The 72,089-nt window shown below is 39.2% G+C and overlaps 2 protein-coding genes across 2 annotated transcripts in view; both read left to right on the forward strand.

The window, feature by feature from the left end:
• LOC137256166 (sodium- and chloride-dependent GABA transporter 3-like) overlaps nucleotides 1-4,056 on the forward strand; it is a 21,009-nt gene extending 16,953 nt beyond the window's left edge. The window contains exon 14 of the mRNA XM_067793871.1: nucleotides 3,902-4,056. The gene's annotated coding sequence lies outside the window, so the exon portion shown is untranslated. The remainder of the gene's footprint in view (nucleotides 1-3,901) is intronic.
• A 14,942-nt stretch (nucleotides 4,057-18,998) lies between these two features.
• On the forward strand, nucleotides 18,999-56,713 carry LOC137255830 (sodium- and chloride-dependent GABA transporter 3-like). The gene is made up of 15 exons (XM_067793398.1): nucleotides 18,999-19,017; nucleotides 19,187-19,241; nucleotides 47,205-47,321; nucleotides 48,025-48,156; nucleotides 48,935-49,256; nucleotides 49,699-49,831; nucleotides 50,052-50,186; nucleotides 50,620-50,723; nucleotides 51,371-51,495; nucleotides 52,023-52,135; nucleotides 53,128-53,256; nucleotides 53,671-53,770; nucleotides 54,324-54,424; nucleotides 55,136-55,306; nucleotides 55,779-56,713. Exons 3-15 carry the CDS (start codon nucleotides 47,207-47,209, stop codon nucleotides 55,857-55,859), a joined length of 1,761 nt encoding a protein of 586 aa, XP_067649499.1. The 5' UTR covers nucleotides 18,999-19,017; nucleotides 19,187-19,241; nucleotides 47,205-47,206; the 3' UTR covers nucleotides 55,860-56,713.
• Nucleotides 56,714-72,089: the final 15,376 nt, after the last annotated feature.

Below are 72,089 nucleotides of genomic sequence, written 5' to 3' on the forward strand. Positions count from 1 at the left end.
CGTTATGTCTCCAACAGACATATTTAAAGCAAACAGATACATTTGAACTTCGTCATTTTAATGCATATCATGGTTTTTCAACTCCGGGTGATAGGGCCACTGGCGGATCATCCATTCTAGTCAAACAAAACGTTATTCAAACCCCTGTTTTACTTAATACTAATATGCAGGCTGTTGCAGTGAGAATTACTTTACATGTAGCGTTTATGCTATGCTCTCTTTATATTTCACGATCTTCGGCTTTTGCCAAAACCGATCCTCAAGCTCTATATGATCAGCTCCCGAAGCCCTGTATTATAATGGGAGATTTAAATGGGCACAACCCACTCTGGGGTAGTGTAACTACAAATACTAGAGGTAAATTGTTGGAGGACTTTTGTTCTGACAATGATTTATGTATTTATAATGATGGTTCTAACACATATTTACCCCCTGGTACAGGGACTTATTCTGCTCTTGACTTGTCACTTACAAATTCAGAACTATTGAATGAATTCGAATGGTCAGTCCACGATGACCCGTGTGGAAGTGACCATTTTCCTACTATATTAAAAGCTGCCACTCCGTCTGATGTTCCTCCATCATCAAGACGGAATTTTAAAAAGGCTACCTGGGCTTTATATGAAACACTGTGTGCTGAATAATTTAAACCCGAACGTTTTATTGACGTTCCTGATGCTGTTAAATGTTTTTCTAATGAACTGAATTCCACAGCTGATGAGTGTCTACCAAATTCCTCTGTAGTTCCACACATAAGAAAACCATGGTTCAACGATGAGTGCAAACAAGCTAGGAAGGCAAGGAAAAAGGCAGAACATTATTTCCGTCTCCATCCTATGGTACATGATTTAAATAAATTTTAAATTTTAAATGCTAAAGCGCGGCGTACTTTTAAACAAAACAAACGCCAATCTTGGCAAAAATTATGTGTCCAAAATAAATTGTCGGACACCCATGTCCAAGGTATGGAACATGGTCCAGAAAATCAGAGGTAAAGGCACTAAATCTACTGTCCATCATCTTAAACATGGAGATCAAATGCTTACTGATAAATCAGATATTGCTAATAAACTAGGTGAAACTCTCGCTAAACACTCTTCCTGTTCTAATTATGTACCTAAATTCCAGCAATATCAAAAACAACAAGAAAAGAAAACTATTAATTTCAATTCTGATAATGGGGAAGATTATAATGAAACGTTTTCTATTCATGAACTCCATACTGCTCTTGATCAAGCTCATGACACTGCTACTGGAGCTGATAACATACATTATCAACTCCTGAAGCACTTACCAGAATCCTGTTTAGAAACTCTTCTCAATATTTTTTTATGATATTTGGACATCGGGTAACTTTCCTCCCTCATGGCGTGACGCCATAGTAGTACCCATACCTAAACCTGGACGTCATCATACGGATCCATCCAATTATCGTCCGATTTCATCAACTAGCTGTGTTTGCAAGATCGTGGAACGCATGATAAATAATCGACTAGTTTGGTACTTGGAAACAAATAACCTTATAACTGATATATAGGCAGTATTTTGTCTGTCACACTTTTTAGCATAAAGATAAATAGAAACAGAAGTACTGTCGACCACTTAGTGCGTTTAGAATCATTTGTTAAAAATGCACTAATTAATAAACAACATGCTGTGTCTATCTTTCTTGATCTAGAAAAAGCATATGACACAACCTGGAAATATGGTAGTTTAAGAGACCTACATGACTTCGGCTTGCGAGGTCGTTTACCTCAATTTATAGCAAACGTTTTAAATGACAGACAGTTTCAAGTTCGAGTGGGTTCTACCCTGTCTTATCATTACAATCAGGATCAGGGTGTTCCACAAGGCAGTATTTTGTCTGTCACAATTTTTAGCATAAAGATAAATAGTTTATCAAAAGTTTTAAACGATTCAATTGATGGCTCGTTATTTGTGTATGATTTTAATATTTCTTGTCGTGGTAAAAATATACATACTATTGAACGGCAACTGCAGTTGTGTTTAAACAAAATAAATAAATGGTGTCTTGAAAACGGCTTTAAATTTTCTAAATCCAAAACTACTTGTATGCATTTTTGCAGAAAATATAAACCACATAAGGACCCTGAACTATCTCTAGATGGCAGTTCCATCAAAGTTGTAAAGGAGGCCAAGTTCTTGGGCCTAATCTTTGACTCCCATTTAACGTTACTGCTTCATATCAAGTCCCTTAAAACTAAATGCCTGAAGGCTCTTGACTTGTTGAAAGTTGTTTCCAACTCAAAGTGGGGAGGGGATCAAGCAACCCTCTTACACCTGTATCGATCACTCGTACGTTCGAAACTCGATTATGGCTCCATTGTATATGGTGTAGCCTGCAAAAGCAACATCAAAAAGGTCTAAGACTTTGTCTGGGATCTTTCAGAACTTTACCTATTGACAGTCTCTACTTTGAGGCCGATGAACCATCTCTTACTCAACGTCGTATAAAATTGTCTTTACCATACATTACTAAATTATATTCTAATGAATCTAACCCTGCCTATAACTGTGTGTTCAATCCCCTTTGTGAAGATTTGTATAACAAAAAGTCTTCTCTTGTTCCACCTCTTGGGCACAGAATTAAACCATTTATTTCTTCTGCCGGTATTGGCCACACTAGATATACTCATGCGTACCTGTTAAAAGGTGAGGATCCTCCATTTTGTATCCCTTGTGATGAGAGAGTCACGGTCAAGCATATTCTGCTTGACTGTGTTGAATTCTCCATCACAAGGGATAAGTATTTTACAGTTAAATCAATGAAGGATCTTTTTACCAACGTTAATTCTCTTTTAATTATAGGTTTTTTAAAAGAAATTGATTTTTTGGTTCAATGTTGAATAATATGTTTCTGTAAATAGATGTATTTTAATGACTGGTAATTTGAATTAGTAACTTGAATTGTTGGAGGCTATACCCTCAAAGGGGGTTGAAGTATTGTAAAATTATTGTCCTCCTGAGAGGGTACGTAAGTCCACAAACATTCAAAGTAAATTATAAATTTCCAGGTTTTTAATCGTATTAAAGTGTTTTTTTATTGTATGGCTAGATTTCCCAAATTGCTGACGGCTGAGGGGATGATGTAAATCCAGCTAGGGTCCATGCAGGTAGCAAAGGTACTGTAAGTCCCCATGGTCCCTTGTATGGTGATCTACCTTCAGTTGTTAGCAATCTATAGCCCAGTTTTATATTGTATTGCCCTCTATAGATAAATTGTTTTAGGCATAGCCACTAGTTTTACATTCTTTTCTGTGATGTCCTAGTTGTTTTACTGTCCTTCGTCGACAGGTTTTTATAATACTCATATATTCCATTTTAATGTTACGTTCCCGTCACGATATGGCTGAACTATTGCCGATGTGACGTTAAATTTTAACTCACTCACTCACTGTACAAAACAGATACACACACAATCAGAGAGGTAAGGTCATTTGGAGTTGTGTGTACACAGCAACCTCTTGCAACAATGAATCGGTCTTATATATTCATAGTTAATGTTAAAATGCTTCATTTCAGAATATGCGTCAAAATCATATTTTTCCCAATTGTACATAAATAGCTTAAACTTTACCTCATGTGCATAACATTTCATGTCAAAAGGAGTCTATGATAATTTCCCTGTCCACCTGGCCAAACATTGCCGGTCACTTCCTCTACTGAAAATTACACTCGAGTCCAAAAGAGATTCCCTACGTTATTATGATGCCCTGAAAGAAAACATAAATTAAGCAGTTGCGGGCCTGATTTTTGCAAATTGTTTCATATCATATGCTTCGGTTTGGCTGGTTGTTTATGTGGAAATTCTATTATAATCCTAATCACGTCATCATTGGGCGGATGCTATATAATGTATTTCTTTCTTTTTTGTTCGTAGAAATTGAAGAAGTCACTGGAACCTAACATGCATTGGGGATTATCTTCGTCGCCCGAAAACGCCACGGAATTGATGTTGTAGTTTCGTATATAGGACACATCTTATGTTGGTGGTTTAATGTTTATTGCAGTTGCAGGAAACAATGAATGATATATTCTGACCACCTGACACCACTTTCCCACATAAACATGTTGTTCAGAACCTCCACTCCGTAAGTTATTGTATATATCTAATAACCCGTAACAACACTCAACGATTTGCACTTCTCATCGCAACGAATAAACGTGCTTATTCACTGGAGATATGAGAGTGAAAGGCCATGTCGTTCAAGTTGCCGCTACAGAGTTCAGTCTAAAGGTGTGAGGTTCCCAGATTCGAATCTGAGACTGAATCTGATTTGGATAATTGGTTTATAAGTACTATTGGTGTATTCATTTTCTTCACAAAAGGATGAACGTCTGAGGCATAGAAATGAAGGAACCTTAAATGAAGCAATTTGGGGCTATTTAAAAGCAGACATGAACACTGACACACTCGGCCGATGTACAGGCTTGTGTACGACTGACAAATGGTACCACCTTGGAAATGCAAACAGTTTTTAAAATTATTTGCTTTTAATTATTTGCTTGTTGCTTGAATACTCGATTTTTGTTTCATTCGCTTCGATGGGTTTATGTTTCTTGTGTATTACCTCCACACCATCAGAGGCACTTTCATATAAGATTTGAAGCGTTAGGTTCTTTTCTATAGTCCTCCGCGTTGACCATTTGCTCATGACGAAGTCAGTATCGGTAAGGCGCAATAAACGCGCTATGTCATACAATGAGCATTCAGTTGTTCACAAACGCTTATTTCCCGTGAATTGTTTGAATGCTAGTACATGTAATACGTTTTAACATGGCTTTGGTTTTTGGAAACCACTGGACAATTTGAGGGCTCTTTTTCTCTTACTAAAATGATAGCTTGACGCCGGTTAATGGGATAATGCCTTGTTTCCTTAGTTTAATTTATCTTCAGAGCCAGATCACAGTCAGAATGTCTGTACCTGCTTTAAACTGTTTTGAAACGTCCAGGGTGGAACTGAATAATAAACATGTGTACTCCGTGTAATTGCACACATGCAATCGCTGGTTGTTGACGACTATAATGCTGGGGACTTCTGTTCTTTTATAACTGATTACGCACCGTCTGAACTTGCTCTATGCACTAAATACCATTACATAACACAGAAAACACATAAGGTTATTTGCTTGTTTGCCGTCATTAACGGAGTTAAGTCCTCTATTGCTGATGGCTTTGTTATCATTGTTTGTTTGTTGTGTAATGACGCTTTCGGCAATATTGATCCTACATGATGGCTGTCTGTAAATAACCGTTGCTAGGCCAAACGGTCCTATGACTGACATTATGAACACCGATCTTCGCTGCTGACATACTATGACGTGTCAACCCGATACCGTTAGTGTCCCTTTACACACAGGGACATAGAATACCTTTCCAGGGGTGTTGTTGTTCTAAACGAGTACATTATTTTGATGTCTTTGTTGGTTATGTTTGTGTATGGTTTGTTGTGTGTATGTTATCGATCTACTATACCCTCCATTACAGATGGCGCCATCTTTGAAACTTATGCCCATCGTGTATTAACGTTTGCACAACACATCCCTCATGTCTGCCATGACCATTGTATGCGTTATTATTTTGTCTCTTCTTATTTTGTTATCGGTAGAAATGAGGGCCTGTAATTAAAGTTCTCGTGAAGAATTGCCGCAAAGTGGCGTGTGTAGACATGAGCCATTCCAAACTGTGAATCACCTGAGCATGAATAATCTGATGTACGAGTGTCATTCTACCACATATTTAGTAATTATCCCAAATTATTCCATAACATTGTATTCTCCCATGAACATCGTCACTGATATGTAATTATCGCTGTAAGGCTGAAATGTTTAGCCCTTTGCAGTCATGTAATTCATTGTTATTAAAACTGGTACACTTGGTGAACTTGCTTTTGTTTTCTGGTTATTACAAGCGTAGATATTATTCTAAGCAGGGATTTTGTAATTCAGTTTCAGTTTGAAGACGTAAAGTCGACACAGATGCGACCCGTGAAGGTCCCGGTGAAGAACAGGCCTTCAGCAACCCATGCTTGCCATAAAAGGCAACTATGCTTGTCGTAAGAAGAGACTAACGGGATCGGGCGCTCAGACTCGCTGACTTGGTTGACACATGGCATCGGTTCCCAATTGCGCAGATCGATGTTCATGTTGTTGGTCACTGGATTGTCTGGTCCAGACTCGATTATTTACAGACCGCCGCCACATAACTGGAATATTGCTCAGTGCGGCGTAAAACTAAACTCACCCACCTCGCAGATGCATGTGTATCCCAAGGACCTGATGTCAGGTACAGGCATATACAGACCTTGCATACGACCAGATTTTTTCCATCCGTAGCCTCTGAAGTCGATGGACGAGATATTACGTCTGTTGAACAATATGCCTGCTCTGACTAACCGTCAGTGTTATGAGTATTCACCTCATTTGTGGAGCGATATAAATGCACATATTATTACTATTATATCTGGAAAGAGTTAAAACTGCAAATTGTCATTATACTGTGAAAAAACGTAAACGCAGCAGAAATAAGATGCAGATTCTCAGGTAAATAGCAGAATCGTGTTTTGGATTAGAAGAACCTACCATCATATTTGCAGACACTTCCAAGTATGAATTCACAACCTGATACATGTGCCTCGGTAAATTATTGTTCCATTTCCAGTATTTCCAAATATTCCTTGTTATTGCAATTGGTGCTGAAGCTTCCAAACCTTTATGTTAACTATGGTTAGATTTATAGATATTTCCTTCGGCGAGGAAGTGTCTGTAAATTTGTAAATGTTCCAATGTCCTGTCACTTAGCTATCATGCGTGTCTGTTACAAACGCTAAATCAAGATGACCAAAAATGTAATCCATCCATGCCCTAACTTAATCACAGCTTCAATTAAACAGAAACAGGTTAGGGCATCCTTACTCCAGGATCGCTTTGTGAATATTGACCTTGATTTCATATTGTTGTATTTTGACAAAGTTTGTCACCTAGGCTCACACGACCTCATTCAGTCCCTTCCCATGTGTGCCTGGTAAAGCAAAACGTGTTGTGTAAACGGACACATTTCCGTTAGGAGCCTGGATCGAGCCCACCGCCGGGTGTAAACATTTTGGAGTCAACCTTGTGTGCAGTCTCTTTTAATGTTGTCACAGCCCCTACTGTACAGTACGCAGGCCTGTACCTTAAAATAACCTCCGAACCCGTTGGTACATGACATTTGGTGGCCACATGAATACGTGCAAACACCTAGATGCGGGGACAGCGACGTGCTATAAACTTGGACAAAGCACTATGACACTGTGTCGTAGTCCACCCTACTGTAAATGGGTACCTCCTAGAGATGGCAAGATGACAATAACTCGCAGACTGGTTCTGTGATCTCTAGATAGTTTAGATTGAAATGACGATGTGCCGTTGTGATGGACATCCAATGATACGGGGAAAACTTTCAGCAGTTGGTTTGGATGCCGGCATATTGGATATTGACACTGCACCTATGTACTGTAGAGTATAAGAAGTTACACCTTTTACATCTGTGCCCAAGAGGCGGAAGAAGAGAAGATTCCTTATTGTATAAATCCTCATAAAGGGGATTGAAAACACAGTTATAGGCAGGGTTAGATTCATTAGAGTATAATTTAGTAATGTTTTGTAAGGATAATTTTATACGACGTTGTGTAAGAGATGGTTCATCGGCCTCAACGTAAAGACTGTCAAGTTCGGAAAGACCCAAGACAAAGTCTTAAACCTTGGTGGTGGACAGAATCAAATAGTTTAAATGTTGCTTTTGCAGGATCCACCATATACAATTGAGCCATAATCAAGTTTAGAACTTGGCTTCCTTCACAACTTTAATTGGTGTGCCATCTAGAGACAGTTCAGGGTCTTTATGTGGTTTGTATTTACGACAAAAATGTATGCAGTTAGTTTTTGATTTAGAGAATTTAAAGCCGTTTTCAGGACACCATCTATTAACTTACACAACTGTAATTGCCGTTCAATGGTATGCATATTTTTACCACGACAAGAAATATTAAAATCATCCACAAATAACAATCCATCAATTGAATCGTTTAAAACTTTTGATAAACTATTTATCTTTATACTAAAAAGTGTGACAGACAAAATACTGCCTTGTGGAACACCCTGATCCTGATTGTAATGACCTTATAGGGTAAAACCCACGCGGGCTCGAAATTGTCTGTTATTTAAAATGTTGGCTATGAATTCAGGCAAACGACCTCGGAAACCGAAATCATGACATTGTAAATCTCTTAGAATGCCATATTTCCAGGTTGTGTCATATGCTTTCTCAAAAGATAGACACAGCGTGTTGTTTATTAATCAGCGCATTTTTCACAAATGATTCTAAACGCACTAAGTGATCAACAGTACTTCTATTTTTACGGAAACCACATTGTATATCTGTGATAAGGTTATTCGTTTCCAAGTACCAAACAAGTCGATTATTTATCATGCGTTCCTTGGTCTTGCAAACACAACTAGTTAGTGAAATCGGACGATAATTGCACGGAACGGTATGATCTCGTCCAGGTTTAGGTATTGGTGCTACTATGGCGTCACGCCATGAGGGAGGAAAGTTGCCCGATGTCCAAATATCATCAAAAATATTTACAAGAGTTTCTCGGCAGGATTCTGGTAAAGGTTTCAGGAGTTGATATTGTATGTTATCAGCTCCTGTCGCAGTATCATGAGCTTGATCAAGAGCCGTATGGACCTCATGAACAGAAAAAAGTTTCATTATAATCTTCCCCATTATCTGAGTTGAAATTAAGAGTTCTTTTTTATTGCTGTCTTTGATGCTGCTGGAATTAAGGTACGCAATTCGAAGAGAAAGAGTATTTACCGAGGGTTTCACCTAGTTTATTAGCAATATCTCATTTATCAGTAAGCAATTGATCTCCATGTTTCAGATGATGGACACTAGATTTAGTGCCTTTACCTCTGATTTTCTGGACCATGTTCCATACCTTGGACATGGGTGTCCGAGAATCAATTTTGGATACATAATTTCGATAGGATTTGGCTTTTGTTCTGTTTAAAAGTACGCCGCGCTTTTCAGATTTTAAATTTATTTAAGTTATGCACCGTGGGATGGCGACGGAAATAATCCTATGCTTTTTTCTTGCTTTCCTAGCTTGTTTGCAGTCATCGTTGAACCATGGTTTTCGAATATGTGGAACTGCAGAGGACTTTGGTATACAGTCATCAGTTTTGGAGTTCAATTCATCCAAAGAGCATTTAATAGCATCAGGGACGTCAATGAAACGTTCAGGTTTAAGTTGTTCAGCACTCAGTGTTTCATATTAAGTCCAGTTAGCCTTTTTAAAATTCCGCCTTGATGATGGAGGAACATCAGATGGAGTTACAGATTTTAGTATAGTAGGAAAATGGTCACTTCCACAGAGGTCATCGTGGACTGACCATTCAAATTCATTAAGAAGTTCTAAATTTGTGAGTGACAAGTCGAGAGAAGAATAGGTCCCTGTAGCAGGATGTAAATATGTGTTGGAACCATCATTATAAATTCAGAGAGCATTGTCAGAACAAAAGTCCTCAAACAACCTACCTTTAACGTTTATAGTTACACTACCCCAGAGTGGGTTGTGTCCATTTAAATCTTCCATTATAATACAGGGCTTTGGGAGTTGGTCATATAGAGCTTGAAGATCAGTTTTGGTAAACGTCGAAGACGGAGCGATATAGAGAGAGCATAGCGTAAATGCTACATGTAAAGTGATTCTCACTGCAACAGCCTGCACATTAGTAATAAGTGAAACAGGGCTACGTATAACGTTTTGTTTGACTAGAATGGATGATCCTCCAGTAGACCTATCTGCAGTTCTACTGTACAATATTGTTGGAATAAACTATATCTTTTAGGGGTATTTATTGGGGATCTACCCCGCACTTTTTTGAGGGGCGACAAGCTATGTGAGCCAGTATGGACATTTTAAGATACGTCTATATGTCCAAGAGATCCATATCAGTTGAATAACTGAATTCTATTTTGTGACCCTTTTGGGGCTCTGCCACTTTGTTGTTTTGAAGCAGCAGGCTTACGTTTAGGTTTACTTTTAGCAAGTTGTTGTCTATCAGCTGTCGATTGAGATTCTGAGCGTGACTGCGATGATCATTTGTGATCAGAAGAAGACTTGGATGTACCAGGAAGCGATTCCTCAGTCTGTGATGATATAGCAGGGTATAACATCTGTGGAGTGTCTCAGTTGACCCAAGTCAAGGTAGTTTGGCAGCTTGTGGATGATATTTTAGAGCTGTACACAGGTGATGTGTTTGCTACTGTAGCAGAACTTTCTGTAAGGTCAGATCTCTTCACCAGTTCACCATTTTTGGGGGGTTTTGCCACAGAAAAAGAGATATTTTGGGTGAACTTTATTCTGTTTATTGCCATTTGCTCTTTCCAAACTGGACACTGTTTCGAAGAAGATGAATGGTCGCCTGAGCAGTTGGTGCACTTTGTAAAATCGCTGTCACAATCTTCTGTTGTGTGTGTCTTCTCACCACAGTGAGCACACACAACAGACATTGTACAGGTAGATACACCGTGTCCATATTTCTGCCATTCGAAACACCTGAGCGGGTTGGGAATGTATTTCTCGACTTGGATGTTACAGTAACCTGCCTTTACTGATTTAGGAGCATTTGGAGACGAGAAGGAAAACAGATACGTGTTTGTTTGGATGGTTTCATTGTTGTTCCGGGTTAAAAACGCTTGACATAAAGCACATCTTGATCTTGCATTTCGCATGCTAGGTCAAGTTCTGACAGTCGATCACGATCTCTGACAATACATTTGCTTGTGTTCAGGGTTTTGTGAGCAGAGACCGTAACCGGAATGCCGACTAAGGATTCAATACTCATCAGATTGGTTGCTTACTGTTTTTTGCCGCACTCAACTAGCAGGGCACCCGAACGTAAGCGTCTAATGTTTCTAACATCCCCAGCAATATCTTGAATACCCTTAGATACTGCAAAAGGGTTCAACTTTAATGGTTTCTTGTCAGGAGGTTCAATTACAAGGAAACGTGGCCAATACTCAATCGATGCAGACGGTCTGTGGTCAGTATCAACAGGGTCAGTATCAAGTGGACGTTTTGTCTTTTTGGGTGGGATTTCATAAGCCATGGTTAGTGTAAAACGGTTCATCGTCCGAGTTCCCCACCCACCACGGAGTATCACAAGGACAATGCTAAAAGCAAGTGGGTCTCCAACTTGCAGCACCAAGGATACCCGGATGATATACTCCAGCAGAATTATAAATGATTAATCTACCAGACTGGCCCATGAGCCACCGCCTTCTGGGCATAAGACACTAGGCAAAGTTCAGAACGTCAAAAATGCATTGCAAAATCAGAAAATTTCAATGAACAATTAAGCCAAAACCGAAATTAAAAGTCAAAATAAAATTTGTGCAATGACATATATATACAGTATGGTTCAAAATTATTGAGAATAGCTAAAGCATTTCATATTATTAAACAAGAACAAATCAGATAAAATTGAATGTATTGTGAAAGTGAACTGACCTTTTCATGTTGTGTAGGTAACAATTTAATATTTTATCAAGTCTCCTTGAGCTTCACGGCACAGTCTAAGACAGGTAGGCATACTTCCTATCAGAGAGGTTAGTGTCTCGTGAGTTATGCTGTCCCAGTATCGGACCACTTCTCTCTTCATGTCTTCAATTTTTGTCAACCCCTTTTGATTCACACATTCCTTCATCATCCCCCAAATGTTCTCAATGGGATTTAAGTCAGGACTATATGCAGGAAATGGTAATGCAGTCACATTTTTCTCCTGAAACCACTGCTTGGCATGTTTTGCGGTGTGTTTAGGATCATTATCTTGCTGCAAAATCCAGTCATTTCCATAAAACACATGTGCACTTGGAAGGAGAAAATTATCTAATATGTTAGTGTAGCGTTGACTCCCTCAAACACACACAGCGGGGTCGTTCCTAATAAGGATATCCCTCCTCATACAAGAAACTTTGGGCTGTATTTAGGTCGTCGATACAACGGTGCTGACGCAGACTTTGTCCATATTTGCACATTATTGGGATATACCCATATTGAGCTTTCATCAGTAAAAATCACATTTTCCCAGTCAAAGTTTTCATGTGCCAAACACCACTCAACACGCCTGTCTTTATGTTCTTGTTTCATGAGAGGAGAAGGAATTCCAGTCTTTTTCTCCCATCCAAGATCAATCAAATTTCTTCTAACTGTAGATTTTGATACAACTGTTGATCCCCTTTCTATCATTTCATACCTGATGTTGGAGATGCTTGCCCTTTGCTTTTTAGACGCTGAAATTCCCAGCCGGACGCGATCTGAGAAGTCCAGTTTTCTGGGTCTCCCTGCTCCTTTCTGGTGCCCAAAATCCTTTCCCTCTTTACAAGTCTTCCTAATCCTTTACACAGTAGAAAGAGGAGTTCCTGTTCTCTCTGCCAATGTATTTACATCATCAATTCCTTGATTACACAACTCAAAAATCAACCTTCTTTTATCTTCAGCAGACATTGTTGACAGTGCTGAGGAAAATGACGTCTGCAACAAATTCAGGGGAGGTAACTCTAATTGTACTATACTCAGTAGGCCAAGATGAGTTACCTCCCTTATACCATTACTTAGTTTTAAGTATCAGTGAATCAGTTGAGGTGTTAGGATAGCTCAATGTAAGAAGAAAAATTCTCAATAATTATGAACCAGACTATATAGTCCGTGCACAGGACTTGGCATGGCCAGCCGATTGGTTGGTCTCCAATTGCCGCACTAAGGATACTCGAATGATGTACTCCAACAGAAGAACTATAAATAATTAGTCCATCAGATTGCACCGTGAACCAACACATCTACCATGACGGTTTGAGCTGCCTCACAAAGAGAAGATTTGGGGAAATACTTTATGTACACTGCAAGTATCCTTGACAATATGAGTTGTTTGTTTGCTTAGGTACGCACAGACTGCAGAGGGACATCAAGCTGATGCGCCGGATAACGGTCCCAAAGGCCAGGACCTTCAGTCTGAAGTTCACCAGCCCAGGACCCCTTCGGGTAAGTGACAGTGGCCTTTGCTTGTGTGTTGACTGCCATACCGATGTCCACATATCTCAGAGATGAAACATGTCTATGTTTGAAGAAAAAATACGAATGCATCGCTGTAATTGTGGTATAGCATATCCAAGTCCATGCATGTTGGCATCTTAATGGCAGTAAAGTTGAACGTCTGCAACTGCTCAGCATGTAAACGTTCAAATTTAGGCGACACTGGTGCAGAGTTAACACTCGGGCAACGTTGCTAGAAAAAGCGGGTCAAAGGAAGTGTGCCAAACTTTATTCACAGGTTGGTTTTACACCCCCAATGACCTGTCATAAGACTTCCATGTGCCAAGGAAGTACATAATTTTGAATTATTTTTGGTATCATTTTGGTGGTACAATTTCTATTCGTCATTCACGGGAACGTCCGGCGACCTCATCAGCACACAGTCCTTGAAGTAATAACAAACATTGCTAACCTTCACATAAGAAACAGCCTTACTAACCAATTTCTGCTACTTAGCGTCCTCACCCTTTTCCATACAATGCTGCTCTCGAGAATGAATGCGATCACAACCTGACAAACTATATGGCTTGTCAAGAAGATGTGAGGAGATAGATCACCAACCTCTACCTAAAAAAAAAGAACCGTCCATAAATCATATATGGAATCATTCAACAAAATAATCTTTCCAAAGATGCCTTTCGAGTCACTGCGCAAGAAGGAAAAGTATTAGGAATATCAGCCTCCAACGTCTCTGTTGTTATTGTGAATAAATTGCCGTGACAAAGGGTATGAGAAATCCCCTTTGAACCGGCAAAATGTAGAAAGTCCATAATATCCAATAACACATTAAGCAAACAATGGGCAAGTTATAATGAATCACAATAAAGATTTCTAGTACAATGCAATTGAGTCACAAGTCTAAGGTATTGGTTCACAAATATTACCTCACCAGAATCTTAGCATTTTAAAGTGAGAGCAGAAATACTAAATGAAAGTTGTTTCCACAGTGAGCAGTCCGACACGAGTGTCAACCTTGAATGTAGGGTCAAATGTTTTGACAGACATTGTATACTTCCGAGTGTAAGTCTGTGTATGTCCTTCAACCAGCCGTTATGTATTCTGACACAGTGTCAGAACGATTCGCGAAAACGAGGCTGTATCAGTATTCAGTTCATGAACAGGAGGTAAACAATAAATTGCCAAGTGCAGGTAACTGAAGCGCTAACAAAAACGCCAGCCGCTTAAAATACAATTATTGCTATTAGACATATACGATACGAACTGTGACCCATACTAGTGTTACGAGTATGTATATTCTGTATATTTTTGTTGTTAATTCAGTAATAATTATTATTGGGTCACAACATTTCGTGTTTTGAATAATAATTATGATGGGTCACATCTCATTTTAATAGATGGTCAACCGTTTTAGGATTCTGGTTTTCCGGAATTTATCTGCTCCTAGTTTTCCATGTGTTTACTTCCGGGAGACTTATTTGAGGGCATTCTCCAGTGTTGACGATTGCCGTAAATGCCCGAACTTTCGGGCAATGACTGTATATATATACGCCCATCAATTTCTAACTTAAATACTTTCTCAGTGAGTGAGTGAGTTTAGTTTTACGCCGCACTCAGCAATATTCCAGCTATATGGCGGCGGTGTGTAAATAATCGAGTCTGGACCAGACAATCCAGTGACCAACAACATGAGCATCGATCTGCACAATTGGGAACCGATGACGTGTCAACGTGTCCCGTTAGTCGCCTCTTACGACAAGCATAGTCGCCTTTTATGGCAAGCATGGGTTGTTGAAGGCCTATTCTACCCCGGGACCTTGACGGGTCAAATACTTTCTCAAAATTGCTGCCTGCAATACTGGAGAATTCAGGAATATGGCTTTGACTTTCTCAAATGCAGTCGGACAACTGCTATCCCACTGGAGTTTTACCTTTTTCCCCGAAAGGTTGGTATGTGGTGACACAACATGTCAGAAATTGTGACAAAAAAATCTATAATAGCCTAGTATCTTGTTCGTCACGCCGTACGCCCAGCTCAATTCTCCATGTGTGAAGCCCATTTCTGGTGTCCACTAGCAATGATACTGATACTTGAATAACACTAAAACGGCAGGAAACAATCTTTACTCAGTCCTTTGCATTGAACAGTATTCAGTCAACCCCAGCCATCAGTATGTACATGATGTATGTTCCAGGAAAATTCCCCCTATTCTTTTTTCGACAACGTCGCTGAGGATGTGTTAGCTCGAGACTGAGACGCATGCACGCTGTGTCAACCCCCAACCCCCCCCCCCCCATTCGACTTTAGGCAGGTGAACACTTGCACTTCTTTGTACGTATGGCACTTTGTCGTCCCTTTACAAAATCACTCACCGTCACAAACATCCTTTGTTGCGCTATGGTTCTTGTCGGTGTTAATTCGCCGTGACAGTGGACGGTAATGTTGAATAGGTGCTGAATGACAAGAATGTGCTGATGCACATACGTTGCCTGGTGGAATACACTGCACGGAAGGGAAACAAATAGTGGATCAAGACCCTTAGATCACTCTTTGGTTTGTAGTGGAAACCGTCGGCCCTGGCTACATTTCAGGATTACAGAGCGGTACGTATGTGCACATATAGTTTTAGTGATAATAAGTTCATTTATAGAATGTACAAAAGGAAATCTGATATTATTGGAACAGGAGTGACTTTCTGGGTTTCATTGCTTTGTGTATATAAATAGTTAGTTAGTTTGGGGTTTCGTTTAACAATTTCTGAATTGTCATTTGACATGAGCATTTTAAACGTATGAATAGTGGGATTGGAACAGAATTTATTTGGAAAGTACAAACCTGTCAGATTTTCACAATATTTACATACTCGAATAAAATTAACCACATTTTCAATATAATTATCTTCACATACAAAACATAATCTATTCGATGTGGGTCGGTTAATATATCGACCTGCTTCAATTTGGAGACGGTGTGAAGAACATCGAAGTTAAGATGGCAAGGGCCAACTGGCTGCAATTTGAAAACTGATAAATCTTTGATGTAAAATTCATTATAAAATAAGATTTTAAAACCAGAATAACGTGAATATTTCGGACTAATTACAAGCGATTGGTGACATCATTCATAACTTGCTCTTAGTCTAAAAATTCATTCCGATATAAATTGATGGACATTACAGAAATTTTGATGGTTGTACCCACTTAAATCAAAATCCAAAAAAGTAAAGAATATTCTGAATTTCTTATGCCCAGTTTGTTTCACCATTTACAGATTCCTCACGTAACATATTATAATATTTCTTGTGAAAAGTTGGTTATTTTACATATTTTACATCAGTATTAAACAACTTTTTATATATGCACATATACATGGGATAACGGGAACATTATCCCCTAAGTACATGGTTCGAAGGCGAGCTTTCCACATTCAAAAATCGTTTACAGCAAAACATATGTGCTACTTCAACTTTGTTGAATTTATCAACGCCACATATGTCAGCTCCATATAAAAGAATTGGGCTATTATTGATATGAAAATCTGAAAAAAGTAATCCTGATGTTGTTTTTTTCATGCAATCTGACACCTTATATATCTCTGTGCTACGTTTGCTCTCTCTTGTAAACAAAATTAAGCACCTTTCTAAATAAACATCTAGCATCATCAGAATAAGCTTTCATGGTGACAGCTAGATGTCAATGTGAATGATCTAATCGGTCTATCACTGTGCTGTGAACAGATAACCATCATGAACTGCATGTACATTTACTTTTCTGACCCTGCACTCCCGCTGTTAAAGGTCATTGGCTCCCTCCCTCCTCAAAAAGTCTGCGTTCTGATGTTTATTTTGTTGACAGATACTTAGACAGATTCTTTCATACACATGCATAAAATCGGTGATTTACAATGTAATTAAGTTGTCTGACAGAACATCCATTTGTAAAGGTTGATATCGATTGGATCACTGGGTGCAGAGTTATTTATGAAAAAACGGGTCCACATGCGTTTCATGCCAAACTATAGTGTTCTAGCTTCTCCAGCACATTTCCCATACTGTCAAGTTTGTCACTAGCCATGTTTGCTTTGTCACATTATCTAGCCTATCTGCAACTTCGTCAGCATCAGCATGTAGAATGTACTGTCCACGCCTCAAACCTGCCAGCTCAGAGCTTAAATTTTCGAACCCGTGAAGGTCCCGTGGTAGAATAGGCCTTCAGCAACCCATGCTTGCCATAAAAGGTGACTATGTTTGCCGTAAGAGGCGACTAACGGGATCGGGTGGTCAGGCTTGCTGACTTGGTTGGCATAAGTCATCGGTTCCCAATTACGCAGATCGATGCTCATGTTGTTGACCACTGGATTGTCTGGTCCAGACTCGATTATTTACAGACCACCGCCATATAGCTGTAATATTGCTGAGTGCAACATAAAACTAAACTCATTCACTCACTCACTCAATTAAGTTTTCTAGCATGTTGCTCATCTTCCAAAGAGTTACCTTCAGATCTCTAATCTCCGGGGTAATGTCCTGTTTCCTTGTTTTAAATGCCGATAGTATTTCTTCACACAGTGAAACAACACTGTCAACAGGTCCTGGGTTACGTTCGATATAACTAGATGATACCAAAACAGGACTTCAGTAGATCAGAGTAAGGGTAGTGTTTACCTTTTCGCCGTTAAATGGAACATACGAAATCCTCCATATATATCTCATGTGAGAACTAATCGCAATATCCTGAGTGTAAATCTTAAAATCACAATACAGAAGATCACAAACGTCACACTAACAATACGGTAACTTGTGTCTTTCCATGGTGACCATAGTCTGGTAGGTGTGTGGTTGGGTGCTTCCCTGAAGGCCAACATGTATATGTAAGGTAGGCAAAGCAATGTTCAATGTTCATGCTAATCCTTAAACCATTAATGATTATTTGGGACATATCCTGTAATAAGCGAAATGCAGAAAATCATGAGGGATTGCTGAATATTGTAATGATGATGATGTACCATTGTAAATGTTATTATTATCTGCAAATTTCGTAATACCATACCAAATGTTTTTACAATATATATGTTATTCAACAACAGTAAGAAATTCTTAGAAATCTCGCTTTATCCTGTAATACTGTTACTAATGTTATCAAGACGATCCATCTAAATATTTCTATTATCTTTATGTAAACCCACACGTATATCTATACAAGTAGCACACATTACGTATTCCTATATATATAGGAAATATTCAAGTGCACATATATTGCAGATAATTATGTTAATATATTTAAATATTACATACTTGTAACCTCATATGCCGCTGGCCTGAATTGAAATAAGTTCCGTTCAGTAACTGTTATGACTGTCACTTCGGAACGAACTGAGCTTGGATCGGTGATAAAAAGTTCTTATTCTAGATCTCCAGAGTTCGATCGAGATACCCATATTCTCGGGTTATTCAACTTAGTTGTAGTTTGAAATAAATATTGCGGGGAGAAATGACTGTATTGGTGTATTATCAACATGAAATGCTCAGACTGATGTTTCGCCAGCCTCTAAAGGTACATAATGCCGATCACGATTAGATAAGGGCAGACATTATGTCTGAAGCAACTTCTTTCCTACGGATGATGTGACATTTCAATAATGATTCATGCAACCATACTTGCTTGACAACGATACAATAGGCCGTATTGAAACGTTGCATTGGCCCTAAGTAAAGAGATTGCTCATCTGTAAAATTTGTCCTCATCTGACATTCCAACGTCTAAGTTTGTCACGCAAAGAAGACGTACACGATAAGGGCTAGTTACTAGCGAAAGTCTCAACCCTAGCTTACGTTTCGGAAATTCCTGACGTTTAGGAACCAGACACGATCTGGTATCAAGTATCCGGTTGTGTCAGGTAGGTGGACATCGTTCAGGTCATGGCCAATGTGGAGAGTTTTACACAACTTGGGCTAGGTTAACAGGCATAAATAATCCTACTGTACTGCTTGTGAACTAACGCGCTGCTATGTAACACACGGATTTGTGTTCATATGATATCACTTTCTATCCTGGTCTGTTTGCAGGATTTGATTGCTGCATACTTAGGACTTCTGTGTCAACTTGCCGTTCACTTGTCAGGTACAGATAATTCTGACCATATCTTTAGGTAAATACACTTAGCTTGTTTATTGCCCTTTCTGTAGCTGACTGTAGCGATGCTGTAGGTTAAGTAGTAATCAAAAGAAGTACAACTTTGCTTTTGGCAGGACGCTGCCCAGCTGCCGAGTTTCAACCGTAACTGGTATGTCCGACTTGCTGACCAATGCTATAATAGCCCGGGTCAAATAAAGCTTTTCATGCTAATACTGGTGCACGTGAGATGATCCCTGATAGATCAATTCTTCACCGTCCACCTGATGAAGCAACCTGGTGTCCAGATCTAGGAAGCTGCCATAATGTGCGGGATGATTAACAATCTATTCTTTCATTGTCTATGGCTTTTTTCAGTTTTGTGTCCAAAATATATTGTTTTTATTACATGTATTTCCAAATGTCTAATTCCACTTATCCAGTAACGAATGTCTGTGCCTCGCAAACTATTTCTGAAGAGGCATTCAGAAGCTGTTATGATACATAGGATCGCTTTTGTGGACAGACACCTTCAGTGCATTTGATGCAATGTTGCGATGTAGATGTTAACACAGTTACTAAGCAAATAAAACACAACAGTATGCACAAGGAGAATGAATATACACGTGATGTCTATATAGTGGTTATACACATGAAGAGGCCCATCATAAGGGATAAATAGAGAGCGAGAGAGATTGGATTGAGAGATTTTGAGAATATAATTGTTTTTTAAAGTTGTTCTTAGAAATATTCCCGCTCATGGCGGCGACCAGAACCCCAAGTCTAGATCAGCAGCTAGAGGTGACAGGACTTTATGCTGACAATTGCGACGTTTTGGTATAGATTCTTACATTGTTTTCAAGCAGCAAATATTTCTGAAGTGTACTGGGATTGCGTGTTGTTAACGGAATCCACGAACAAAGAACAGACCTACTGATTCACGTCGGATCTGACAGAAAACATGGGTGTCTCGAGAGCTATAGTTTTTCTCACAGTCAGTAAACCGCATTCTTATCCTTACTGTCCAGCTCCCTCTGTAATGCTACAACCCGAGAAGAGACAAATCTAGATTTCCCCATGTAATCTCACTCACAGTCCTTGAACCACATTATTTTCCCTACTACCTACCCCCTACCCTCCTCTAATGCTAAAGCACTAAATGAGGCAAATGTAGATTTCCTCAGGTTCTCGGTCTCACAATCCCCGAACCACATTACCTTCCCTACTCTCAAGCCCCATATGCTAAAGCTTTAAATAAGGCACGTCTAGATTTCCTCAGGTCTGAATCTCTCGTCTCCCTCGGTCACCTTTTCAATTTAAACGGGTTTGTTTATTATCATCAAAGTGGGAGAGCAACTGAAACCTGTATTCATGAGATGGGTATCATGTAAAACGTGATCGAAACAATGTCATATACATGCTTTTAACGGCGTTTAACCCAAACCGCAGCATTTGTACTCGCCAAATTGTTATAAGTTTTATAACTGAAAGTTCACTGAATGGCATTGTGCATTCGTAGCGTATATGATCAAATTATTGTAATACTAATAAAAAAACTCATATTTTGTTTTTAGAACTCGCTCTTATTTTTTGTAGCATTAAATTGATTGTTCAAATTCTAACACAAATATATAAATAAAGTCAATATCTTTTCCCACTTTACTTTGTATCTGCACTATACAATCTTGTAATTCCATCTGATTCTTTGTATGCTGGTGTGTAACGGTGTAGCTACATTTGCTTTGAAAATGGCGGCCGTTGTTACCAGTGATTAGTGCGCTCGGCAAATTGTGTTACGACCGCAGTATTTATTGCTCGTGCCCACATTTATGTTATGTTAGTTTGTAGCCCACTTCTCATAGTATTGTGATAGTGTCTACTTTAGGACAGCCATGTCCAAATAGTAGTATTTCTACAGACCAAAAACTATGTAGCCAGGCTATATGATATTTAGTTCTTATTAGTCAGTCTACAATCTTAATCTTTATCACTACCGCAGAGTACATTGTTTTGTCAGCTACCTTGTTCCTCTTTCTCACTTCTATTAATTACTATATATGACATTTATGGCCTTTATTGGTCATCCCCCTTGGCTGTGTCTGTCATCACATCATCTTTAGAAGGAAGTGCTATTAGTGTCTCTATCTGTCCATTGTTGAATCTTTGCCTGTCTATTGTTGTTAAATATATATATATGTATGCTCACATCTATACTGGACGTGAGACGTGAGGTGTGAGTGTGGAGACAGGCATACCGACAGTCATTGTATGGACGACCGCGAGCAGGATTATGCCGCTCGCAGGAAAGGCCCTGGGGTTGAGCTGGAAGTCCGCTCACCTCATTCGTGTATACTCGTTTGTCATGTCTTGTGAAACCAACTAAAGAAGTTCGAACTAAACTATGCCTTCGTCTTCACCAACGTATTCATTTGTCTTCGTCAACGTAATATTCATCGAAATCATGAGGTAATTCATTATGAAGTAAGATAGGTTAGTTTCAGATCTTTCCATACATATATGATGAAAGATGCTATCATTGTTGCGTACAGGCAGGAGAAGGCAGTTAGAGTATTTCAGAAGCACAGATTTACTAACGAAGTGAATCTGGACTGGCAATGAGAGGTTGTTTTCTCTGACATCCGCTTCGGTCATATTTAAGCGAAAGGAAAAAAATAGTACGGGGTCAGTAGGTCATAAGCATGTAAACAAAACACGCGTCAGCGAGGCACACACGTCAGTCAACTTGGATACCTAGTGAAATATATATTGGACACATGGGAATTTACACTCTGGAAACGGAACAGTCGTTTAAAAACTGAGTGAGTACCTTCTCTAGTGTTGCGAAGTCGGGGGAAGTGTGGCTGCCAAGTGTCAATCTGAGCATATTGAATTTTCACATTACTGACCTTTAGCCTTTGAAAACAGGCTTGGAATGCGTAAATTAGTGTACTGCCTAGTGCCAATCAGAGTGAGTGAGTTACTATTTAACGTCACATCAGCAATGTTTCAGCCATATCGTGACGAGAATATTTAATACTAAAATGTAAGATATGTATTTCATAAATAAGCCTGTCGTCAAAGGACAGTAAAACAACTAGAATATCACAGTTACAATTTAAAACTAGTGTAGAAAGTTAAAACTAATATCACTATCTGGACAAAACAATATAAAAACAGGCTATAGGTCTCCAACAACTGATGTAGATCACCATACTAGGGACCATGGGGACTTACAGTACTTTTGCTACCTGCATGGACCCTAGCTGGATTTACATCATCCCCTCAGCCGCTGGAGATTGTATGAAATGCTAGCCAAACTTAAAATAACATGAATACTACGATTAAAAACCTGGTAGACTTAAATTTACTACGAATGTTTTTGGACTTACGTACCCTCTCAGGAGGACAATAATTTTACAATGCTTCAACCCCCTTTGAGGGTACAGCCACTAACAATTCAAGTTACTAATCTAAACTACCAATCATTGAAATATATCTATCTACAGAAACATATTGCTAATTAATTAAACCATGAAATCGATTTCCTTTAAAAAGCCAATGATTAAATGACAACTAACAGTGGTAAAAAGGTCCTTCATAGTTTTGACACTGAAATATTTATCCCTTACGATAGAGAATTCATGCTTGACCGTGGTTCTCTCATCACAAGGGATGCAAAATGGAGGATCTTCACCTTTCAACAGGTATGCATGTGTATACCTCGTATGACCAACACGACATCGTCGTAGTATGACCTCTTCAAATCTGGACTGACAGCCCAAGTGGGTATAACCAATGTAAGGTTTTATCTCATATAATTTATTGATACCCACTTGGGTGTCCCACTTCTTTTGCATCAGTTCAAGGATATAAGATCTAATGGTGGCCCTGTAATCACTGTAAGGAATAAGAAGTGGTGTCACAGATTTATGGAGTGCTGCTTTAGCAGCAAGATCAGCCAGTGTGTTACCAGAGATTCCCACATGGCTGGGTAACGAACAGAAGACGATGTCATATTGGCCAGTAGCAAGATTATTATACAATTCAATAATTTCAATTAAAAGTGGACGTTTGCAAGAAATAGTTTTAATAGCCTGAAGGCAAGAAAGAGAGTCTGAATAGATTATATATTGTTTACGTTTAGGGTGTCTTTTAATATATCTAAGAGCGTTAGTATGGCGTTAGCTTCTGCTGTAAAAAAAGAACTGGTATCTGGTAGTCTAGAAGATATTGTTCTCGATCCAATGACAGTAGCACAGGCCACTGCACCACCGTCCTTGGACCCATCTGTAAATAAGGATTTATAATTGCTATATTTAAGTTTCAGCTGATTATATTCTTGTTTATATTGTAATTCATTAGTTTCTGATTTTTTAAATGTGGTCAATGTTAGGTCCACTTCGGGCCTGACCAACTGCCAAGGAGAAGACGAGAAGGAGCTATATTTTCCAGCTCAATGCTAGAAGCAGCAAGAAATGGCTTAATTCTGAGCCCAAGAGGCGGAACAAGGGAAGACATTTTGTTATACAAATCCTCATAGAGAGGATTAAAGACACGATTAAATGCGGGATTAGACTCATTAGAAGCTAATTTTGTGATGTATTGTAAAGAAAGTTTGATACGATGTAAGGTGAGAGAAGGCTCATCAGCTACGACGTATAGACTGTCGATAGGAGAGGTTCTAAAAGAACCGAGACAAAGTCTTAGGCCTTGGTGGTGCACAGGACCAAGTAGTTTTAGGCTGCTTTGACAAGCTCCACCATATACGATGGAACCGTAATCAAGTTTAGATCGGATCAGTGATCTATACAGATGGAGGAGGGTAGTTTGATCCCCTCCCCATTTTGAATTTGAAACAACCTTGGCCTCCTTGACCACTTTGATTGGGGTACCACTGAGATATAGTTCTGGATCTTTATGGGGTTTGTATTTACGACAGACGTGTATACAATTGGTTTTTGATTTAGAAAATTTGAAGCCGTTTTCAAGACACCATTTATCTATTTTGTTTAAACACAGCTGCAATTGCCGTTCAATGGTATGCATAATTTTACCACGACAAGAAATATTAAAATCATCCACAAATAAAGATCCATCTCTTAAATCGTTTAAAACTTTAGATAGACTGTTGATCTCGATGCTAAAAAGAGTGACTGACAAAATACTGCCTTGTGGAACACCCTGATCCTGATTGTAATGATCAGACAGGGTAGAACCCACACGGACTTGAAATTGCCTGTTATTTCAAAAATTGGCTATGAATTGAGGCAAACGACCTCACAAACCAAAATCATGTAAATCTCTCATGATTCTAAACGCACTAAGTGATCGACTGTACTTCTGTTTTTTCGGAAACCACATTGTATGTCTGCGATAAGGTTATTTGTTTCCAAGTACCAAACAAGTCGATTATTTATCACGCGCTCCATGGTCTTGCAAACACAGCATGTTAGTGAAATAGGTCGATAATTGGACGGATCCGTATGATCACGTCCAGGTTTAGGTATGGGTACTACTATGGCGTCACGCCATGAGGGAGGAAAGTTACCCGATGTCCAAATCTCATCAAAAATATTTAGAAGAGTTACTAGGCAGGATTCTGGTAAGTGCTTCAGGAGTTGATAATGTATGTTATCAGCTCCTGTAGCAGTATCGTGAACCTGATCAAGAGCAGTATGGAGCTCATGAATAGAAAAAGTTTCATTATAATCTTCGCCATTATCTTAGTTGAAATTAATAGTTTTCTTTTCTTGTTGTTTTTGATACTGCTGGAATTTAGGTAAATAATTAGAAGAGGAAGAGTGTCTAGCGAGAGTTTCGCCCAGTTCATTTGCGATATCTGATTTATCAGTAAGTAACTGATCTCCATGTTTAAGATGATGGACACTAGATTTAGTACCTTTGCCTTTAATGTTTTGGACCATGTTCCATACCTTGGACATGGGTGTCCGAGAATTTATTTTGGATACATAATTTTGCCAAGATTGGCGTTTGTTCTGTTTAAAAGTACGCCGTGCTTTAGCATTTAAAATTTTAAATTTATTGAAGTAATGTTCTGCTTTTTTCCTTGCCTTCCTAGCTTGTTTGCACTCATCGTTGAACCATGGTTTTCTTATGTGTGGAACTGCAGACTACTTTGGTATACACTCATCAGCTATGGAATTCTGGTATACACTCATCAGCTATGGAATTCAGGTCATCAGAAAAGCATTTAATAGCATCGGGAACGTCAATAAAACGTTCAGGTTTACGTTTTTCAGCACACAGTGTTTCATATAAAGCCCAGTTGGCCTTTTTAAAAGTTCGTCTTGATGATGGAGGAACATCAGATGAAGTTAGAGCTTTTAATACAGTAGGAAAATGGTCACTTCCACAGAGGTCATCGTGGACTGACCATTCAAATTCAGTTAGTAGTTCTGAATTTGTCAATGACAAGTCAAGAGCAGAATAGGTCCCTGTTCCAGGGTGTAAATATGTGTTGAAACCATCATTATAAATACATAAATCGTTGTCAGAACAAAAGTCCTCCAACAATTTACCTTTAGCGTTTATAGGTACACTACCCCAAAGTGGGTTGTGGCCATTTAAATCTCCCATTACAATACAGGGCTTCGGGAGTTGGTCATATAGAGTTTGAAGATTTGTTTTGGCAAACACCGAAGACGGTGAAATATAAAGAGAGCATAGTGTAAACGCTACATGTAAAGTAATTCTCACTGCAACACCCTGCATATTAGTAATAAGTGGAACAGGGCTTTGAATAACGTTTTTCTGACTAGAATGGATGATCCGCCAGTGGCTGTATCACCCGGAGGTGACAAAGAATGATATGCATTAAAATGACGAAGGTCAAATGTATCTGTTTGTTTTAAATATGTCTCTTGGAGACATAACGCTGAAGGTGTAATATATTGGACTAATAGCTGTAATTCATGTAAATTAGTCCTCCATCCTCTGCAGTTCCCCTGTACAATATTATTGGAATAAACTATCTTTTGGGGGGATTTATTGGGGATCTACCCCGCACTCTTTTGGAGGGCGACAAGCTATGTGCCCTAGAATGGACGTTTTCAGAAATGCCCATGTCCTCGAGAGACCCATATTTGTTAAACAATTGTATTTTGTTTTGTGACCCTTTCGGGGCTCTGCCACTTAGTTTTGTCATACGATCTGGCCTTTTAGGTTTAGTTTTAACAGTTTCTAAAGATTTTGGAGTTAATTGAGAAGACTCATGATCAGAGGATGCTACTGATTGGATTTGAGACGAAAGTGACTCTGGTGTTTGAGTAGATATTGCAGGTGAAAAAATCAGAGGAGCTTCTGATGTTATCCAAGTCAAGTCAGTTTGACAGCTTGCGGTTGATTTTGTACTTGCTTCCGACGATGTTTTAGTAATGGAAGCATAGCTTTCTTTAGGTTCAGAACTTTGGATCAGTTTTTTGGCATCTGCAAAACTAACGTTTCGGGTGAAATTTAGTTCGTTGATCTCCATGTGATACTTCCAGACTGGACATTCTTTGGAAAACGATGACTGGGCACCAGTGCAGTTCGTACATTTCTTAACGTTACTGTCACAATCTTCTGTTGTATGTGTCTTTTCACCACAGTGAGCACAAACAACAGACAATGTGCAGTTATTAACCATGGCCGAACTTTTGGCATTTGAAGCATCGAAGAGGGTTTGGAATGTACATTTCCACGCTGATGTTTCTGAGTATCCTGCTTTCAGTGATTTTGGAACATTTGGAGAAGAGAAAGAGAACAGATATGTATTTATGTTTACAGTAGCATCATTTCTAAGGGTTGTAAAACGTTTGACATAGAGGACACCTTGATCCTTCATCTCTGAGGCGATGTCAAGTTCTCACATGTCAGCAAACAAACGTTCACGGTTCCTGACAATTCCTTTGCTCGTGTTAAGTGTTTTGTGAGCCGAGATCGTAACTGGAATACCGACAAAAGATTTAGTACTCATAAGATTGGTGGCTTGCTGTCTTTTTGCATACTCAACCAGAAGGGCACCGGAACGTAATCGCCTAATGTTTTTAACATCATCAGCGATGCCTTATATACCTTTAGCTACGGCAAAAGGATTCAACTTTAAAGGGGTCTTTTCAATAGTCTCAACAACAAGAAAACGTGGAGAGTAATCAATTGAGTTGGGCAGTCTGCGGTCAGTTTCAATGGGATCAGTATCAAGTTGACGTTTGCTCGTTTTTGAGGGGTTTCGTAAGCCATGTTTAGTTAGTTAGATTTCATCATCTGAGCTCCCCACCCAACACTGAGTATCACAAGGGCAATGCTGAATGCAAGTGGGTGTCCGACTTGCAGCACCAAGGATACTCAGATGATATACTCTAGTGGAAGAATTATGAATAACTAATCCAACAGATTGGTCCATGAGCCATCTCTTCTGGCATAAGACTCTAGGCAAAGTTCATACGATCATAATTCAGAATAAAAAAGTTACAAATGAACAGTAGTGCCAAGACCGAATTTCAAAACAATTCCAAATATCAAAATTGTGCAATGACACATACACAGTCCATGCACAGGGCTTGGCATGACCAGCCGATTGGTTGAACCGGGCCCATTCAACCACCCGACTAAGTGAAGTCAGGGCCAAAGTGGTGTATTGAGCAATAGGAACAATGGTACTGCTCCCATGCCCTCAACCACCAGGATCCCTTCCTCCACCGACACAGGGCCGCAAACCACGGCAAACGGGTTGGTGGACCAAATATTCCCCCGGGTCCACAACGGGGGTGTCGGCGAGCTCTTGGCATTACCCAGCACCCACCACGAGGAGGTGGCTCGCCACGGGTGCCCACACACACAGACAGACACACATGATGTATTTTATGAGACATTCAGTTTGTCAACGGTCTAAGGGTCATAAGTCTGCAAGCCACATGTTTAGAAATTACGTGACCTAGGGGAAAGAACTCTGGGACAACTGCTTCGATGGAAATCCAGGCCACTGATTTGCAGGAGTGTGTCCCACCATGTCGGAAGAATAAATAAATGATCACTTGTCTTGACATGTTCCTCGTATATACAAGGTAACTTTGACTTTTTTGTATTCACTGTAATGCATATTTTCACGCCACATTTTGATGGACACAAATGAACATGAGTCAACAATGAAACTGCGTGTACTGAACATTTAACGATTTTTCTATAAGGCTATCTTGCCTGTGTTTCTTCCCGCAAGTGACAAAAAGGGCTATTTCTGTAAATGTTTGGTGTTATGAGCGATGACTTGTCTTGACATTTTCCATGTATGTTCAAGGGTGAGTCGCAAATGGATATACTGGGGGTTGGCATTTGTTCCCTGTGTTTATAAAATCACCTTGCCACTTCAGTTGCAAGTTTCTTTCAAAAACGTATAGAAAATCTAAACAAATATACAGGAACTATCTAAATAAGAAATTGTGACGCTTTGAGCTGAGTGAGTAAGTGAGTGTTTAACGTGAGATCGGCAGTATCTCAGCCATATCGTTCGAAAACAATCTAATTCAATAAAAATGAAAACATTTTAGAGAATAAAACCTATCAACGATAGACAGTGAAAAATACTTACGTATTACAGATATTGATATAAAACTGGCATAGAAAACTAATTTAATTATGATACAAAAAAGGGCTATAGATTACCAACAACTTAAAGTAGGACACCATACTAGGGACTTACAGCACATTGGCTTCCTGCATGGGTCCTAGCTGTATTTACACCATCCCCTTAGCTGTTTAGCAATTTAGACCCACCTAGCCATGTATTAACGTAACAGATATGCTACGACTGAAAATGTGGAAAGTTTAAATTGAGTTTGAATGTTTTGCGTGCTTGCTCAGGATGACAATAAATTTACAATACTTCAATCCCCTTTGAGGTTATAGGCACTGGCCAATACGACATTGTCGCACAATGAGCTCGTCAAAGCTGGCCTGACAATCCAAGTAGGTGTAAACCATATAGGATTTTATTACGCGTAATTTATTTATAACTACTTTGGTGTCCCACCTCTTCTGCAGGAGATCACGGATGTAGGTGCTAATACTAGCTGTGTAACGTGAATATGGAAAACGAAATGGTGTCACTGATTTGCCGATTTTGTTGATAATGTCGAACTGGCTAGTAGCAAGACCACTATATAATTCAGTAAATTCTATCAAAAGTGGATGCTTACTTGATAGATTCAAATAGCCTGAAGACAAGTACGAGAGTCAGTAAGGGTGATGTATTGCTTATGTTAAGGACGTCTTTGAATATATTTAAGAGCTGTTACAGATTTGTTCAGTGCTGCCTTAGCAAGATCGGCCATTGCGTTACCAGAAATGCCAACGTGACTGGTTAACCAACAGAAGACGATGTCGCACTGGCCAGTAGCAAGATCATTATATAATTCAATAATTTTAATTAAAAGTGGATCTTTACAAGAAAGATTGTTAATCGCCTGAGGGCAAGAAAGAGAGTCGGAATACATTATATATTGTTTATGTTGTCTTTGAATATATTTAAGAGCTGTTAATATGGCGTTAGCCTCAGCTGTAAAAATAGAACTGTTGTCGGGTAATCTAGAAGATATTGTTCTGGATCCAATGACAGTGGCACAAGCTACTGCGCCACCGTCCTTGCACCCATCTGTAAATAAGGATTTATAGTTGTTATATTTATGTTTCAATTGATTATATTCTTGTTTATACTGTAATTCATTAGTTTCTGATTTTTAAATGTGGTCAATGTTAGGTCCACTTGGGGCCTAACCAATTGCCAAGGAGGAGAAGAAAGAAGACGGGAAGGAGCTATATTTTCCAGCTCAATGCCGGCAGCAGAAAGAATGGTTTAATTCTTAAACCAAGAGGCGGAACAATGGAATATTTCATACTGTATAAATCCTCACACAGAGGACTGAAAACACAGTTATATGCAGGGTTTGACTCACTGGAATATAATTTTGTTACATGCAGTAACGCTAATTTGATACGTCGCTGCTCAAGAGATGGGTCATCAGTCTCAGCGTACAGGCTGTCAACAGGTGAAGTTCGAAAGGAGCCAAGAGAAAGTCATAGACCTTGATGGTGAACAGAACTATAAGTTTTAGGTTGCTTTTACAGGTCCCACCGTATACAATGGATCCATAATCAAGTTTTGACCGGATCAGCGATCGATACATTTGCAGGAGGGTAGCTTGGTCCCCTCCCCATTTAGAATTTGAAACGACTTACAACATGTCAAGTGCCTTCAGGCATTTAGTTTTGAGGGATTTGATATGTGGTAGAAACGTTAAATGTGAGTCAAAAATTAATCCCAAGAACTTGGCCTCCTTTACAATTTTTATTGGAGATCCATTTAGAAACAGTTCAGGATCTTTATGCGGTGTATATTTTCTACAAAACTGTATTCAGTTAGTCTTCGTTGTAGAAAATGTATAGCCGTTTTCAAGACACCATTTATTTATCTTGTTTAAACACAATTGCAGTTGCCGTTCAATAGTATGCATATTTTTACCACGACAAGAAATATTAAAATCATCCACAAATAACGATGCATCAATTGAATCGTTTAAAACTTTGGAGAAACTGTTTATCTTTATGCTAAAAAGTGTGACTGACAAAATACTGCCTTGCGGAACACCCTGATCCTGATTATAATGGTCAGACAGAGTAGAGCCCACCCGGACTTGAAATTGCCTATCTTTCAAAAACTGAGATGTGAAAAGAGGTAAACGGCCCCTCAACCCAAAATCATGTAAATCCTTCAAAATGCCATGTTTCCAGGTGGTATCATACGCTTTCTCGAGATCAAAGAATATCGATACTGCATGTTGCTTATTTATTATTGCATTTTTGACAAAGGATTCTAGGCGTACCAAGTGATCAATGTTACTTCGATTCTTCCTGAAACCACGCTGAATATTTGTTAAAAGGTTATTGGTTTCAAGATACCAAATCAATCTATTGTTTACCATTCGTTCCATGGTTTTACAGACACAACTCGTTAAAGAGATTGGTCTGTAATTAGATGGATCAGAATGATCCCGGCCAGGTTTTGGAATAGGGACTACAATGGCATTACGCCACGAAGTTGGGAAATTCCCTGTTGTCCATATTGTATCAAATATATTCAAAAGTGTTCCCAAACATGATTCAGGTAAATGTTTCAAGAGCTGATAGTGTATATTATCAGCCCCTGTTGCTGTATCATGAGCTTGCTCAAGGGCAGTTCGTAGCTCATGTAGTGAAAATAGTTCATTGTAGTCTTCACCATTGTCTGAGTTAAAATTAATTGTTATCTTCTGTTGTGCCTTATGTTTCTGAAACTCCGTTGCATAGTTGCATGAAGAGGAACGTTTGGCAAGTGTTTCGCCAAGCTTATTTGCAATGTCAACTTTTTCCGTCAATAAATTATCACCCTCCTTCAAATGGTGGACAGTAGATTTTGAGCCTTTGCCTTTTATGCGTTGAATCATGTTCCACACCTTTGACATCGGTGTGCGTGAATTAATGTTGGAAACATACTTTCCCCAAGACTGACGCTTATTTTGTTTAAAATCACGTCGGGCCTTGACATTTAAAATTTTAACTTTATGTGTTATGTAGGATGTCGGCAAAAATATTTTTCTGCCTTCTTCCTACTCTTTCTAGCTTGTTTACAAATATATGGAATTGCAGAGGACCTAGGTATAGTTTCATCAGCAATAATTTGCAGTTTATCAGAAAATAACTGAATTGGATCCTGAGCAGTGTAAGCAAACGCATATTTCAAGTTGTCAGTACACATTGTTTGAAATAATGGCCAATTGGCCTCACTAAAATTCCACCTTGTTGCAGTGGGGAAATGGTCACTTCCACACAGGTCATCATGGACTGACCATTCAAATTCGTTAAAAATATTGAGATCTGTAATAGACAAGTCCAGAATAAGTTCCAAAACCAGGATGTAAATAAGTGGCTGATCCATCATTAAATTTGCATGAATTATTAGAAATGAAGTCTTCGAGGATTTTGCCTTTATTGTTATTATCGGTACCTCCCCACAAAGGGTTGTGTCTGTTAAGATCACCCATGATAATACAGGGTTGGGGAAGCTGATCGTAGAGATCCTGAAGATCGGACTGCTGAAGAGCCGAAGATGGAGAAATGTACAGTGAACAAAACGTAAATGTTATTTGTAAAGAGAGGCGGACAGATTGCTTTGGAGAGGAACAGGACTATGTATAACACCCTGCCTCACCAAGATGGAAGCGCCACCAGTGGCTTTCTCACCTGGAGGTGAAAACGAATGAAATGAATTGTACTGACGAAGATGAAATTTGTCTGTATTTTTCAGGTATGTCTCCTGTAAACTAAAGGCTGATGGTTTAAAGTATTGAGATAATAATTGTAGATCATCATAATTGGTCTTAAGGCCTCTGCAATTCCATTGTATTACTTTAGGATTTTGTCTCATGGTGGTTGTATTGGCGACCTCTCACGAGAACTCCTAAGCTTGTTTTCTGAAGGTGGAGTTACCTCCATCTCCAGGGGTTCAAAGGAGTTGTGAACCTCTACTGTAACAAGCGTCTCTACAATAGAGGGATTTTTGGATGCTTGTTTCCGATTTTTTAGCGTTTCCGGCAAGCTTTCAACCTTTCAACATTCTCATCAAGACTAACAGTTTTCTGAGCAACCGTTTGATCTGATTGGTTGACGGTCTGAAATGCTGATGTCACAGTAGTCTGGTCACTAATAGTTTGCACAGAGATTGGTTGTTTGGATTTAGTCCACGTCAAATCGGTTTGGCATGAAAGTGACACTGATGAGGGTTTTCTGGAGACAGCAGCTGAATAACTGATGGTCGAAGATGATGTCGACTGCATTTGATGTACTTGTTTTTTGGCCTCAAAAATGGAAATGTCACTTTCATATTTCGACTTTAGGATTTTGGATTGGATCTGCCATTCAGGGCAGGATTTTGATGACAAAACATGTTCACCTCTGCAGTTTACACATTTAGGATCTTTGCTGCTGTGAGCATCTTCATGATCTTCACTACAACGGTGACAACGATGTACATTTCGGCAGGATTTTGAGCCATGTCCAAACTTCTCACATGTATAACATCGGAGTGGAGTCGGGATGTACACTTCCACTCCGATATTGAAATAAACCAGCTTTTAATCATTTAGGGATTGTGCTCAATGAAAACGTAAACAGATAGGTGTTGCTTGGAACAGTTCTACCATCCTGTTTCTTGACTATGAAACGCTTTACAGACGTGACATTTTGGTCTTTAAGTTCTTCAACGATTTCCTCTACTGACATGTCCGACAAACAACGGGCTCGGTCTCGCACAATTCCTCTACTCCAAATGAGTGTTTTATGTTCAGTGACCTTAACGCTGACATTTGCAAACTGATGTTGTTGCAATAGATTAATTGACTGCTGTCTCCTTGCACATTCTACAAGGAGCTGACCATCACGGAGACATGAGACGTTTTTGACTTCTTCACATATTGATTGGATTGTCTTGGAAATCGAAAAAGGATTTAATTTAAGGGGTTCACCATTTGTAGCCTCAATGACTATACATTTTGACCAGTTGTCTTGTTGTTTTGGAATTGAAATATCTTCAGCCTCCAGACGCCTTTTCCTGTCATTTCTAGCGGAACCAGAATGTAATTGATTCATGATGTATGTGAGATGTTCAGCACCCTTGCTCCCAACCCGCCATGGAGTGTCAACAAGGACAGTGTCCACCATCAGCGGATATCCATCATGCATACACCAGGGATACAAGGGTGATATACTCCAGTGAATACGACATATAAAGCTATATTTGTCCACCCAATATAATGTCAGGCTGGTTCGGCTCTTAACAGAAACTTGGGGACATACAGAATTTAGAGGTCGACATCACCAGATTGGCCCATGAGCCACCGCCTTCTGGCATAGGACTCTAGGGAAACGAATACTAAATAAGTTCTGACATAAACATTCATTTCACAAATGACAATGACATTCAACTGATGCAATAAGAATGCTGTCCACGCGCAGGGCATGGCGTGACCAGCCGATTGATAGAACCGGGCCAGTTCTACCACCCGTCTAGGTGAAGTCAGGGCCAAAGTGGTGTGTTGAGCAACAGGAACACGCTTCCATCCCCCTATTGCCCTCAACCACCAGGATCCCTTCCTCCACCGAAACAGGGCCGCAACCCACGGCAAACGGGTTGGTGGACCAAATATCCCCCCGGGTCCACAACGGGGGTGTCAGCGAGCTCTTGGCGTTACCCAGCACCCACCACGAGGAGGTGGCTCGCCACGGGTGCCTTATCAAATATGATTAGAAACGGATTTGCAAATATTGATTTGTTAGGTCGGCTGAAACTCATGAGCATAGTAGCATAAATTCCAGGAGGCACCCGTGGCGAGCCACCTCCTCGTGGTGGGTGCTGGGTAACGCCAAGAGCTCGCCGACACCCCCGTAGTGGACCCGGTGGGATATTTGGTCCACCAACCCGTTTGCCGTGGGTTGCGGCCCTGTGTCGGTGGAGGACGGGAGTCTGGGGGTTGAGGGCACTGGGGACCTGTGACTGCGTTCCCTTTGCTCAACACACCCCTTCGACCCTTACTTCACCTAGACGGGAGGTTGAATGGGCCCGGTTCAACCAATCGGCTGGTCATGCCAAGCCCTGTGCATAGATTATAAATATATCATTGCACAAATATGATTTGAAATTGAAATTTTGGTCTTGGATATATTGGCTTCTGAAACATCTTTGATTTTGAATTATGTTGTTTTGTAATTTGCCTAGAGTCGTATGCCCAGAAGGCGGTGGCTCATGGGCCAATCTGGTAGAGTAATTACTTTATGATTATTCTACTTGAGTATATCATCCGAGTATCCTTCGTGTTGCAAGCTGGAGGCCCGCTTGCTTTAGCATTGTCCTTTGTGATACTCCGTGGTGGGTGGGGAGCTCGGATGATGAACCAATTTACATTACCCATGGCTTATGAAATCCCCCCCAAGAAATCAAAACGTCAACTTGAAATTGATCCTGTTGATACTGACCATAGACCGTCTTTATCGACTGAGTACTGGCCACGTTTCCTTGTAATCGAAACTCCTGACAAGACACCATTAAAATTGAACCCTTTCGCAGTATCTAAGAGTATTCAAGGTATTGCTGGAGATGTGAAGAATCTTAGACGCTTACGTTCGGGTGCCCTGCTCGTTGAGTGTGGGAAAAAGCAGCAAGCAACCAATCTGATGGGTATTGATTCTTTTGTGGGCATTCCGGTTACGGTCTCTGCTCACAAGACCCTGAACACAAGTAAAGGTATTGTCAGAGATCGCGATCGGTTGCTTGCTGATGTGTCAGAACTTGACATAGCATCCGAAATGAAAGATCAGGGTGTGCTTTATGTAAAGCGTTTTTCAACACGGAAAAGTAATGAAACAATCCAAACAAATACCTATCTGTTTTCCTTTTCTTCTCCAAATGCTCCCAAGTCAGTGAAGGCAGGTTACTGTAACATCCAAGTTGAGACATACATCCCCAACCCTCTAAGGTGTTTTAAATGCCAGAAATATGGACACGGTGTATCTACCTGTACATTGTCTGTTGTGTGTGCTCACTGTGGTGAGAAGACACACACAACAGAAGATTGTGACAGTGATTTTAAAAAATGCACAAACTGCTCAGGCGACCATTCATCTTCATCGAAACAGTTTCCAATCTGGAGAGAGCAAATGGAAATAAACAGAATAAAGTATACACAAAATATCTCTTTTTCTGAAGCAAAAAAACTGGTGAAGAGATCTGACCTTACAGAAAGTTATGCTACAGTAGCAAACGCATCTGTGCGTAGCCCTAAAATAACAAAATCATCTACAAGCTGCCAAACTACCTTGACTTGGGTCAACAGCGACTCTCCACAACTTCTATACCCAGCTATGTCATCCCAGACTGAGGAATCACTTCCTGGAACATCAAAGTCTTCTTCTGATCATAAATCATCTTCGCAGTCACGCACTGAATCTCAATCTTCAGCCGATAGACAACAAACTGCTAAAGGTAAATCTAAGCCTAAGCCTGATGCTTCAAAACAACAAAGTGGCAGAGCTCCTAAAGGGTCACAAAATAAAATTCAATTGCTTAATAAATATGTGTCTTTTGAAGACATGGACGTTTCTCAAAACGTCCATTCTAGGGCACATAGCTTGTCGCCCTCCAACAGAGTGCGGGGTAGATCCCCAATAAATCCCCCCAAAAGATTTATTATTTATTTATTCCAATAATATTGTACAGTGGAACTGCAGAGGATTGAGGACTAATTTACATGAATTACAGCTATTAGTCCAAGAGTTTACACCTTCAGCGATATGTCTCCAAGAGACATATTTAAAGCAAACAGATACATTTGAACTTCGTCATTTTAATGCATATCATGGTTTTTCAACTACGGGTGATAGGGCCACTGGCGGATCATCCATTCTAGTCAAACAAAACGTTATTCAAACCCCTGTTTTACTTAATACTAATATGCAGGCTGTTGCAGTGAGAATTACTTTACATGTAGCGTTTATGCTATGCTCTCTTTATATTTCACGATCTTCGGCTTTTGCCAAAACCGATCCTCAAGCTCTATATGATCAGCTCCCGAAGCCCTGTATTATAATGGGAGATTTAAATGGGCACAACCCTCTCTGGGGTAGTGTAAATATAAACACTAAAGGTAAGTTGTTGGAGGACTTTTGTTCTGACAACGATTTATGTATTTATAATGATGGTTCCAATACGTATTTACACCCTGGGACAGGGACCTATTCTGCTCTTGACCTGTCACTCACAAATTCAGAACTACTTAATGAATTTGAATGGTCAGTCCACGATGACCTATGTGGAAGTGACCATTTTCCTACTATATTAAAAGCTGTAACTCCATCTGATGTTCCTCCATCATCAAGACGGAATTTTAAAAAGGCTAACTGGACTTTATATGAAACACTGTGTGCTGAAAAGCTTAAACCTGAACGTTTTATTGACGTTCCTGATGCTATTAAATGTTTTTCTGGTGAATTGAACTCCATAGCTGATGAGTGTATACCAAAGTCCAAGGCAAGGAAAAAAGCAGAACATTATTTCCGTCGCCATCCTATGGTGCATAATTTGAATAAATTTAAAATTTTAAATGCTAAAGCACGGCGTACTTTTAAACAGAACAAACGCCAATCTTGGCAAAATTATGTATCTAAAATAAATTCTCGGACACCCATGTCCAAGGTATGGAATATGGTCCAGAAAATTAAAGGTAAAGGTACTAAATCTACTGTCAATCATCTTAAACATGGAGATCAAGTACTTACCGATAAATCAGATATCGCAAATAAACTGGGTGAAACCCTTGCTAAACACTCTTCCTCTTCTAATTATTTACCTAAATTACAGCAGTATCAAAAACAACAAGAAAAGAAAACTATTAATTTCAACTCAGATAATGGGGAAGATTATAATGAAACTTTTTCTATTCATGAGGTCCACACTGCTCTTGATCAAGCTCATGATACTGCTACAGGAGCTGATAACATACATTATCAACTCCTGAAGCACTTACCAGAATCCTGCCTAGAAACTCTCCTAAATATTTTTGATGATATTTGGACATCGGGTAACTTTCTTTCATCATGACGTGACGCCATAGTGGTACCCATACCTAAACCTGGACGTGATCATACCGATCCATCCAATTATCGTCCGATTTCGTTAACTAGCTGTGTTTGCAAGACCATGGAACGCATGATAAATAATCGACTTGTTTGGTACTTGGAAACAAATAACCTTATAACTGATATACAGTGTGGTTTCCGTAAAAACAGAAGTACTGTCGATCACTTAGTGCGACTGGAATCATTTGTTAAAAATGCACTGATTAATAAACAACATGCTGTGTCTATCTTTTTTGATCTTGAGAAGGCATATGACACAACCTGGAAATATGGTATTTTAAGAGACTTACATGACTTCGGCTTGCGAGGTCGTTTGCCTCAATTTATTGCCAAGTTTTTAAATAACAGACAGTTTCAAGTCCGAGTGGGTTCTACCCTGTCTGATCATTACAATCAGGATCAGGGTGTTCCACAAGGCAGTATTTTGTCAGTCACACTTTTTAGCATCAAGATAAATAGTTTATCAAATGTTTTAAACGATGCAATTGATGGATCGTTATTTGTGGATGATTTTAATATTTCTTGTCGTGGTAAAAATATGCATACTATTGAACGGCAACTGCAGCTGTGCTTAATTAAAATAAATAAATGGTGTCTTGAAAACGGCTTTAAATTTTCTAAATCCAAAACTAATTGTATACACTTTTGTCGAAAATATAAACCGCATAAAGATCCTGAACTGTTTCTAAATGGATCTCCCATAAAAGTTGTAAAGGAGGCCAAGTTCTTGGGAATAATTTTTGACTCACATTTAACGTTTCTACCACATATCAAATCCCTCAAAACTAAATGCCTGAAGGCACTTGACTTGTTGAAAGTGTTTCAAATTCTAGGTGGGGAGGGGATCAAGCTACCCTCCTGAAGCTCTATCGATCACTGATCCGGTCACAACTTGATTATGGCTCCATTGTATATGGTGAAGCCTGTAGAAGCAACCTAAAACTTTTAGATTCTGTTCATCACCAAGGTCTAAGACTTTGTCTTGGCTCATTTCGAACTTCACCTGTTGACAGCCTGTACGTTGAGGCTGATGAGCCATCTCTACAGTATGTAACAAAATTATATTCTAGTGAGTCAAACCCTGCATATAACTGTGTTTTCAGTTCTCTGTATGAGGATGTATACAAAAAGAAATCTTCTCTTGTTCCGCCTCTTGGTTTAAGAATTTCTTTCTTCAGCCGGCATTGAGCTGGAATATATAGCTCCTTCCCGTCTTCTTTCTTCTCCTCCTTGGCAATTGGTTCGACCACAGGTTGACCTAACATTAACCACATTTGAAAAATCAGAAACGAATGAATTACAGTATAAACAAGAATATAATCAATTGAAACATAAATATAACAACTATAAATCCTTATTTACATATGGGTCCAAGGACGGTGGCGCAGTTGCTTGTGCCACTGTCATTGGATCCAGAACAATATCTTCTAGATTACCAAATAACAGTTCTATTTTTACAGCAGAAGCAAACGCCATATTAACAGCTCTTAAATATATTCAAAGGCACCCTAAACGTAAACAATATATAATCTATTCAGACTCTCTTTCTTGTCTTCAGGCGATTAAAAATCTATCATGTAAACATCCACTTTTAATTAAAATTATTGAATTGTATAATAATCTTGCTACTGGCCAATGCGACATCGTCTTCTGTTGGTTACCCAGCCATGTAGGCATTTCAGGGAACACAATGGCCGATCTTGCTGCCAAGGCAGCACTCAACAAATCTGTGACACCACTTCTTCTTCCATACTCAGATTACAAAGCGAATATTAGAACTTATATACGTGATCTGATGCAAAAGAAGTGGGATACTCAAGTAGGTATAAATAAATTACATGAAATAAAACCGTATATTGGTTACACCTACTTGAGCTGTCAGTCCAGATTTGAAGAGGTCGTTATGCGACGATGTCGTATTGGTCACACCAGATATACGCATAAATACCTTTTGAAAGGTGAGGATCCTCCGTTTTGTATCCCTTGTGATGAAAGAATCACGGTCAAGCATGTCTTACTTGACTGCGTGGAATATTCCATCACGAGGGATACCTATTTTAAATCACGTAGTATGAAGGACCTTTTTACTAATATCAGTTCTCATTTAATTATTGGAATTTTAAAAGAATTAGATTTATTAAATGAATTGTAAATAGATAATTTTCATTATCGGAAGTTTAAATTGGTAACTGTGCTTGTTGGTGGCTGTATCCTCAAAGGGGGTTGAAGTATTGTAAAACTATTGTCCTCCTGAGAGGGTACGTAAGTCCACAAACATTCAAAGTAAATTCAAACTTTCCATGTTTTTAATCGTAGAATAAATGTCTTTTTACTGAATGGCTAGATTTCCCGAATTGCTGACTCCTGAGGGGATGATGAAAATCCAGCTAGGGTCCATGCAGGTAGCCAAGGTACTGTAAGTCCCCATGGTCCCTAGTATGGTGATCTACCTTCAGTTGTTAGCAATCTGTAGCCCATTTTTATCTTGTATTGTCCTCTATAGATAAATTGTTTTAGGTATAGTTACTAGTTTTATATTCTACTCTGTGATATTCTAGTTGTTTTACTGTCCTTCGTTGACAGGTTTTATAATAGGCATATAGTTCATTTCAGAATTAAATGTTCTCGTCACGATATGGCTGAGATACTGCCGATGTGACGTTAAATGTTAACTCACTCACTCACTCATAAATTCCAGGATGTTATACACTGGCAGTTTAAAGCAAATGCAAAGAAACGCAAGCCCAATACTTTGGACTTTCATAGTAGCCACGTGTTATGTTAATGTTCATATAGCCTGATTCTCATATACAAGTAACACGTCACAATGTAATTCTGGAAACCCAAACATCTGTGAGGTTATTAACGAATGAAAGTAGCTTTATACGTCTCGTGACCAGCTTCAGCTATATTTAGAGCAGTAATAAAACATCTCGAAAAAGGTAAACATATCGTAATGGTTCAAGACCCCTCGGGTACTGACACTGTGCCTCTCGCACATCCACATATCGCCAGGACCAAAGTGCGAGGAGAAACCGTAGTTCCGGTAAAGGAATGTCATTCCAAGTGTGGGATAAGTGACAAGTGAAACAACTACCTGTCAGTGAGGGAGTAAGTCAACAGTTTGCATCGTATCGCCAAAAAGTACAGCCATATAGCCATAAAAGCAAGGTAATTAATTTAAAATAGCAAGACCCACTACTCTGTCACAGATGTACAGAAAAAAATCTGAAATACTTTAATCACAGTATTTTACAATCCAATATAAAAAACAGGCTAACGATCACCAACAACTGAAGGCAGATCACCATACTAGGGACCATGGGGACTTACTACTTACCTTTGCTACCCGCATGGACCCTAGATGGATTTACATCATCCCTTCAGTTGCTGGCGATTGTAAGAAGTGTTAGCCAAAATTAAAATAACAAGAACACTACAATTGAAAACCTGGTAGACTTTAATTTAGATCGAATGTTTTGTTACGTACCCTCTCAGTGGGACAATAATTTTACAATACTTCAACCCCCTTTTAGGGTACATCCGGAAACAATATTACTTCCTAATCTAAAGTACCAATATTAAAATAGCAATATAATTAGAAATCATTCAACAAATTTAATTCTTTTTAAATTGCAGTGTTTAACTGGTATTGTTTAAAAAGATCTTTCATTGTTCGTGATCCTTTGTGATGGAACATTCAAAATGCATAACATTCCTATAACATTCCTAATCGGGAAAACACTTATTCCAAGTAACCATAGCTCTTCCTTAGCCCATGGATCGGCTGAATCAGTCGAGACATGTCACCATAGCACATATGATGATGTTCATGATGTCGATCACTGGATTATATGGCACTGTCTGGATTCAAAAGGCTTCCATGTAGCTGTAATACTGATGTGTGACAATAACAAGCCATAATGAGAATCCCTTGAAATCGATTCATTTCATGTAGGCCATTTAAATATATCTATGCTGGATAGATTTTGTTCTGAACATGACTTGATTCGTTAAAACACGTCTCTGTATTCACGGATACATGCACCATCAGCAATATTTCATTTTAAACAAACGTGTCTGGTCACGCAGATTCCATCCTCGCATTCAAATCGGATGGACACAACATACACATTCATCTGTTTCAGTCACGTATTTGACAAATCCACTCACGCCATGACTTCACAATGTGCTGACAGTTCTCCATGTCTACTCTTACCGCAGCCTGAATGTGAACAGTAATGTTCGAATTGCACATTTGTGCTACCTTACATTCGACCCAAGAAAGATAAGGTCAATATGATTCTCATAATTTTATAAAGATAACACGTGTAAAAAGAAACCGGATTTATCCGTTTTACTGTCTGCACCAAACTCGATTATTTACAAACCGCATCAAAAATAGCTGGAATATCGCGCAGTGTAACTCATTTAAACGCTGTCGCTTTTACGTCAGTAGATAATACCATGAAGGACAGAAGGTTATCTTTGTGTAAATTGATTTACGTCAAGCAGAATTTATCATGAGGTCATAATGATACTGTTATATTTTTATAAGTTTCCCCACTAGTTTTAATATGAACTGTGATAGTCTAGTGGTTTTACTGTCCTTCGTCGAAAGGTTCTACATAATATGCACATATGTATATATTTATGTCACGTATGTTCTCGTCACGATATGGCTGCAACATTGCCGATGTGACGTTAAATCTTAACTCACTAACTCATGAGGTCATATGTCCAACAGAAACATGGTTGCACGAACACATCAGCATTGTTGATATAACAAAACGTGGACACTACCCACCACTCACCGCTCAGACTCCGACTCTTTATTTCGTAGATGATGGCCGTTGAGGTCTATAACGTGCTTGGTATGAGAAATCATAACAGCGCCCATTCCTAGTTTCGAAGAGTAAACATTTTGGTCAGATAGATGGCAGTATTAAACAATACAGGTTTATATTGGCTGGCCTACTGTACTTTTAAACCTTGTGTGTTGCGTAAAGTAATAAGGTGGTGTATACTTCTCTCTAATGTTTTGGTACAGAGAACATAGCATATGATATTCGCCTTCAAAACCATCATGACAGAAGGGACACATTTCATGCGTTAACGGCCTTGTGTACCAATCAGAAACGCCACGTCTGTACGCTCGGATGTTAAAATCGGTTGATGCACTGGGAAATTAAGTTAGGACATGGCGCAATTTAGCCGATTTAACGAGATACAAATAAGGCTGTGGTTGAAGGATGGCTTTGAATGTACTGTACAGGAAACAGTACGAATTCACGTAGACGTGCACTCCACTCCAATCCACACACACATCCTTCGAATGCTGCTTAAATACAATATTTTTTTTTTAATGTTATCAACAAACAAAAGCAAAACCTTATGAAATAGGATGAAACGAACACAAGATACCCACATTGCATAACCGTAAGCATAGAACATTTTCAACATGACATAACAATGGATAACATACATCTATTTTCAGACATTTGTATAATTTTCAAGCAATATTTAATGACACGCGTATAAGTGTCATGTGGTATAAGTGGTGTTTTGACTAACACTCCCTATTTTGCTAAAGTGTAAAATGCGTATGTAACATTGATCCTGCAACAGAATGCTACACCAAGATCTTTATAATGGGAGAGGTTTTCCCCTTTTAATGACTCATGTAGGGAATCGAACCCGGTCCTTCGGCTTGACGCTTTAACCACTAGGCTACCCCGCCGCCCCTGTAGATCAATAACGGAGACATTGTTGGCAAACGGTAGTAGAAAAATCCCTTTTATATCTCTAGCAATAAATATTTCGTGAGTATCTTCGGAAATAATGGTGTGGACTGGCTCATCGATGTACATGAAAACAATACTGGGGACAACATGTAACCCTGGCGGACACCAGCTGAAGAGGTAAAGTCATCAGTACAGATACAGGAGTCATTTCTCACACACGCTTTCATATATATTATTGATAGCCGAATACATTCGTCAATGGATTTGTTTACGCAGAAAAATGTACATTAATTTCACTCTATCAGCCAAGTCAAAAGCTTTTTTAAAGTGGACAAATACACAGTAGAATTACCCACCTTTCTTTCTTAAATATGTACTGTCCAAGGTGTAAAGAATGAGCATATAACTAGTGTCTGTTGTGGAATAATATTCATGAAATCCAGCTTGAGATTCAGATAAAATATGTTGCAGCTCAGGCCAAAATTTGAGACGCGAATCCATAATATTTGTAAATACTTTTCCCATGACATTAAAGAGAGTAATACCACGGTAATTGTTAGGGTCTTCGTGGCTTCCTTTCTTGTATACTGGAACAGTTATACTTGTTTTCCATTTGTCCTGGAGTTTACCATTGACGCCTATCGGTTTCTCCAACTTCATTACGCACAGAATTTCACTTGAGTTATATCCAGATGATGCACAAACCAGTGTCGTGTGTAGGTGATAGAAACTGTTTTATTAGATCATTGTCAAAGCAGGTATTTGGTGATGAAAATCATGTAGACCAAAGGTTATACATGGACTGGTAACACGTGACAAGTTTTATATTTCAGATCAAAATTTGAAACTTATGTGTGGATCGTCTGCTCAAAACACGACAAACACAACAGAATATGTAATTTATACCTCCGTATCACATGTAACTATTTCAGGATCCAATTTAGTCGTCACTTATCAATATGAGGTTTTGAAAAGCGTTAATTCTGGTATATACATCTATTGATTGTATCTGTATGCTACCTGCGGTTATTTTCAGAGTAGATGGATTTCAATCTATCCCCAAAGAGCAAGTGTGGAGTGTCATGCACCAGACATTTAACGACAGTGTTGGGGGCATTTGATGAAGTACTGGATATGCAAGTCTCTCACAGTGGAAACCCAATCGTTTTGTTTCGTGTGTTTCTGATTCTGATTCTGATTCAGATCCCCGGACAGAGTGTCCCAGTGAAGATTCTGAAATATCAGGTTAGCTGATGTATCAACCTACATAAAAACATCAGAAGTGAAGTTTAGATATTTCCTGTGTATACGGAATGCTTGATTAGAGAAAGGTGACGTACACCAGAAAATAACTTAGTGAATACTGAAGAATCAGGTACCACCTTTATGAGTAAGTGTTCACCTACATTGGACCGTGTTCAAAATAACGCCTGTCACTTCATCATAATAATAAGTATGATAAGAAAAGTGTTCACTGAAATACTACTTTAGGCGATTTAGCAATGACATCTCTCCCAGCAATGGACATACGTTTATACCAACTGCTAGAGGTGGTAGGTATTTATGTCTGTGGGTATTTATATTTACCCAGTGAAAACGAGAATGAATTTCCTGGCGCTGTCTTGACGAGAACTGTGGATCAACAGCTTCAACATCTAATGACATCATCACAATGGTAAGAACATTCAGATTTTTATAAAATGAAGTAACATTCAATTCTTTCAATATCAGTGTCAGTGTAGTTAATTTTCTTTGTACAATTTTTCATTTTTTTCAGATGGACTATGAGACAGCAAGAGACACAGCGGTCTCAGTTTTCCTGGTAGTGAATGGAACGGTTGTTCAAGGTACATGTATGTCACGGTTGTTCAAGGTACATGTATGTCGCGGTTGTTCATGGTACATGTATGTCGCGGTTGTTCAAGGTACATGTATGTCACGGTTGTGCAAGGTACATGTATGTCACGGTTGTTTACTGAACTTGTTGTTGTTTACTATCTACAAGCAGTGCATCTGGAGAAGAACCCAGTACCATGGCCTACAAAAAGACAAGATCAGTAATGACATCAGCCGGTTTGTCCCACGATGTGGATCGTTCCTCATAATCCAGTCGTTAATGTCAAGTAAATAAAACTACATCATATGATCTTACAGTTTTGCTATTGTTTTTTATTATCATTATTTCATTTTATTGTTTTGAGTGGCACATATGGAAATAAATATATAAAAATATATGTCGGATTTTATTTTGTATGGACCAGTCCAAAAGCAAGGTAGACCGATAGACCTAACGAGCTGATCACTCAGCCATGTAATCCAGATTATCTGGATTAGTTGGGAAGAAAAAAAGACATACAACTGGTTTGACACGACTGGTCAAATGGACGCAGACTTGTAATTTTCCATTGCAAAGCTAGGAAGTCTGGTTCATATGCAGAAAACGTGTTTAAGCCACTACCACAAAGTCGCTTTTTGACTGCATCATAATGTGGCTCAACCTTACTATGAACCAATGAAGATGTGATTCAATGGGTGCCAATCTTACACACTGATGTTTGAATGGCTGGACGCTTAATATGATATCCTGATTTGATTGTCTCATGATAAAACGGACATATCCAAAAACTTACAAATTACGTTTCAAATCACGAAGGGCCACTAACGCACATTGAGAATGCAGTTGATTGATGAACAGTTCCGTATTTGTTCGTGTAGTTCCCTATTAGTGCAAGTCAAATTTATCGCATAGGGTATCGACGGTTGCCCCTCTCCACCAACAATTGGGCCGGGTGATATCCCAAGAATAGCATTATCTTACCATCACTCTAAGTTCTCAAGGGTTTAGGATACTATCTTTCTTACGAAAATGACAGTTCAGTGTTTTGCGGCTTCCCTTCACAGAAAAAAATCCGCATTTAATTATCTCAAAGAAATGATGAAGTTGCCATCTCTGGAACATCACCTCGCTAAAGCCATTTGCCGAGCATCACTAAAATATCGAATATCTTTTAAAATGCATTGTTCTTTCATGTTAAAGTATGACAATTTCCATCTGTACGAGGATATGCAATTTACGGACTCTAACTCGTTAGATGTCAGCCACCAACCCACAATGTTTGTTAAGAAACTTCTTTGTGATAATGGCGTGAAAGGTATATATGTTCAGCATCCATGTGTATATACGTTGCATCAACAAAACTGCATTGTGATAAAAATAAACGCTCTATTTAATTGTAGTACTGTATTGTCGATTGTGTTAAAGCATTCACTGGAAAATATTGAAATGAACACAGAACAATTTAGCAGCTGAAATCAAAACGCATGACGTGTTAAATGAAAAGTTCCATTTAATGTTTTAATTACCAGTTGGTCTTCATCAGTGACAGTTATTCATCGATTCTAAAATCATTTAAGACATAAATATTCGCTGTTGATACATGATCAAACGCACCATAACATATCTGTGCGTCTATTGACATAGCTACTACTCTAAGCCACGTTCCATTTTCAACAGATATGGAGCACGAGAAGTGGAGTTCCCAGGTGGACTACATAATAACAATTCTTGGCTACTCAGTTGGGGTGGGATACATGTGGAAATTCCCCTACATGTGTATGAGAAACGGTGGAGGTAGGTACGGATGCCACTCCTCTAGCTTGAAAGGTAGTGAGGGAATTGTTGTCGGGTGTATATGAAATTTCACGGTCTAGCCGTACATGAATCTGTTCCATGATAAACAGTATGAACAACTTCTTCATTATGTACAATTGGAGCATGCGCGAGAAGAAGCCTGTTAAAGGACAATCTCAAACGAACATAGAAATTTGAATGATATCGTTCGCTTATATATTTACTCTATCTCACGATGTGCACATTTCTTTCTTGCTTCGACATTGAGTAGTACGACCGTAAACCGTCAACCTTTTCACCCATGCACTCTTTGCTCCTGTGCTCCTGTTGCCTGTAACTTCCTTAGGCTCTATCAATGCATGCACCACAAACCACATGCCAGGGTCAATGCATGTATAATCTTGGGTTATGGCAACGCTGCTATAAAACAGTGCAGTTCATGAATAAACATCACCAGCAGTACAGAGACAAGTAAACTACAATCTGTTTGGGTTAAGATGATACCGATGAACCTAATTCCAAACTGGTTCATTCATTTCAACGTAGAATGTAATGAAAGCACCAGACCAGAGGATTCATGACGTTTGTTCGAAAATTAAGAAAAGTTAATTAACAAACTATTCATCAGTTTGTTTTTTGCTTTTTTTCGTGCGAGGATTAACAGGATACACTTCTAATGAGATTCATAATCGTTATCTTAAAGGAGCATTCCTGATACCGTTCGTGGTATTCATGATCATCGGCGCTGTTCCCTGTGTGTTCCTTGAAATGGCGATCGGTCAGTTCTCACAGAGTGGAGCAGTTAAAGTCTGGAACTTGTGTCCACCGTTTAAAGGTACTGTGTTTATCTCATGAAAATGCAGTGGCAAAAGAAAATTACTCTGTATACCTTTCATAAAGCGCATATAATTTTAAAGCTCATACAAACGGTGTTCTTGCGAGCAAAATACGAACGATAGAAGGTTTTTGTGTTCAGAGTGATCAGAGTGCACATCAGCCAAGCCAAAGTACTGTAAGTCCCAAGGATCCCCAGTAAGGTGCTCTGGCTTTGGTGGCAGGTGGTATATCGCTCGTATTTTATTGGTATTGTATGTAATATTGATCTTTGTGTTATTAGTCTTTTATCAATTGAATTGCTACGTTTTTGTCAAATTGTGATAGCTTGTTTTACTGCCCTTTCAGACAGATATTACTGATAGTTTAAACGAATGTTTCTCGTCACGATGTGGCAGAAACATTGCCGATGTGACTTAAATACTTAACTCACTGACTCAGTCACCACGTATCAGAAAAATACGTATACAAAATATGAAACTGAATGATATATGCACTCTGAACTGGTATCAGGCACATGTTCACTGACATGTTGCTTTAATGACCTTCATACATTTACGCTTCATGAACCAGTCTATATGATTGTGTAGTGATTGTGGAGTGCATTATTTATTATTCCATACATTAAAAGTATCAATGTAAGCAAGTACATGCATAAGCACGCAAGCATTTGAAAACATAGATGAATATACACGGTCAAAGGATGAAATAGTATTACAGGGTGGTGTTTCTTGAATACATACCAGCGTCTATGACCTCAAATGATACATTTTCTCCAGGCATGGGAATTGGGAACGTCCTCATCGGCATATTTTTCAGCAACTACTATTCTGCCCTGTTCGCATGGTTAATCTACTACTTCTACCACTCCTTCTCCCGAAACATTCCCTGGAGTACCTGTGACAACCCGTGGAACACACCGTCGTGTATATCGTTCATCAACGTTGGCGATGACGCACCTGTCAACTCTACAAATGTTTCCACCACCGTTGCCAGAACAGCACACGCCCTTCTCAAATCATCTGCGTCATCTAATTCTACTGCCTTGGCTAATGGAACCACGCCTTTAATTGCAGTTACATCGGCAGAAGAATTCTGGACGTAAGAACGACGACCAATGTGTTTTCTGCATGCTATATATTTTTCCTATATACGTTTGCTTTATAAATATTTTAATAGTCTTTTTCAATATTGTCTTCACTCATGACGTGCTCTACTGATGTTCTAAAACGGTAAGTTCTCGTTTTCATATTTTCTAGCTGACACATGCCAAGTCGTTCGACGCATTCTTCTTAATGTCAGTACATGTGCAATTTCATTTTGTCACAAAACGCATAAACTTTCATGACGGTAAGTTACCTGCAAACCTAACGCTCTAACGCTACACGTTCAGAATGCGTATGCTTTATTGTTCAGTTCAGTTCAAAATGTTATTTTCATTCACGGTTATCCTGTGTCTGCTTTACTTCTCGAATATCTCCCGGTAAACCAACCTGTTATCAGTATTGTTTTTGTAAATGTACATTACCTCTGTTTGGAACAGGTTAAAGGTCTTACAGATAAGCGATGGTCTGGAATATCTCGGTAGTATGCGGTGGCCTCTGGTTGGCTGTCTTGCTATCACATACACCTTGGCGTTCTTATGTCTCTTTCGTGGGATTAAGATTGCAGGAAAGGTAAAGAAAATCAACGACGGAGTGTTTGTGACATTGTTTAAAATATTGATTCGCCCTTTCATAGTACATACACTATCAAGGATGTGTTGGTAAAAGAGCTTTGAATTGTTAACTTTTGGGACACCATTAGTGACCATGGTCATCAGTTCTGATACCTGCTTTATCTCCACACACGTCCTCTTATCAATTTCAGTTTCATTATGTGTTTCCATGGAAACAGGTGGTGTACATCACCGTTGGTGCTCCTTACATCCTCATCACTGTTTTCCTCATCCGGGGCTGCTTACTTCCGGGTTCTGCTGAGGGGATATATTACTACATATACCCACGTTTTGAGAAGCTGCTAGATGCCAAGGTGAAGAGATCAGGGATGAACGATTTTATTGACTGAATGGCAGCAGTCCATTTCCCAACATTTATATAATTTCATGTTGATTTCATTATTTTAGAATATGCATTCACAATTTCCCATACAATTGTGGAAAAGAGAGTAACTTCCCTTGCATCTTTGATGATGCGGTTTCGCAATGTTAAACTATGTCCATAATAAATGTCAGGAAGATCTGAAAAAATCCGATTCTTGGTCCTGTTCCAAAGCTTGTTCTTATCGCACCTCAGTGAAGATATGTTTGTTTTAATTATGTAATGTCCTTCACTATATAGCAAACTATATATCAGTAATGCTTGGTATTGATAGAGATTTCTTGGTTCTTGATTTCAGTGGCTGCTTTCCAGTTTTTATGGACTTAAATGTGGTTGGTATAATTAAGTTTCGATTCAATTTGCAGATTTGGATTGAAGCTTGTAATTACGCCTTGTCCTCATCAGGAATTGCATTTGGATGTCTTCCAACAATGGCAGGACATAACAAACTGAACAACAATTGCTTAAGGTACATTTTAGAGTAAATTTACTGATTTTCAAGCGCGTTGTCAGATTATGGCGGAAATCTGTTTTGATTAAGATTGATTGATACGTTATCAGTGCCAAACACATTTATACCACCCCCATATTTTCCGGTAGTTTCGTAAACAGGTATTATTGCATACACACCTAGAATATGTGTGGATTTCCTGGCTAATCCGTCACAGTGTACTGCACTACTTGACCTGAACTAAGAGCAATTCAATTGTCACTCAATCGTAATACATCAACCTAATGTTTTGATGACTTATATGTTTAAGCTACACGTTATCACACTATGAGTGCACTATAAGAGTTTAATGAAACCATGCCATTAGTTTCAACTGTATCCGGCTGTCAGCATTCTTAAGAAAGTCATACTATCCTTAGTCTGAGTACATTGTGTCTCATATCGTGACAAGTAAGCCTCGTTAAATTCAAATTCTTTAGCAAGCCTTAAACGTATGAGTGACAGATCGAACTCTTGACGTAATGAAGGAAAATACTGTAAACTTCCATCAATTGTCAACAATGACAATTTCAGACCGCACTAAGATGACAAATAGAGAAACAGTTTTTCTCCATTAGATGAATGACTATTAGTTAAGTGTACAATGTGATTTGATTTTCTTATAGGGACGCTTTGGTCCTGACTACCGCCATTGCGCTGACAACTATGTATATGGGGTTTGCCTTCTTTGCCATCATGGGTCACGTTGCTTATCTGCGTGGTGTGACTGTAGATTCGTTCCAGTACTCAGGTATTTCCTTGCTTGTACTCATGAGATTCGACGCGTGAAGGTTCGGTGTTCGATAAAAGGCGACTATGCTTGTCGAAAGAGGCGACTAACGGGATCGGGTGGTCAGGCCCGCTGACCTGGTTGACACATGTCACCGATTCCACGTTGTGCAGATGGATGCTCATGCTGTTGATCACTGGATTGTCTGGTCCAGCCTCGATTATGTACTGATCAATACCACTGTGGCAACAAAATATTGAAAATAAAATCACTATTTGTTTTCTTCCTCACAAATTCTACGATCTTTTCAAGCTGCTTATGTTGAGTCCGTGTATCTTCGTTTGCAGAAGATTTTACTGAAGAATACACTATAGAGAACGAAAGTAGTAAACTTTCGTTCATGACCGGACAATCACACCCGAAGATAATTAACTTAGCCCTCACACACCTGACTCTTATATCCACATAAGTATCAGTTCGAGTCGACAAGTCATACATGATTAATCGACGTTATCCATTTGATGAATTATGTGGTGTCATTTGTCCAGGATACAACCTTGGATTCATTGCATATCCCGAAGCCGTGGCATCACTCCCCTTGCCTCAGTTGTGGTCTGTTTTGACCTTCTTGAATTTGCTAACCCTCGGACTCGATTCTCTGGTAAGCTTGTCAGTTCCGAATTACGTTAAAAGAAAATGCTCAGCACACAAAAAAAAATATGTAAAATCCATCAGAAAAAGAGTTCTCCTGAAATCTGATATTCATTGCCTTCAGATGTTTTGTTTAAGAAGAAACCCCACACCTAATGTTGTTTTAAATCGACATATACAAAATGGCTGATGTGACTGGTTTGAGGAGTCACTTTCTTCAATTGTATGAATATGAGCAAATCTTTTATCAAAGCTGAACTAGCACCGGCAATACCGATAAGACCCTGATCAACCGCTGCAAAATATATTAAATATACAACAAAACCAATCCCGTTTCGCACATAATATTTACGCCATTCAAGGCTTCGTTATGAAATGACCAATAGTTTAAACCTGCTCATATAACAATACAGCGTGATGTTGTTAGAACTTTTATCAAGGCAGACAAATGTTGTTTTTAAATATTTTCAAATGCGGCCTTGACATTCAAAGTACACATGTAAAGTTGTAAAATATTCCCATTTTGATCTTTCATTGAGCAATAGATCTCAAAGGCCTGATACGGATGTATACATTCCTCATGACATTGATACAAATATGTCGAACAGATAGCCATATTTCGAGCAACAAATGCACATATCACTACATGATAGTTGCCGTAGTAAGAATATCACATTTGTGAAATAATCTACTACTCACACTTTGCTAAAGATCAAATCTTGGATTCAACAGAAAACTGTTATGTGAGGTCAAATTTGGTTTGACATACCTAAGCGAATAGTAAGCACGTGTTTCTCATTGCATCTTGTGAATCCCATACTTGCCATGGACATGTGTTGTTTATTTGTCATGGAGTCGTTCTATAATTTTACAAAATGGCAGTTTTGTGCCACGAAAACCATTTTTATGGTTACTGATGTATGAAGCACATGTGAGTAGTATAAATGTGAGTAGTATACATGTATGTATCCAATTAAACACCGTTGATATGTTTCTATACAGTTGCCAAGCTATGAGATCGCATTAACAGCCTTATCAGATCAGTTCCCAAGCTTATCTCGCCGACGGTGGATGAACATGCTATTAGTGCTGGTGCCATGCTTCCTCGTTGGCCTACTCTACATGACACAGGTGAATGTGACGAACTGTCCAACCACTGTCCCCTGATTCCCGGTGTCTGTACTAATGCCCCAGCAATCACTATCGAATGGCGGCTAACGGCGGCTAACGGCTGACGGCTAACTCTCAGAGGTGACACGCCAGTAGAACACTCGTTACTTGTGCTACTCCACATATTTACTGTAGAAAATTCCAAGAACGGCTGGTTAGAATTTTTGTAGCATTTTCATCGGTAATGTGACAAAGTATACGTCACCAGAACCACGCTCGTCGTTGCTTTAGCGCACATCAGCTAAGAATTGTCACGAAATGGAACGCATAAAATAAAAAATGGACCTTAGGGAAAGCTGATGTGATTCCGTACATAAATACACTACTGCCTCTTAAACACACAAAATCAATGATGTTAGAACCATTTTTTGACAGGGAGGCATGTACATGCTTACACTGGTGGAGTGGTATGCATTCTTCCCCTCCATAGCAGTTTTTGGCATGTTGGAATGCTTTGTGGTCAGCTGGATCTATGGTAAGCATCTTGTAAAAAACTAAAAACGAGCATCAATCAAAGTGACGACATACTGAAAAACAACTTTACACGACGGTATTCAAGGCGCCAACTGAATGAGAGGACGTGGCGGCCCTGGCTTTTTGAGTTGTCTCTTAAGAACAGTATGTGGTGGTTTTGGGGAAATACTTTAAGGCTATTAAAAGTAACTGTCACGTAACTGTGTCGTGAGTTTCTGTGTGTATTACGTAAGAAGTCTACGAAGATGCGGGGCAGAGTAGGTCTTCAGCAACCCATGCCTGTCACAAAAGTTAGCTATACTTGTTAGAGGAAACTAACGGGATCGGGTGGTCAGGGTCGCTGACTTGTTTGACACGTCATCGGTTCCCAAGTGTAGAGATCGATGCTTATGCTGTTACTCACTGGATTGTCTGGTCGAGACTCGATTAATTACAGACCGCTGTCATACAGCTGGAATATTGCTGTGTGCGGCGTAAAACTATACTCACTCTCTCACTATGGTGAGAGATATCACTCTCAGTGATATCCAATAGGAGTCAGTTGTTTGTTTTAGGCACCCATAGACTGCAGAGGGTCATCAAATCAATGTGCGGGAAGACTGTCCCGAGGGTCATGACCTTCATCCTGAAGTTCATCTGCCCAGGACTCCTTCTGGTGAGTGGCAATGGTCTATGTTTGACGTCCATGTCCATGAGGTCATATTTTAAAAACTGTCATGCTTGACTAATGGTTGCATTGATGCAATATCTCCGTGTTAGAATTTTGTTGCACGAATGCAACATGTGTGTATGTCCGGATAATGGTTGCATTGATGAAATATGTCGGTGTTGGAATATTGGTTGCACGAATGCAAGATGTGTATGTCGGGATAATGGTTGCATTAATGCAAAATGTCGATGCTGAAGTATTGGCTGCACCAATACAAGATGTGTATGTCGGAATAATGGTTACATTAATGCAACATGTTGGTGTTTGAATATTGGTTGCACGACTGAACAGCATGTTTATGTCGTCATAATGGTTACTTTGATGCAATATGTCGGTGTTTGAATACTGGGTGCGCGAATGCAAGATGTATGTTTCGTGTTGTCAAAATAAGAATATGATCAGAGTGATACAGGATTCAAACCCGTTTCTTGCATGTCCAAGGGAGGCAACTCTGCACAACCACTTACGGCGCCATCCACATCAGGTATCTCATTTCCAGGTCAACAGACTCTCCTCTCACGCCATTCACACGTACACAGAAATATGCATTTGTCAGCTACACTGGCTGAGTTGCATATAGTCCCTTTTGTCCTCATGGCAATGTACACAATACATTATCATAATTGCTCCTTCATCACGATGCCATTTGTTTTACAGATCATCTTCTGCTACTCCCTGTACTCCTACCGACCCCCTAACTATGGAGACTATATCTACCCTACCTGGGCCACGGGACTTGGATGGATGGTATCCTTTGGTTCAATCTTACCATTGCCCGTTGTCTTCATCTGGACGGTGTACAAAACAGAGGGAGATTCGATCAGAGAGGTAACGTCATTGGGCACTGTGCACATACAGGATCCTGTTTTCCAGTGTTATATCACTAGCGTATCTTTACTTCTTGTGAAAAGGTTTCTTATCTCATGAGATCTCCTTCTGGGATCTCAATTTCCCAATTCTTCTGGCCAAATATCCCTCTGTCTATTTCTCCTGGGAAATTACAATCCAATTTCCTCAATACGAACATGTGTACGATACATGAATGGGGATATATAGTCAGCAATTTCGTCGTATTTAGTTACGTATCTTATGTTCTTTTTTGGCCAGATGGAAAATCATAGGAAAATCTTAGTATAATTCCAATCATGTAATGATTGGGAAGACTGCTATATGATGCAGTTCTTGTCAAATCCTAAATATGCGTAAATGTGAGTTGTATGAATATTTTTTTTATATTTTCTACCATAAGAATAATGAAATTCAAAAATATAGAATGCAATTCTTTTCTTTTTGTTTGTAGAAATTGAAGAAATCCATGGAACCTAACACTCACTGGGACTTATCCTCCACGCATGAAAACTCCACGGAATTAATGTTCTAGATTCAACTCATTTTATTCTTCTTACATAGGAAATATCATTTTTCTATGGTTTCATGTTTCAGCAGTTTACTATAACGATAATGTATGTAGCTGCCTCTCTTGAAACGGCCCAAACACCATCTTGTCAAAAACACTTTTGCTGTAAGTCCATCTGTTTATTTTATTGTACCTATTTAGTAAAAGTAACAACCCGCAACATCACAATTTTCGCTGTAGTCGGAAATATAGTCTTCAAACAGGGCGGTGAGGTAGCCCACTTGTTATAGCATTTGCTCGTCGTGCAAAAGGTTCGGGTTCAGTTTATCACATGAGTACAATCTGTGAAGCCAATTTCTGATGTCTCCTCCGTTGAAATTGTTTGGATATTGCTATATGCATCATAAAACCGTACTCATTCTGTCACTAGCAGTTAAACATCCTGTAGACGATATATTATACGGCACAGGGTGTACATGCTTGAAAGGTCCAGTCGTTCAAACTGCGGGTACATGAGTAAGTCCACAGGCGTTGCATGATCTGATCAATAGTTTATCAGCGCCATGGTCATGTTCGTTTGCTTCATCAGAGGGATGAACGTCTGTTCTGTGCATCAATTCCTGTTGCCTCTTACATGAAGTGATTTCAAAAGCAGACCTTAACACTGCTATTCTAGCCCAAAATACAGACTTGTGTACGAAGGCCTAAAGACGCAACCTTGCTAGTGTAAATAATTTTACATCTAGGTTTTAATTATGTGTATATAGCTCGAAATCGACGGTTTTTTATTCATTTCGATGTCCTTGAGTATACTTGGGTCATATGACGTGTGACATTTTCACGAACACATTTATCCACTTTGCAATGTGTTATAACCAACAGGGTGTGGCAGGTATTTTCCTGTACATTGTATATGAACATTTTATAAACATTTATGTATCATTACATATTCCACTTAATGTATAGACCCGTGAAGGTCCCGGGGTAGAATAGGCCTTCAGCAACCCATGCTTGCCATAAAAGGCGACTATGCTTGTCGTAAGAGGCGACTAACGGGATCGGGTGGTCAGACTAGCTGACTTGGTTGACGCATGTCATCGGTTCCCAATTGCGCAGATCGATGCTCATGTTATTGATCACTGGATTGTCTGGTCCAGACTCGATTATTTACAGACCGTCGCCATATAGCTGGAATATTGCTAAGTGCGACGTAAAACTAAACTCACTCACTCACTCACTTAATGTATATTTGTATAAGAATGGTTGAAATAGTTTCAAATAGTTACCGATTAAGATTCAAGGCCTAAACGATTTCTGAATGGAATGGTCTTACAGGGTTCTATTTACATTAATTACAATTTCTGATCCATTTCATAATTGCATTTAGATGTTTGTAAAACGTTATTACACGTATGGAACTTATCGATTTCATGTATTCAGGAAAAGATGTGCAAACAGAAATATCCAGTGTTGATTTGCAAACCTTGATGTATGGACTCATCGGAATGATGACAACAGTGAGTGAGTGAGTTAATATTTAACGTCACATCGGCAATATTACAGCCATATCGTGACGAGAACATACATGACAAAAAGAATATATATGCGTATTATGAAGACTCTCTCTACGAAGGACAGTAAAACCAATAGACTATCACTATTTGGACAGTACAATATAAAAACAGGCCATAGATCACCAACAACAGAGGGTAGATCACCACACCAGGGACCATGGGGACTTACAGTACTTCTGCTACCTGCATGGTCCCTGGCTGGATTTACACCATCCCCTCAGCTGTTGGCGACTGTATGCAAGATTAGCCACACATTAAAATGACACATATTCTACGATTAAAAAAGTGGAAAATTAAATCTGACGTAAACCGTTTTGGGACTTACGTACCCTCTCAGGAGGACAATAATTTTACAGGACTTCAACCCCCATCGAGGATACAGCCACTAACAATCTTAGCTGCTAATTCAACTTGCAATCATAAAATGTTAATCTATTTACAAGTCATGTAACAGGTCTAATTCTTTTAAAAACACAATGATTAAATGAGCACTAACATTACTAAAAAGATCCTTCATAGTTCATGATTTAAAATGGCACCTGTGGTGAGCAACCTCCTCGTGGTGGGTGCTGGGTAACGCCAAGTGCTCGCCAACACCCCGGTAATGGACACGGGGGAATATTTGGTCCACCAACCCGTTTGCCGTGGGTTGCGGCCCTGTGTCGGCGGAGGAGGGGATCCTGGTGGTTGGGGGTAATAGGGGCCTGCAACCGTGTTCCTGTTGCTCAATACACCACTTTGGCCCTGACTTCGCCTAGACGGGTGGTCGAATGGGCCCGGTTCTATCAATCGGCTGGTCACGCCAAGCCCTGTGCGTGGATTATTTAATTGCACAAATTTGATTTGATATTGTTTTGGTTTTGGTCTTGACTTTTCACTCATATAACACTTGTAAATTTGAAAAGTGATCTTATTAACTTTGCCTAGAGTCTTATGCCCAGAAGGCGGTGGCTCATGGGTCAATCTGGTAGATCGATTAATTTTCTATTAATCTTCTGCTGGAGTAAACCATTTCAGTATCCTTGGTGCTGCCAGTCGGACACCCACTGTGATACTCGGTGGAGGGTAGGGAGCTGGGATGGTGAACTTTCTATTATTAACCATGGCTCAACCCAAAAAGCATAAACGAGCACTAGATGAGTGTTTGTCCTCTGATGAGGAAAATATCACAAACAGGTATCCAGATACATGGAGTAGATTCTTGGTTGTATCTTCGACTGATGGTGAACCACTCAAGCTAAATCCGTTTGCCACATCAAAAGCAATTTATGGACTTGTTGGTGATGTCCAAGCGGGTAAAAAAAATAGATCAGGGTTTCTCCTCATAGAGTGTAAAACAGGAAAACAATCAGCTACCCTCATAGCCACAAAACAGAAATACTGAAGTTTCAGTTTCTCCTCACAAGTCTTTGAACAGTAGCAAAGGCATCTTGAGGGACAGAGACCGCTGGCTTGCCCACATGAGTGAAAAGGAAATAGTTACTGAACTGCAAAACCAAGGAGTCACTCATATTAAAAGGGATCGAGAAACTTTGAATTCCAACACATACTTAATTTCTTTTTCTCAACCCCAACACCCAAAGTACATAAAAGCTGGATATTGTAACATCGGAGTGGAACAGTATATTCCAAACCCACTCCGTTGTTACAAGTGTCAAAAGTTTGGTCACGGTGCCCAAACCTGCAGAAATCGTGCAAAATGTTATAGGTGTGGTAAAGATGATCATGAAGGTTCATGACTGTTTATCTTCTCCAAAATGTGTCAATTGTCTTGGAGATCATATGTCTTCGTCAAAGTCATGCCATGTCTGGAAACGTGAATATGAAATTGTCAAAATCAAAATCCAAAAGAATGTCACATATCATGAGGCAAAACGTTTAGTTTATGTAGCCTCCCCTCAGTCATCAGGTGTACCATATTCTGCAGTTGTTGCTCGCCCCAATACTAAGTCTGTTCTGTCAGTTGCATGTCAGACATATATCACCTGGGTTAAAGCTGACAAACACTTTAATTGCATCAGATCCTACTGTTGATAAACACCATGCAACATCAGCTTGCCAGACAGAATCACAAACAATATCTCCTGTTGTGAAAAATCCTTCTCAAAAAGTAGATTACAGACAAAAACCTGATCGAGTACAAAAGGGATCACGTGATCCTGTACAAATCTATAACAAGTTTCAACTTTTAGAAGACATGGACGTCTCTCCTCATCCCCGTGCGCGAAATAGAAGCAGTTCGCCTCGGAAGGGGAAAAGTCGGTCCCCGGTACTACCACCTGCTATAAAATGAACAATAACACCTTGATCCAATGGAATTGCAGAGGACTTAGGACCAATTTTATGAAGTACAATTACTAGCACATGATTTTAAACCATCAGCATTTAGTTTTCAAGAAACGTACTTGAAACAAAATGTTAAGTTCGAATTGCGTAAATACCATTCTTATTCTTTTTCACCCCCTGGTGACAAAGCCACTGGTGGATCTTCCATACTGGTGAGACATGGTATAATTCATAGCCCTGTTCCTCTTAAAACCAATCTTCAGGCTGTTGCTGTTCGTCTTACTTTACATGTAACCCTTACTCTTTGTTCCTTGTATATCTCTCCTTCTTCCACTCTCCATCAGAATGATCTTCAAGATTTGTATGACCAATTACCGAAACCCTGTATCACAATGGGTGATCTCAATGGACATAACCCATTAAGTCCTGATACCAACAGTAAAGGGAAAGTTTATATCTGATAATAATTTATGTATATTCAATGATGGCTCTGACACATATTTACATCCTGCAACGGGAACATATTCTTCTTTAGACCTGTCACTCACTGATTCAAACGTTTATAATGAGTTTGAATGGTCAGTCCATAATGATCTTTGTGGTAGTGACCATTTTCCAACAGTACTTACAGCAATTAACCCTTCCGATGATCCACCTGTAACAAGATGGAATTTTTCAAAGGCCAATTGGCCATTATTTCAGGCCACCTGCCTTATGGAACTTAAACCAGACCTTTTCATGGATGTACCTGATCCAATTAAAATGTTCTCGGACAAACTGAAACATATAGCTGATGAAACTAGTCCTCTGTAAATCCGCACATCCGTAAACCATGGTTTAATGATGAATGCAAACAGGCTAGGAAAAAGAGGAAGAAAGCAGAGAAATATTTTCGTCTTCATCCCACTGTTCATAACTTAAATAATGTAAAAATCAGTTACGCTAAAGCTCGACGAACGTTTAAACACATTAAACGTCATACTTGGAAAAATTGTGTTTCCAAAATAAATTCCCGTACTCCTATGTCACGGGTATGGGATATGATCCAAACAATTAAAGGCAAGGGTTCCAAATCCAGTAGTATTCAGCATCTCAAAAATGATAATAACATACTAACTGAAAAATCTGATATTGCAAACAAGCTGGGTGAAACTTTGGCTAAACATTCGTCCTCCTCAAATTATCATCCAAAATTCCAGACTTATCAAAGACACCAAGAGAAGAAACCAGTAAATTTGAAATCTGATAATGGTGAAGATTATAATGAGGTATTTTCATTACATGAACTTCATACTGCGCTATCACAGGCTCACGATACTGCAACAGAACCTGATGACATCCATTACCAACTCTTAAAACACTTGCCTGAATCATGTCTCGAAACGTTACTTGGCATATTTGACCATATTTGGATAACACAACATTATACCCCTTTATGGCGAAAAGCCATAGTTGTTCCTATTCCAAAGCCTGTGAGGGATCATACAGATCCATCAAATTACCGACCTATTTCCTTAACTAGCTGTGTTTGCAAAACCATGGAGCGAATGGTAAATAATCGCTTAGTTTGGTTTTTGGAAACAAACAATCTGATTACTGATATACAATGTGGTTTTCGTAAAAACCGAAGCACAATCGACCACTTGGTTCGTTTGAAATCATTTGTTAAAAATTCTTTCATTAAAAAGCAACATGCAGTATCAATCTTTTTTTATCTTGAAAAAGCATATGATGCTACTTGGAAGCATGGTATTTTGAAAGATGTACCTTCTTTTGGGTTGAGAGGTCGCTTGCCTCAGTTTATATCTATTTTTTTAAATGACAGACAGTTTCAAGTACGTGTGGGATCAACCCTCTCAGACTACTTTCATCAAGATCAGGGTGTTCCACAAGGCAGTATTTCGTCTGTGACATTATTTAGTATTACAATCAATTGTCTTTCTAAGGTTTTAAGGGATTCAGTAGATGGATCACTATTTGTGGATGATTTTCATGTTTCTTGTAGAGGTAGAAATATGCATACAATAGAGAGGCAATTACAACTTTGTCTCAATAAAATTGAAAAATGGTCACTTGAAAACGGGTTTAAATTTTCTGTAACAAAAACAAATTGCTTGCATTTCTGCAGAAAGTATAAACCGCATAAAGATCCAAAACTATTTTTAAATGGCACCCCCATCAAAGTAGTAAAGGAGGCCAGGTTCTTGGGTCTTATTTTCGACTCACATCTAACTTTTCTACCCCACATTAAATCCCTTAAAACTAAATGCCTGAAGGCACTTGATCTGTTAAAAGTTGTTTCCAATTCAAAGTGGAGACCAAACTACCCTACTCCATTTATACAGATCTCTCATCCGTTCGAAACTTGATTACGGCTCCATCGTGTATGGTGGAACCTGTAACAGCAACCTCAAAATACTTGATTCTATCCACCAGCAAGGTCTAAGACTGTGTCTTGGGTCATTTAGAACTTCTCCTATCGACAGTCTTTACGTCGAGGCCGATGAGCCATCTCTTACTCAACGACGTATAAAACTCTCCTTACAGTATATAACAAAACTATATTCTAATGAGGCCAACCCTGCATTTAACTGTGTTTTTAATCCTCTTCATGTGGATCTATACAATAAAAAGTCTTCTCTTGTTCCGCCTCTTGGACTTAGAGTGAAACCTAAGTCTGCTTGCGGCATTGAGCTAGCCAATATATCTCCTTCCCGTCTACTTTCGTCTCCACCTTGGCAAATAGTTAGACCCGAAGTTGACCTAACACTGACGAGGTTTAAAAAATCAGAAACAAATGAATTACAATATAAACTAGAATATAATCAATTAAACAGTAACTATAATACATACAAATCTTTATTTACAGATGGATCCAAGGATGGTGGCGCAGTGGCTTGTGCCACCGTCATTGGATCCAGAACAATATCTTTCAGATTACCGGATAATAGTTCTATTTTCACAGCAGAAGCAAACGCTATATTAACGGCTCTTAAATATATTGAAAGACATCCTAGACATAAACAGTATATTATCTATTCCGATTCTCTTCCTTGCTGGAGCTCCAGGCAATTCAAAACCTGTCATGTAAACATCAACTTTTAATAGAAATAATTGAATTATTTGATAATCTTGCAACTGGCCAATACGACATCGTCTTTTGTTGGTTACCCAGCCACGTAGGCATTTCTGGCAATACAATGGCCGAACTTGCTGCCAAAGCAGCACTCAACAAATCCGTGACTCCACTTCTTATCCCATACTCTGATTATAAAGCTACAATTAGATTGTATATCCGTGATCTGATGCAAAAGGGGTGGGACACCCAAGTGGGTGTAAATAAATTACATGCAATAAAACCTTTTATTGGTTATACCCACTTGGGTTGTCAGTCCAGATTTGAGGAGGTCATTATGAGGCGATGTCGTATTGGCCATACGAAATGTTCCAGATGTCCAAATGTCATCAAAAATATGTAAGAGCGTCTCTAAACAGGACTCAGGTAAGTGCTTGAGGAGCTGATAATGTATACCATCACTGCCGGAAGCAGTATCGTCAGCCTGGTCAAGAGCAGTATCAAGCTCATGCATCGAAAATGTTTCATTATAATCTTCCCCATTATCTGAATTGAAATGAATAGTTTTCTTTTCTTGCGGTTTTTGATATTTTTGGAATTCGGGTTCATAATTAGATGAGGAAGAATGTTTGACTAACGTTTCACCTAATTTATTTGCAATATCAATAATTGATTCGCATCTTTAAGATGGTGAATGCTAGATTTAGAGCCCTTACCTTTGATTTTCTGGATCATATTCCATACCTTTGATATTGGTGTGCGCGAATTAATCTTTGATACATAGTTCCGCCACGATTGGCGTTTATTTTGCTTGAAAGTACGGCGTGCTTTGGCATTCAAAATTTTAAATTTGTCCAAATTATTGACCATGGGATGGCGACGGAAAAACATTTCAGCTTTCTTCCGTGCCTTCCTAACCTGTTTGCATTCATTGTTAAACCATGGTGTACGCACATGTGGAATTGCAGAGGACTTTTGGATACACTCTTCAGCTATGTTATTTAGTTCATCTGAAAAACATTGTATGGCATCAGGTATATCATGAAAAAGTTCAGGTTTGAGTTTGTCAGCACATAGACTTTTATATAAAGTTCAGTTAGCCTATTTAAAATTCCACCTTGATGATGGAGGAGCATCTGACGGAGCAATAGCTTTGAGAATGGTTGGAAAATGATCACTGCCACACAGGTCATTGTGGACTGACCATTCAAACTGATTCATAAGATCCAGGTCTGTCATGGACAGGTCAAGGGATGAGCAAGTACCTGTACCGCGATGTAAATACGTGTTGGAAGTATCATTAAAGAGGCATATGTCAGTGTTGGCAAGAAAATCTTCCAGTACTTTCCCCTTCCTATTAGTGTGTGCACTTCCCCAAAGAGGGTTGTGTCCATTCAAATCTCCCATGATGATACAGGGCTTGGGAAGTTGATCATACAACGCCTGAAGATCAGCATGCTGAAGAGATGAAGAAGGAGGAACATAGAGTGAACACAATGTAAGAACAATGTGCAAAGTTACTCGGACAGCAACAGCTTGGACGGGGGGTATTCAGAGAAACAGGGCTATGAATAATACCTTGTCTCACCAGAATCGAAGAACCTCCTGTTGCTTTAACACCCGGGGGTGAGAAGAAATTGTATGAACGGTACTGTTTTTACAATTTCTTTACAGGAATTTAATGTTTTGTGTTCTGAAACGGAAACCTCAACGTTGGCAAACTGTTTAATAGACAAAAGGTTCAAAGATTGCTGTTTACGTAAACATTCCACTAGCAAAGAGCCGGAGCGCAGGCGAGTAACATTTTTCACTTCGCCACAATATCCATTGACAGCTTTTGAAATTGCAAAAGGGTTCAGTTTAATTGGACTGTGGTCTAAAGCCTCAATAACGATGAATCGAGCCCAGGAATCTACATTAATGCCATGATCATCATCAGACGAACGTGCATCCAAATGCCGTCTTTTTGAACCTGAGTGTATTTGAGACATAATGAAAAAAGTGTGGTTCAACAGCCCTGCTCCCCACCCACCACGGAGTGTCAACCAGGACGGTGTCTAATTGCATTGGATCTCCAGAATACAAACACCAGGGATACAGGGATGTTATACTCCGGTGAGTATGACACAAATAGCAGTATTTGTATACCAAAGTACATGCCAGGGAGGTTCAGCCCAGGGAAAAGAAATTGGAAACATACCGAATTTGGAGGTCAACCTCACCAGACTGGCCCATGAGCCACAGCCTTCTGGCATAGGACTCTAGGCAGTTAAACATATTAATAATTTGTACAATGGAAAATAAAGAGGCAAACACCCAAATACGACGAAAATGTGCAATTAATTATGTAGATGTTCATATTGATGGATGCTGAAATATTCAAGTTTTAAAGAATACTCAATTCTGATGACAGCCCTCAAGATGGAATGTTGGTTGCTAAATGAAGCAATGATGGTGTCTTTGTTGTTGTTCAAGTCTGCACTCGGCAATACTTAGGTATACGGCGACAGTTTGTTAGGAAAACATCGGACCAGACAACATGGGCATCGTTTTATGCATCGTTCTATGCACATAGGATAGACCGATATTTTGGAACCAATATTGTACTGTGATGGCTATTATGTTTGTATTGCTTTAATTACTACTTTTGGAATACACTGACACCTTTGAAGGTTTAGTGCGACTCAAACCAACTACTAGTGTTTTTGTTATTGCTTGTAACAAGTGCTAATATCTCGTTGCTCTCTTGCTTTTACAAAGCACAATGGGAACACTACACTTCTGAATTTTAGTGTTTTGCTTAATTGTGCAATCAGAGCTAAGTAACGTGACTTTACGCCGATGCTGATACAGCTGCCGGCGTTTATGATGCCCCTGTGGAATATAGTCTTACAGCACTCTCACAGACGCTGAGATACATGACAACGATTGGTCAAAGCAAAAGGTCAAAGCCAACCATTTCAAAATTATTTATTTGTAGCTATATTCTGTTAAATAATATATACATTAAGAAACCAAACCTTAATTATGAAGATGTATGTCATTGAGATTAATGTTAATAGAAGAGGCAACAAAAAACATTACAGCAATCATCAGAAGTACCTTCGGGAAGCAGAATCTTGGGTGCCATTATGTCATGATCATGTATTGACTTACTAGCACTTAAAAGTCAACACTTGTTCAGAGCAGACGCGGTTCTTAACGTGATATTATTCTTTGTTTCCTATAAATGAACAGCAATAATTATAATTAAGAAAACTTGAAACATTGCAAATGTTTCAAGTTACCAAAGTGGTGCTTTCGGGGCGAATCTGTATTTTAGATGAGCGTGTTCTCTTTCAGGCTTGCTAAAACAACAACAAACAGCTTAACCAACCAGAATTGGCGCATGTCTTCCAAATTGACCTTTTCCGGGAAACTCACTAGTACAAGCATCTTGCAAATCAATATCAGTAATACAAAGTAATATATTGGGGTTCATGTCAGATTTGAACCTAAGATCACAGATGATTCAATGCATACTGGGCCTTATATTACCGTACCTTTCATTCCCTTGCCACCATGAACATATTTTACAGCGACATGCTGCCATTCATGACCACTAATACGAATTCTCTCTATAAAAGCTATGTGCTAAGCAGTGCAATTTTGTCAACACCACAGCATAATCACGGTGCTAATATAACAATAAAAAGAATAAATAAATTTGGGTTCATGTGGTTTTTGAACCTACCAACCCAGATCAAACAACGCATACTTATATAAGTTCATGACTATTGACACAAATTCTGTCTAAAATAACTTGAGGAATAACTGTCCTAAGAAGTGCAATTTTTGTTGTTGTGCAATGTCATAGATTACTGGTAATATAGAACCTCGAAACACCGTTTTTGTCTGAATATGACAACAGTAGAAAGCCTTTGTTTTCCATATGCAATATAAATAAACAATCAAAATATTAATGTGATGATCAAATTCTTCAAACTTTTCTGTATGTATGTAGATTTTATACATTTGTTACAAATTTCACTTTCGTTTTCTGTAGTTATTAATGTTTCAATATTACTTTAGTTATTCTCTATATCATGGCTCAAGCTGATACGTTGCACTGGAGTGAGTGAGTGAGTGAGTGGGTTAAAATTTAATGTCACATTGGCAATATTGCAGCCATATAGTGACGAGAAATGTTGTAAATGCACACAAAAAAATACAAGTAATTAAAGAACCAGTCATCGACGGTTCACAAAAAGAGTTAAAACTAGCTAGAACGCATTTTTAAAAGCAGAACACGATGTTAGACAATACCACGTACAAATTGGCTATTGATCACCAACAACTGAAGGGAGATCACAATACTAGGGGCCATGGGGACTTACAGTACCTTAGCTACCTGCATGATCCATAGTTGGATTTAAACCCTCCCTTCAGCTATTGGCGATTGTATGCAAGTTTAGCCACGAATTAAAATGACAATAATATTACAGCTAAAAGTGTGGAAGATTAAATTTTACTTCAAATGTTTTGGGACTTACGTACCCTCTCAGGAGGACAATAATTTTACGGTACTTCAACCTCCCTTGAGGGTACAGCCACTAACAATCTGAGTAATCAATTTAAAGTTCCAATCATAAAATATTGATCTAATTACAAATCAGTCAACAAATCTAATTCTTTTAAACATCCAATAATTAAATGAGAAGTTATATTGTTAAAAAGATATTTCATAGTTCGTGATTTAAAATAGGTATCCCTTGTGATGGAGTATTCAACACAGTCATGCAGGACGTGTTTGACTGTGATTCTTTCATCACAAGGGATGCAGAACGGATGATCCTCACCTTTCAATAGGTAGTTGTGGGTGTATCTGGTGTGGCCAATACGACATCGTCGCATAATGACCTCTTCAAACCTGGACTGACAACCCAAGTAGGTGTAACCAATGTGGGGTTTTATTTCATGTAATTTATTTATACCTACTTGGGAGTCCCACTACTTTTGCATCAGATCACAGATATAAGATCTAAAGGTGGCTTTGTAACCACTGTAAGGAATAAGAAGTGGTGTCACAGATTTGTTGAGTGCTGCTTTAGCAGCAAGGTCAGCCAATGTGTTACCAGAGATTCCTACACGGCTGGGTAACCAACAGAAGGCAATGTCGCATTGGCCAGTGGCAAGATCATTGTACAATTTAATAATTTCTATTAAAAGTGGATGTTTGCAAGAAATATTTTTAATTGCCTGAAGGTAAGAAAGAGAGTTGGAAAAGATTATATACTGCTTATGTTTAGGGTGTTTTTGAATATGTTTGAGAGCTACTAATAGGGCGTTAGCTTCTGCAGTAAAAATAGAGCTGTTATCTGGAATTCTAGAAGATATTGTTCTGGATCCAGTGACGTTGGCACAAGCTCCTGCACCAACGTCTTTGGAACCGTCTGTGAATAAGGGTTTGTAATTGCTATATTTAGTTTTTAATTGATTATGTTCTTGTTTATATTGTAATTCATTTGTTTCCGATTTTTTAAATGTAGGTAACGTTAGGTCACCTAAGAAAGAAGTCGGGAAGGAGCTATATTTTCCAGCTCAATGCCGGAAGCAGCAAGAAATGGCTTAATTCTGAGCCCAAGAGGCGGTACAAGAGAAGACTTTTTATTATACAAATGCTCATACAGAGGATTAAAGACACATTTAAATGCAGGATTAGACTCATTCGAAGTTAATTTTGCAATGTACTGTAAAGATAGTGTTATACGGCGTTAGTGAAGAGAAGGCTCATCAGCTTCGACGTAAAGAATGTCCATAGGAGAGGTTCTAAAAGAACCAAGACAATGTCTTAGGCCTTCGTGATGGACAGAATCAAGTAGTTTTAGTTGACAGGCTCCACCATATACGATGGAACCATAACCATAACCATATCCTTTGTTAAAAATGCTATAGTAAATAACCCACATGCTGTATCGATTTTCTTTAATCTTGAGAAAGCATACGATACTACCTGGAAGCATGGAATTTTAAAGGATTTACATGATTTTGGTTTGAGGGGTCGTTTACCTCTTTTTATATCACAGTTTTAAAACGACAGGCAGTTTCAAGTCCGAGTGGGTTCTACCATGTCTGATCAATATAATCAGGATCAGGGGGTCCCACAAGGCAGTATTTTGACTGTTACATTGTTTAGTATCAAGATCAATAGTTTCTCTAAGGTTTTAACATAAATCACTCCCTGATCTTTCATCTCTGAAACAATATCTAACTCAGACATATCAGCAAACAATCCATCTCTGTTTCTGTCTCTGATTAAGCCTTTACTAGTATTCAGAGTCCCGTGGGCAGTAATAGAGACGGAAATTCCAACAAATACTTCTGTTGACATCAGGTTCGTTGCTTGCTGTTTTCTGCTGCATTCAACCAACAGAGAGCCTGAATGCAAGCGTCTAATGTTTTTTACCTCACCTGCAATGCCATGTATACCCTTAGAAATGGCAAAAGGGTTACGTTTGAGTGGTGTGTTCTCTACAGTTTCTATAACTAAAAATCGTGGCCAATAGTCGATGGTTGTCATCATCGTTGTCAAGCTGACGTTTATTGCGTTTTGGGGTGGGGATGGTATTCCATAGGTAGTATATATGTTTCATCATCCGAGCTCCCCACCCAGCACAGAGTATCACAAAGAACAATGCTAAACACAAGCGGGTCTCCGACTTGCATCACCAAAGATACTCGGATGATATACTCCAGCAGAAAAAACAAAAGATTAATTCTTCCACCAGATTGGCCCATGAGCAACCGCCTTCTGGGCATAAGACTCTAGGCAAAATTCATGTAACCAAAATTCAAGTCATATAATATTCTGAGCAAAGGGTGCCAAGACTAAAGTGTGAACAATTCCAAATCAAATTTTGTGCAATTACATACAGTAACCACTGTCCTTGGACTCGTCTGTAAATAAGGATTTATAATTGCTATATTTATGTTTTAATTGATTATATTCTTGTTTGTGTTGTAATTCTTTAGTTTTTTTTAAATGATGTTAATGACAGGTCCACTTGGGGCCTAACCAATTGCCAAGGAGGAGAAGAAAGAAGTCCGGAAGGAGTTATATTTTCCAGCTCAATACTAGACGCAGCAAGCAAGAAATGGCTTAATTCTGAGCCCAAGAGGCGGAACAAGGGAAGACGTTTTGTTATACAAATCCCCATGAAGAGGATTGAAGACACAATTAAATGCAGGATTAGACTGATTAGAGTATAATTTAGTAATATATTGTAAAGATAGTTTTATACGGCGTTGGTTGAGAGAAGGCTCATCGGATTCGAAGTATAGACTGTTAATATGAGAAGTTCTAAAAGAACCAAGAGAAAGTCTTAGGCCTTGGTGGTGCACAAGATCAAGTAGTTTTAGGTTGCTTTGACAAGCTCCACCATATACGACGGAGCCGTAATCAAGTTTAGAACAGACCAGTGATCTATGTAAGTGAAGAACGATATTGATCCCCTCCCTATTTTGAATTAGAAACCTTTAATAAAACGAGTGCCTTCAAGCATTTGGCTTTTAGGGATTTAATATGCGGCAAAAAGGTCAAAAGTGAATCGAAAATACGTCCCAAGAACTTGGCCTCCTTGACCACGTTGATTGGGGCACCACTTAGAAATAGTTCTGGGTTTGTATGAGGTTTGTATTAACGACAGAAATGTATACAACTGGTTTTGAAAATTTGAAGCTGTTTTCAAGACACCATTTATCTATTTTGTTTAAACACATCTGTAGCTGCCTTTCAATAGTATGCATATTTTACCCACAGCAAGAAATATTCAAATCATACACAAATAACGATCCATCTATTAAGTCGTTTAAAACTTTAGATAAACTGTTGATATTGATGCTAAAAAGAGTGACAGACAAAATACTGCCTTGCGGAACACCCTGATCCTGATTGTAATGATCAGATAGGGTAAAACCCAGGCGGACCTGGAATTATCTGTCATTTAAAAAGTTGACTATAAATTCAGGCAAACGACCTCATGTCAATCTCTATAATGCCATATTTCCACATAATGTCATATGCTTTTTCAAAAAACACAGACAGTGTGTTGTTTATCAGATATAGCTGTGTTTGCAAGACCATGGATCACATGATAAATAATCGACTTGTTTGGTACTTGGAAACTAATAACCTCATAACAGATATACAGTGTGGTTTCCGTAACAATAGAAGTACTGTCGATCACTTAGTACGTTTGGAATCATTTGTTAAAAACGTAAAAAATTGGAAGACTGAATTAGTAACTCCAGTCGTTAGTGGCTGTACCGTCAAAGGGGGTTGAAGTACTGTAAAATAACTGTCCCCCTGAGAGTGTACTTCAGTCCAAAATGTAACACTACACGAGTCTCTAGTTAGGTTTTCCAGGTTTCTCGACCAAATGACGGACGCCAGGGGTGGTTTCCTCAACAGCAGCGATTGCATTGGTTACATGAGATATATAAACAGTATATACAACAAGTTACCAGTCCATATTGTCAAGGTACTGGTCAGGCTGGCGAACCGACCTGTACGTCTTGTTAGGACGGCAGAGAAGCTCAGTTCTGTCTGACCCTCAGTCCAGGGGGGCTTTTATCCATAGCCCTCTGTTGGCGGGTCACGTATCGGTCAGTGGTCATTAAAACTACTAGTGTCAACTTGTCCATCAAAGTTTCTCCCCAACACAAAAGAAGTACTCCATTACGGAAAAGGAATGTCTGGCTATTGTGTTGAGCCTGAGACACTTTCATCCATTCTTGACTGACAGCCACTGTACAGTCTTCACTGACCATGCAGCCCTTCGGTATTTGAACACCATTAAAGACGCCACGGGCCGTCTCTATCGTTGGAGTATACTGCTATCTCAATATGACCTGCACATCACTTATCTTCCCGGAGCCAAGAACGGCAATGCTGACGCCCTCAGCTGACAACCTTGCCCGCCTAGAGAGGATAATGAACACGAGGAACTAGTAGGGATTGATACGATCAGCCACGTCATACCAACGGGTGACCGGGAGGTTACTCAGGCTACAGAGCAGGAGTCAGCCGCTCTCAGTGAAGGTACACACAAACTGCAGTACCCAGAGGGAATATCTCCAGATAGACTATGCGACCTACAACTCGGAGACCCCTCCTTCCGGGACATTATGAACTAGATAGAAACTACCCAAGGACGACCAAACAGTTTGGCGTATTATGCTGGACGCGGACGATTACGAATTGGATGAGGGACTTGTCATACACTTCTACAGTCCCAAGGATCGCACGGAACTCACAATGAGGACATATAGACAGATTTG

The sequence above is a fragment of the Haliotis asinina genome, chromosome 11 (genome assembly GCF_037392515.1).
Source record: "Haliotis asinina isolate JCU_RB_2024 chromosome 11, JCU_Hal_asi_v2, whole genome shotgun sequence".
Taxonomy (NCBI): Eukaryota; Metazoa; Mollusca; class Gastropoda; order Lepetellida; family Haliotidae; genus Haliotis; species Haliotis asinina.

Bases quoted from the DNA above. Each gene is read 5' to 3' on its own strand.
- LOC137255830 (XM_067793398.1), top strand. From the start codon at position 47,207: ATGGAGCACGAGAAGTGGAGTTCCCAGGTGGACTACATAATAACAATT. The intron at 48,157-48,934 runs GTACTGTGTTTA...CATTTTCTCCAG, and splicing joins CTTGTGTCCACCGTTTAAAG to GCATGGGAATTGGGAACGTC. The intron at 49,257-49,698 runs GTAAGAACGACG...TGTTTGGAACAG, and splicing joins TCGGCAGAAGAATTCTGGAC to GTTAAAGGTCTTACAGATAA.